We start from the raw sequence: 70,536 nt of genomic DNA on the forward strand, positions 1-70,536 counted from the left end.
TGTGTTCGTCCCTCCTCAGACACTGTTAAATCCTCACCACTGCTGACCAGGAGCGACACACAAGCCTTGAGTTTCAGAGATACTCTGAGCCAGTCGTCTTGCCATAACAATCTGGCCCTTGTCAAAGTCGCTCAGATCTTTATTCCTGCCCATTACACAGACAAAGATTTGAGCAATGTTGAATTTTCTGATTGGTGTTTTGATCTAAATTGATTTTTTTAGATACGTATTCTGTTGTACAGCACAATGGCCAACTACTGTTGTTTTTGTTGTGCTACATAAATAGATTTTTTAATTTAATTTCATCATGATAGACCCTGGAAAAACTCTGACAAATAAAGACCAATATATAAAACATGTATAAGCATTTTGAGGTTGTTTATAATTAATAGTTTTGTATTTTAAATGTATTGTAAGTTTTACAACATTATTTTTGTAACATTTCAATGCAGGTCCATTAGTAATACATTTTACTTGAAGAAATCCTGACGTTCCTGTTTGACCTGTTTGTACACACCCAAAGGTGCTCAGAAACTCCTCCTTCTTACAACACTAACCAGGAAGAGACTGACTTGTTATTTCTCCTTTCGGTCACACTGACTTTGTCTCAACAAAAGCCATAAAGAATAAGAAATCAATGGAGAACAAAGAGAAAAACTTTACAGAAGGATTTTTGTGATGTTCATTTCTGAACAAACAGCAGATCTTTGACTCTCATTGTGATTCATTTTTGAAAACCGTCGTTCAGAAAGTGAAAGTAAAGTTTAGTTTGCGAGACTCAAACGGTGAAAATGGCTTCAGCAGCTGAAGATGATTATATTTGTCCTGTTTGCTATGAAATCTTCAAGGTTCCTGTTTTTCTGTCCTGTAGTCACAGTATTTGTAAAGAGTGTCTACAACAGTTCTGGAGAACTAAGGAAACTCAGGAGTGTCCTGTCTGCAGGAGAAGATCCTCAAAAGATGAACCTCCAGTTAATCTCACATTAAAAAACTTGTGTGAGTCGTTCCTGAAGGAGAGAAATGAGAAACGTTCATCAGGATCTGAGGAGATCTGCAGTTTACACAGTGAGAAACTCAAACTCTTCTGTCTGGAGGACAAACAGCCTGTGTGTGTAGTGTGTATTAATTCACAAAAACATGACAATCATAAATTCAGACCCATCAGTGAAGTGGTTTCATCATATAAGGTAAGACACATGTGTCTTGTTTCACATGTAAAGAACAATGATTAATCATAAACATCAGTGGTGGGCCATCAGCGTTAGCAAGGCCTTCTCTGCTGGCTAAACATTATCAGAATCACTGACGTACACTTTTTATATCCATAAATTATTCCCAATAGTCCATTCTCTTATTTCATAGCTTTTCTCTTGTTTCCTCTGCTTCCAGTAGTGTGTTTATGTTAGAGCTTTTATCCAGTTATATTTTTGCGGTCATGTGTTGCCATGGGCAAAGAAATCAGCCTTGTGGCCTTCAGAATCAATAGGCCTATGTCACGAAAAAATTGACCTGAAGTACGTCTTTTCAGCCCATTCTCACCCCCAAGGCGTCACCTAACTGACGCCTTGGGAAGCATTTGGACATGCTTCAATATCTGACGCTTTAGGCGCCCTTTAGCGTCAGGTAGATGACGCCCAAGGATCGCGTGTACCCTACCCCCACCCCATACCTAAACCTAACCGCGTCCTTTAACTGACGCTTTCCTTTTGCGTCAGTTAGATGACGCCGTAGGATCGCGTCATGTAAGTGACGCTAAAGGGCGCCTAAAACGTCAAATATTGAAGCATGGTCAAAGGTGACGCCTTGGGGTGAGAATGCGTTGGTCTTTTAGTAGGGATACGGCTCTTCTGGTTAGCTTTTAACAATGGTGGAGTCCGATAGATACCGCTGGACCAAATCTCTCCGCAACCTAACCTGACTGAAGTCACATATCACAAGCAGCATCAACTACATACATATCTGCGTCCACATCCGTGTGGGTATACTTGTGTTCTGAGGCAGGTTCGTCCTCCTCCACCTCAGACTCAGCACCAGCCTGAACGCCCTTCGCTACTCCTAGGCGTGTGTTAACACAGTCAAAAACTGAGCGACGACGGGGCTGATTATCCCCCCAGTTATTCCAGGGAAACCGGGTTGGTATCGTATTGGTTTTAAGTCTATTCCGACCACTATCCAAGACGTAGATGCTCTCCTATTCGTAATGCAAACTGCAAATAAAAGTGCTGCCCCGGAGAATATTAAAAGAAGGCACCTCATCCCTCCTAATTAACCTAACCCAAGACTTGCGGAGTGTTTCGCCCTTCGGGAAAGCGTGAAAGCTGAGGTATGGCTGTCTACGTCCTGGTGCAGAGAGCAACCCGGTACACTACAACAACAGCTGCGGGTGTAGCCTGCCATTGTTGTTATAGCTCTAGCCGTTCACCGGTAAGGTAAATGTTTCTATGGTAACAGCGAGTTGGACCAACCAGCAGATGTTTCTGCTACGCTTAGGATTGTGGGTAGTGTAGTTTTTTCTTTCTTTATAAGATCATGGATAAAACACGTTTTTCTTAAAACAAGGTTGATCTCATACGACTGTAGCTGCTACAAGAGCAAAAATCTTCGCTTCACAATCTCATAGCTCATGGTCAGTCTACCTCGGATGCTTTAGACATTATGGCTGATAATCTAAATCCTTATGGAGAAATACTGTTGACCGGAAGTTCTGTCTCCCTACTCCGCGTTCAGGAAGTGTGACATAGGCCTATAAGCTGTTTCTCAATGTCAAGGAAGGATCCTCGGAAGGCGTAATTTCGAGGATGCTACGTCATGGACATCCATCGAAGGACTGTTACAATGTCGAGGATCCTCAGAATTTGAGTCCATCTGAGTCCTTCATTCTGAAAATATACACAGGAAAGGGTGCATATGTGTAGCCTTCACGCTCTCTAAACATCCTCAATCATATGCGCGCGGCTTTGCTATCTTGTTCAAAAAATAAAAAATGTCAGACGTTAGAGGAGTCATATATGCTTTCAAATATAAGTCGTACTGAACCCAAACTTACCGTTCAAAAGTTTGGGTTCAGTACGACTTACATTTGAAAGCATATTGCTCTGACTCCTCTAACATCGGACATTTTTTATACACATGGGCGTCGGAACCATTGTAAATGGGTTTGTACAAGACCCACCCACTTTTTAAGACCAATGATATTGGACCCACTCACTTTTACCGTCTCTAATTCAGCGTGCTGTGCTGTAAAAGTATTTACCCGTCCTGATTTCTTTTGGTTTTGTGTCTAATATTAAATAGTGGGGCCTTTTTCATTATTTTGCAAATAAAAAGTACAATTGAGCAGACAACTTTATTTTCATTGGGGGGGTTTTCAAGCATGAACTGCCTGTTTAAGGTCCTGCCAGATCTTCTCAATTGGTTTCAGGTCAGACCTTTGACAAGGTCACTCCAAAACTGTAATTGTGCTTTTTTGAGCCGTTCAGAAGTGGATTTACTCACTATTTTCTGAATCATTGTCTTGTTGCTTGAGCTTCAGTTTACAGACTTATGATGGGATATTGTGCTTCAGCATTTTCTGATAGAAAGTAGAAAAAATTTGTTTCTACGTTGTTGTTCTTGGCCTTTGGTGACTTTGAGACACTTCTGGGAAGGTTTTCTGTGCGAGTTTTTGGATATAACGGCTCTCGCTGTGGATCTTTGAGTCCAAGAGCCTTTGGAAAAGCTTTGTAATCCATCACAGACGGATGTATTTCAATCACTGCCTTCATCATTATCCCTGGAGTTTCTTTCACCTTTGTCATAGTGTGTTACTGTTTAAGATCTTTTAACCAACTTCATGCTGTTGAAAAAGTCCTAATTAAGAGTTTATTTGATTGAACATCTGCAGTGATCAGGACTGGTTGTGTTTAGTCCAGATGAACAACATTATAAATACAGTTTCATAGATTTGAGGAATTAGTCGCTATGGGGCAAATACATTATCACGCAGGCCCAGTTAGTATTGGAAAACTGTTTAGCTTCATTAAATAAGATTATTATTTACAAACTGTACTTTGAGATCACTCAGGTTGCCTTTGTTTTATGATAAGATTTAATTTCTGAATCAGTTTAGTATGAGATTTACACAAAAACAGAAGAAATCAGGGTGGGGTGAATACTTTTGCACAGATTTGTATGATCATATCACTGTATTTTCTTCTCTTCACTGTAATCTGGTGTTTAATGTATTTTTGTTCAATTCTAGGAGGAGCTCAATACAGCACTGAAGTCCTTACAACAGAAACTTCAACACAATAAAGAAAAGAAAGAAGAGTTTGAGAAAACAGCAAAACACATCAATGTGAGGAAACAGAATCAAGATCATTTTCATTACAGCTCTAGGATCACTTTATACCGCTATGAACTGATATATTTAATATAATGAATTCCAGTTGATTATTTCTGTAAATGACAAGCAGCTTCTTCTTCTGGATTTGTTATATGTCGTGTATCTGAGATCTGTGTTGACAGAGATGACTGAAGTGAATGTGATGTGATTTCAGTCTCAAGCTGAGCACACAGAGCGTCAGATTAAAGAAGAGTTTGAGAAGCTTCATCAGTTTCTCAGAGACGAAGAAGAAGCTACAATCACTGCACTGAGGGAGGAAGAGGAGCAGAAGAAGCAGAGGATGAAGGAGAAGCTGGAGGAGATGAACACACACATCTCAGCTCTTTCACACACACTCAGAGACATGGAGGAGATGATGAAAGACAATGACGTCTCGTTTCTAAAGGTGACAAATCAATCTGGCTTCATTCTCTGTGCATAAAACAACTTGTATAGAGAGACTCATTGACTGTGAGAGTGTTTGATAAGATATTAAAATGTTTTCCATCTCTATATTTTCCAGAACTATAAAGTCTGGATGGAAAGGTAAGTGAGCTGCTCGTATCTCTTCTCTCAGTGGATCTGAACTCAAATTCACTGCAGTTCTGACTCCTGAATGTTCCTCAGAGTCCAGATCTCACAGCCGGATCCACGGATGAGTTCTGGAGCTTTGATTCATGTGTCGCGTTATCTGGGTAACCTGCCGTTCAGAGTCGGGAAGAAGATGCTGGAAACTGTCCAACACAGTGAGTCTCGCAGATTTGACACAGAGCAGAAGATAGTTCAGATATTCTGACAGTAACTGAGAGACCATTGTTATGATAGCATGATTTATGATTTATTTTCATTTCTAACACATCATATCTCATCCTGTAATCTGATGTTTTTCTCTTTGCAGCTCCGTTGACTCTGGATCCAAACACAGCAGCTCCTCGTCTCAGACTCTCTGCTGATCTGACCAGTGTGTCGCTCAGTGATGAAGATAAAACACTTCCTGATAATCCAGAGAGGTTTGACTGGTGTGAATGTGTCCTGGGATCTGAGGGCTTTAACTCAGGAACACACTGCTGGGATGTGGAGGTTGGAGACAATTCACTCTGGATTCTTGGAATAACCACAGCATCAAACCAAAGGAAGGGAAAGGATTTCTTTAAGTCTAATGTCTGGTGTGTGTGGTACAAGAACAGCAAATACGGCTCACAATCCCCAGAGCAACCGGGCACTGTCTTTCCTGTTGAACAGAAGCTCCAGCGTGTGAGAGTTCAGCTGGACTATGACAGAGAAACAGTGTCATTCTCTGATCCTGTAACTAACACACATTTACGCAGATTCAGGACATCCTTCACAGAAACTGTCTTTCCATACTTGGGTAATGCCTGCACAACTCCTCTGAGGATCTTACCAGTTAAACTGTTTATTACAGCAGAAAATCACAGTTAAATCTGCTTCTGCTTCTAAATTAATACAGTTTTGCAAATTATGCTTTAATAATAACACTGTAATCAAAGGGTCTGATTGATCAATCACACATAAGTGTAAAATTTAGAGCCTTTTGTGTTTTACCCTTTTTTTTACCCTTGTGTTTCTTTGAGGACATGTTTGTCTCTTTCAGAATTTTTTTAATATTTTTTTCCTGTGTTAAACCCCTTTCTCATCACCGCATTGCTGACGCCCCAGATCATTGTTGTTGAACATTCATAACTTGTTAAAAAATCACACTCTTACTTGATCTGGAACAACTGGGCATCATTAGAAACACTGAAGACTCCAGCTTCGATATTTGACCACTGTTTATATTAAAACCGATTTGCAGTGACATTAATTTCTTAATTTATGCCAGGAGTGCACAGTAATTAATCTGTAACGTTAATTATTTTGAATAGAAATCATCATTTCATTCACATCTTCTCCGGTTTATTTATTGTGGTCAAGTGGGCCGCACGTTGAAAATACACGGTCAAGCCAGCCGCACATATTTTAGTATGCGCGTCTAATATGGGTATGGGTGCTGAAAGAGGCCAAAATATATTTTAATATTCGATTTTCTGATGTTTTATTATTTTAATATTTGTAGGCCAATGAATTACATGAATTATTACATAATGACTTAAAAATAAATACAGTAATAGTCAGTTTCACTCTTCTGAGTGTTTTAAAATGGGACATGATGTAAGTGTGGGAGGAGACTGGCTAGCAATCAGTTTCAGGTGTAAGTGGTTAGTTCTATCATGCTGCATAAAGACCGTATAAAGGCTTCTTACAGCAACAGGTGGTGGCTTTTCTGCAGGTCTGTCGTGTGGTTGTTAGAGAGATGATGTGCGGCACAACCCATCAAACTGACAGGTTTATTGCCCCCCATAAAAATAAGCCCCGCCCCTTTTACCCCTCCCACCCCTCCCGCTTATGAACTGTACGTACACCGTGGGAAATTCCCACGGTCTCCCCTCCTCTTACCACCCACCACCACCCCTCACCACCACCTCCACTTCTGGACTGGTCACGTGATCGGGGGAAAATTTCCCCACGAACCGGACCCCGATCCATCCGACCCGGTACCGAACTGGACACCTGTTACGGAGGGGTCGTGTCACCACCCCCTCACCACTTCAGGGTGATCGCACGATCCCCACGATAGTGAAAAAACAATACATTTTCAAAACTTTAAGGACGACATAAAACAAAAGATAGGTTTAGTGATTTTATTAAAAGAAAAATCTTTTACACAGACTTGAAGTTGTACAAACTATAACAAATACAATAACGTTGTAATAGTGTTCTATTAAAAAAGTTTTCTAAAATACATCTAGTTTTTCATTAAAAATGCACGGCTTCATATATATTTTATGTTAAAACAGTTTAAAAATTGTATTAAAAAGTCAAAGATCGACCATTTTACAGAAAAAGTCAAGCAAAGGGGTTTTTCATTACAGAAAACTGTTTTTTCTAAACCATTTATTTTTTAAAAAGACATACGTTTTACAAAACAATGTTTTAAAATCCGTTTTTAGTCAATTTATATCATTAAGACACGGCAGGAGTCTTTACCTTTACACGTTATTTAGTAAATTGCTCCGTTTTATATAAAACATCTGTTTCGCTCTTTTCACAATTACGCGTTTTAAAAGTATTAAAATATTGTATAAAGTTAAAATACATGTGTCTTTAGCGTTCATGCATCTGCGGGCATTAAATCGTGTTTTTAAAAACATCTAAAAGCGTATGTATTAAACTTATATCAAGTAAATAGTTATGTTTTCTTAATAAAACATATAAAACCGGTTGTTCTATATCAAACAAATAGACCTATTTCTATCATACATTTTTAAAAAAGTATTACTTTTCACATAACATGTATAATGTTTAAATCTATTAACCCATTTATAGATACAGTGCAAGCCTTTAACGTTACATCCAATGCATTTTAAAATAAGACGGGTGTTTTAGAGTCTTCAATAACAAAAAAATAAAAGTATTTGAGCAAAAGTTTTACAATTACATGCCGTTTAAAAGTATTAAAATACACGTCTCTTTACTGTTTTATACATCTGTAAATGTTAAAACCTTTAAAACAGTTTAAAATGTATTCATATGTGAAAAAGTCAAAGACCGATCATTTTACAGAAAAAGTCAAACAAGTTTTTCATTGCAGACTTACGTTTTATCCTGTTTAAAAAATCCGGCTGCAATGCTTTATCCAAAACTTTAGAGATATTCCAAAAGTCCTCCGATTCAAACTTGTGTAAATGTAATCCCGGGAGCCCCACGAAACACGTCCATCCATCTCGACAGGGAGAAACCATACTGACTGTTTGGATGTGTGCATGCAGTGGCGCCTCCAGAAATTTTTCGTAGGGGTGGCCAGATGGGGCCAGTTAAAATCTTGGGGTGGCACACCAAAACTACAGTATAAACCATAATTTCAGAATTGTTTTCTACTGTTGTAATAAACCAGCCTGTAGAAAACTATCAGAAAGACTTAAGGAAACTCCTACTGATATACTTTGGTTTATTGTGTAATATTTAATGTTACTAATGATATTAGTAGGGCCCAACTAATATATATTACATTGTATATAATGATATATATATTATATGATATATAAGGGTCCTTGCCCCACAGCAAATTTCCAGATACTTACATAATTGTGATGAATTTAATCATTTTTAAGTTCATTATTATTATTATAATCATTAGTTTGCAGTGTAAGATTACAGTTAACACCTTTAAATATTACATAAATGTATTATGAATTTTTAATACACTTGAGTGTATACATCAGCAGCAAAAAGTAATTCTTGAAAAAATCTGCACAGTAATTTTATAAAATCTAAATATGTTAATAAAAACAAATTACTATTAGTTCTCTTTTAAAATTCAATCAGGCAATCATGTCACAATTTTATATTTATATATTAATGTCAAGAATTCAGAAGTGCATAGCCTAAACTACAAATAAATTATATACAATTAAATTATGCTTATTTAAAATGTATTGAGCAGGCTAGGTATAACAAAATATATTGGCTTTTAATAATATTTCAGTGCGCAAACCCATGATTGAGCCCGTTCTTGCATGATTACATGAAAAACATCGCGGGTGCAGAATGATGTGCTCAAAGCAACATGGAGTCACAGTGTGCAGCAGCACTGCGCTTCATAAGTGTGCATTTAAAAGCTCATGTCACAAATCGAAAAAATGTTGAGCGCACAAATCCAAGTGCGATTTGTTCCTTTGTTTCACAGTTATTGTGCGTTTGATGCCGATTCATAATCCTTGTGATATGTATGTGTGATCTAACAGAACACGGTAGTGAGTCGCTTAAAAACAGCAACAAACTCCAAGAAAATAAAGTAATTTTATGCGAATATACAGCCTTTTATCTACAGATCATGCATTTATAATGTCAATATATCATATTGGAGAGAGTTTTACCGTGCATCCAAGAGGCGCGCGTGCTGTTTGAATATGAATGGAGAATGATGACAGTCGCAGAGGAGGGAAAACGAGTTTATACTTTAATGATGTAAATATACTTCTGTCCCTCACATTAAGCTATGGAATGACTTCAGATGACTTTGTCACCCAAACTGATGTGAAAAAAGCGGGAGGCGCCGAAAAGCGCGATGTTTGCATCCCTGCCTGTCCAAACGTGGCAAAAACACACCTAAAAGCTGCTGTATACCATTTGGCACTTAAAAAGCACGTCACGACACATAATTCCCCGTCTTCTTTTACTTAAGAATATTTTTGACTTATTTATAAAATGCATAACTGATGCTACAAAAATTAATACTGGCCATTGGGGTGGCCAATGGGGTGGCCAGGAGTCGGCCAGGGGTGGCCATGGCCACCCCTGGCCACCCCCTGGTGGCGCCATTGTGTGCATGGAACCACACGCAGACTCCTCCCACGACACTCCCACATCACGTGACCCCAGCGCACGCGGTATCCATACGTACAGCACGTCCACCCCCAACGTCATACGGCGGACTGTTTTAAAAAACGTCCGTTCAGGACGGAGCATGAAACTTAAATGAGAGAATGAACGCCTTGCAATGAGGCGCGCTAACCACGCCTCCTCACACGCCCCGTAGAAGACGCACGTGCGGCGGATTGGTCCACGCTCTATTCACGCCCCGTAGAAGACGCATTCACGAAGCATTGGTCCTCGCTTCATAGAGGCGCAGGTAAACTCCTCCCATACTCTGACAGACGCTGTTTTAAAAAGCCAGAAACACAATACTCACTTTTTGTGGTTTAACTGAAAAAACTTATTCGCCTATAATGGCTACTGCACCCGAACCCAAGACTCCTGAAAGAAACATTGATGAGGCTATGGCGGATCTGACTCTAGCGCCTAGGAAAAAACGAGGACCATCATTAACGAAGTTTCTTCACGAGCCATTGGGCCGTGTGGAATATTCATTTCAGCTATCAGATGGACGTGCATGCATTTACAATTTCGACAAACATAACCGTGAAGTCCGTCTGAGTAATGTGGACGGGGACGAACGGTTTACAACGAATATGACAGAAGACCCTGATTTATTGTTTACCGAGAGAGACTGGATTTTATTTTATACGAAAGTGTGGAGGGACTTGCAAGATGGTGGAAGTGAGCCGCTATTTATAGCGGAATGGTCGGGCCTGAGTTTTGGGACAAGATACAGGTTGCTTGCGGACCACATCAATAAGTATGACGAGGACTACATTTACATTCTATCCAGTGATTTCGGAAAGGATGGGGATGGATGCTCGTGGCCTATCAAAGAGAGCGAACATCTACGATTTTATGATTTAAAATTCATCTTTCAATGGAAAGATATCGCAAATTTGAATGGTATTTTTTCTGAAATACACAAACTTTTCCAATGGTGCGACGCTTTTGACAGATACGAGGGTATTAAAGTGAAGTTGTTTCACCCGGAGTGGTGTACACCCACTAGGAGGGGCGTGCATATAGCACCACCCACGCTCTACAAATAATAATGCCTTCGGATTCCGCCAGTCCAGCTCATACTCGCACTATGTCTCAAGAGGATATCATCTCACCATTCTCCCCTCCCGGATCTGTTGATGGTTACCCGTCAAACGGGTTATCACGGGGTTTGGGATCACCGGATGTAGCGAGTGGATGCACACAAAGAAACATCGACTGGCTGAATAAATTTTGTACGGATTTTGGATTTCACAATCTGGCATTCCTCACAAGTTACGGAGCAGGTGCATTCGGGCCGGTTCCACCCCCTTTAACCTGCGTGAGCGGTGACGCGTCAGCGGGGAAACCGGATGTGTGTATAGGGGTTGTGGGACTCAGGATTATTAAAGCAGTCGTTACCATCATACTGGAATATCTGATCGATAAGCAAATGAAGAAGGATTGCGTCGGATGTACCGTGGACCATCCGTCCCAAACAAGACATTCGTGTCTGTTTGAGCCTACACCATATTATTTTTACAATTGTTTTGACGAAATCAGTCTGAAACTCCTCAAACCTGAGCTGAAAACTATCTTAGCTCAGGCTTTGAACCTGTACGGGGCTACCCCACACCTGCAAAGAATCCAGGGAGCTGTGGAGACCATTTTGTTTGAGCTCAAAGATGAGATGTACATTGTGGAGCATCTAGCGTCTATCAGACAGAAACTCGTCGATGAAATCTACGAGGAAAATATCTACACGGCTGTCGAGAAGTGGAAACTCATCGGTGATGAAACCTCGGTTTGAAGATGGAAACTGCTGCACCTCCTGGATTGCCAAACATTTCTTTTAAGATCATATGTAAAACTAAAAAGTGTGTTTTTGTAAAACCTCTATGTTTTTATTTTATTCCTTGTGTTTTTAATTAACTGAAATAAAAAGTATGTATGAATAAAAAAAAATGTTTTTGTAAAACCTCTATGCTTTTTATTTTATTCCTTGTGTTTTTAATTAACTGAAATAAAAAGTATGTATGAATACGAAAAAATAAATGACTAAAAATTGTTTTTGTAAAACCTCTATATGCTTTTATTTTATTCCTTGTGTTTTTAATTAACTGAAATAAAAAAGTATGTATGAATACGAAAAAAAAATGTTTTTATCTTATTCCTTGTGTTTTTTAATTAACTGAAATAAAAAAGTATGTATGAATACGAAAATAAATAAAAATGTTTTTGTAAAACCTCTATGCTTTTTATTTTATTCCTTGTGTTTTTAATTAACTGAAATAAAAAGTATACAATCTAAGACTGATATTCTTGAAATAAAAAAAAATATATTTATCGTGTATGTTTGTAAAAAAAATAAATAAAAAACCCTCAACAAAGTTTTAACATGATTCATTCATTCTTCTCTGAAAAATCACTGTATCGACATGAAAAAAAAAACTATGACCCCACGAACTCTGGTGCACACAGATGGTAAAAAGAGGGGGGGCTAAAAACACATCACACAGCAGCAGCGTGTGGTAAGATTAGCTGATAAAGTGAAAGGCTGGTCAGTCGATAAAATATAAGCGGGGTCGTGTATGGGGGAAGATCAATAGTTTTCAAACAGACTTAGTTGATATGGGGTTTTTGGAAATATAACTATGGTATTAAAATACATTATTACGGTTATTGATGTGTTCAGCAAATACATATGGTCCAGACCTATGGAAAACGGGGGTTTGTTGTGGTTAAAACTTTCACGTCTATTCTGAGTGAGGCGTCATATCATTGCAAAGTTTCAAACAGATAACGGTACAGAGTTTCTTCAATAAAGGTTTTCAACAGTAAAAATAAAATAAAAACATCACCTTGCAATAATCACTGATTTAAAAAAGTGAATATGGTCGAAATATTTAATACAGCTTTAAAAGGACGTAGGTAGTCTGTGTTTTTATTAAGAGGAAAGCTGAGAGAGGGACTATCTGCATCCTGGTAAGTCTCAATAAACATCTATCTGTTGCTTATCAGGGTTTTTAAATTATTAAATAATATGCTTTAAGACTTATTGTTCTGATAGATTTAGTGTGGAGAAAATGAATAGAGGATCTTTTACCTGGTTGGGTAATGAATCGTTCAATTTCTTTGAAGTGTTTTCAATGAATTTTATTACCAAAAGCATGTAACAGAACATCACATAAAAAGATGTATAAACATGTATAAATGTACACATAATCATCAAACTTCACAGAGTACATTTTTTGTCTGAATTATACATTAGACTCTTTACAAATAAGTCTTATGACATTGTGGACCACTCACAATTCCTGAAAAAGGATAGTACAGTCTGTAGTCAAAACACTTGATTCAGGCATATTTCACAAAATATCCCTAATACCCATAGGGTAGTGTCCTATAATCTGGTAATATTATTCTTTTGTCATACACAATCTTTAACCTCTTCACAATAGTTCTGTTACGTAACGTAAAATGGGTCTTATCACGAGTGATGGTTGACGATTGTGGTTCCAGCACCTTGGTATCACCATTCTCTACGTACGCGCACACGAGTCCTATCAGACTTTGTAGTGTGACTATCTGTGCATTATCTGGATTGAGCGTAATACCCTTCGCTTTGAGACACGTATGACCGTTTGTCATCGCTATCCCATATGACTTAGGCCCCGAAGAAACAAAGATTGAAATGCCTACACCTGTCGCTAATTCGTTGGTTAATTGACCGAGATAAGATCCTGTCTCGGGAATCCAGTCGCCGTTTTTTGATACAAAGATCACAGAATCTGTATCTGCGTACAACACACGTTCGCCTAATTTATCCAAAAGATTATACAGCTCGAGTCGCGCGTAAGCTGTGGTGAAAGCGCCAATAAAGACATTAACGTCTCGTGTCGGGCAAGGATCGCGTTCTGGTTGGGACCACTGAATCAATGCCACTGAATCAGATACAAATGAGAAATGTTTTATCACATGCGCTCTGCTAAATAGACGCTGTGTGAACTCCTCTCCATCTGACAAAAGTTCTGTGGTCGGCAAATGAGTCCTGAGACAGAACCGACCCCACAAAGTGTTCAGAATAAGCTTGCTTATAGATCGTTTTGCGGGGTTATGGGCTATATTAGCGATGTCTAGCTGAACGCCCTGTTTATCCAGATAATCATTGACATAAGACTGTTTGTCCGCATCTGTCACTACATGTGAGGGGAAGCCTGACGCTTCTTGTTTGAATTTGAGAAAAGTGTTGACATATCCAGTGAACAAAGTGTCCGATGTATTATCAAAATGCCAGACCTCATCAATTTTCAATATCTGGTATCCATGATGAATAGCTCGTTGTAATTCCACAGAGACCCATGTCCCGTTAATAGACCTCTCGTTGTCTGTATGGATGCATTGAGGCGTCTGGCTGCGATTTTCAACGCAAGATCTACACAGAGGAAACATTAGTTTACCGTGACATCTGTAAGGCAGAACCGGGTGATAGAGTTTTCGTGGAGGTAAAACTGTCGCTTTAATTAAACCGAAATAACGATCTATTTCTTCAAATTCCTCAAAAACGACCTTCGGATGTCCGATAGGATAAGTCTTACTCGCCTGTACGTACGGATAGAGCGATGTGAAATCATAATAATCCACTCGCTCATCATCAGCTGTTTCATGATATAGTTTATACGCGTTTGTGCGGCCTCCGTATAACGCATCTCGTGGCCTAAGTCTCTCAGGCGCTTCGTAAGAAGCCATAAACTCAATCACAGCGGGGTCTGTTTGTTTCATGTGCTCCCAGTGACATTCCCACATAGTAATAACTCGTAAGGAATACACCTTGCGGAGTGTTTCTATCTTTTCATCCGAATGTCTTCTGAGAGTACCAAAAGATACTTTTGACAGGGGTTGAATTTCTTCCGAATTATATCGACAATCATGTCCGTGGTAAAAACAGCCCAAGAACTCCAAGGCTGTTTTTACCCCTTCAACAGACTCATAATAACCGTCAACATGATAAGGCCCAAAAGCATGCTCTCCATGGTTTAAGGCATGCTGTACGGGTACACCGTTCTTACTTTTAATAAATTCTAACCACTGAATTGACGCGTTGGAGTACGTTTTGTATTGATTAATGTATGCATGACTATGTGTCAAGGCCAGGGTGTCACGGGGGAGGAAATTAGTTTTAAATGTTTTCATGCATGTTCCCGCTAGTGTAATGGATTTAAACGGGTCAATGTTTGTGATTTCGAGGAACTCCTCTCGATATCTCTTACACGCCTCTCGAAGAATCACAACGTCATTCCGACAGTAAAAAGCAAGCTCTTTTTTGAAGTCAAAGACACGGTTCGATACACTCGCATACCACTGGTTAAATTTAGTGCGGTCGGCCTGACTCATCGTCTCGTAACCGTAAAACTCTTTTGCGGGGTAGGGGCCAACATAATTGGTATTCTCCAATCTGTTGAAATGATGCGGAAAATACCCCTTATCATTTACCTTCAGGTTTAACGCCTCGGGTGCCGCTTTGAGGGAAAATGGGAAAAACTGGAAACTGTCTACGTATCTCTGTCTAAAAACTCTGTCATACATGTACAAAATGCGGCAACCCTGCATGATAACCTTTGGAGTTATCCCCTCGTTGGTTAGATGGTCTGCGAGAATATAAGAATCAAACCCCGAAGCATTGTGGGCTATGAATGTGTAATCATTGTATTTTGGACGTCTGAAATGTTTAATCAGACGTGCCACACAATCTGTGCCTCCGGCTTCAAACGTCTCACCTGTCTGAGTCATTGCACATACAAAATTAGCCACATGTTTATCATCCTGATACATTGTCTCAAAATCATAATAAATGTATTTCTCATCACACGTTTCAGGCTTTAGAGGTTGGATGTAACAATCATGACTTCCCTCACCGGCCAAAATTTCGTAACAATGTACGCATCGCTTCGGGCTGCATTTGTGACCGTTTAACTTATCACCTCCTTTTGGTACATTATAAACGGTATGGCATTTTGAGCAATAATTAAAGGACTGACATTGAGATTGTTCACCGGTTACGAGCGATTCTTTATGCGTTCTGTAGCAGAAAGCGTTTCTGCAGTATCTGAGGCAGTCTGGGCAATGTTTATAGCTTGTGGCATGTGTGCGACACTCGCTTGTACAGCAAATATTACATACGTATTTGCATTTGTGTGTTCTCTTGTTTTTATGCGCCTTGAAGCAGAACGGACAAACGTAACTTCCTCCGATGAATCCCTTTAAATTTTTTATTAGATGATAATGCTGCTCGTGGTTAAAGAGATGTACTGTTTTTGGATGAATTTCGTCAGTGTTTTTGTACACCTGCAATTTGCCGGAGCAGTCTCTGTAAAAAACAACGATTTTTAACTCTAAATATTTTTCAAAAATGGACAGATTTTGAAACCCTATTTTTTCATTAGGCGTAAAACCACATGCTGTGTGGATTTCCCTCGCGGGGTTTTGTAGGTCTGCATCAGTGTAAGACGGATTAATAAAATGAGCGAGGCAATAACTAAGACACATGTTGTTGGTGAAGTTAGTAGGACTGAATAAATGCATTTTGTTTTTCTCTATCGATTCGCTAATTGCAAGATCTGTAATTTTCCTCCGTCCTCCCCCCGTCCTACCCAGAGCTACACTGACCTGAAGCGATAGCGTCGAGTCTGTGCTCAGCTCTCTATTGCTTTGTGCCGCTTGTTCAATCTGTTCAATAAATATTTCGGGGTTATGGTTGTTTTCGGGGGTCAAAACAGCATTTATTGATGTGGGTAGGCTAGATCCTGTTAGGGCAATGTTAATGTAACCATCGTTGCCAGCAACCTGTTGCGATAAGCCCACAATCTCACTTAAAATATTGTGCAGACGATGATTAAAATCTGCCAAATCATTTGTATCTATTTCACGGAGATTCAACGTTCTGTTAATTTCTACCCCATTGAAACGCGGTCTCGGTATTATTACAAAGTCACCCACACTGCCACCCTCAGATATTAGTGTGTCTATTTCCTCCCGACTCAACTCCCCATCCCTTCCCCCATTCTGTATGATTTCATCATCATCATTATTATCATTATTATCATTATCTTCGTCTAACCATGTTTGTTGTTCGACGATAAGATTTTGCAATCTTTCCCTAACTGAAAGTCCTGTAGTGTCTAACGCGTTTAATTGTTCACTTATTAGCCGTTGTAAAAGTTCGCTATTTCCATCACCTCTCGACATGATACCTTCGTCAGGGTCGATATTAGGAATGTGGTGATGATGATTCGAAACCTCCATATCGGAGTGGATGGTTTCATCATCATCATCCATATCTAGCCAGGATCGCTGTTCGGCAATAAGATTTTGCAATCTCTCCCGAGGCGGTAACCCCGTAGTATCAATCCCCGTTACCTGCTCACGTATTAAGCTCTGTAATTGATCGTTAATACTTTGACGCCTCGAGTTGAGGCGGTCGTCTTCATCAGAGTCGTTATCCGAACGTGCTCTTTTAGAAAGCATTTTTGTAAAAGTGGTTTATTTAAAATAGTGTATGACAAAAAACATACAATATACATAAAACTAATGTCTACAGATATGAAAAACGTAACAGGCATACAAACTCAAAACATCATGTTAATACAATTACAGACATTGTGTAAAATAAACAAGTTAAAAACAAAAGCTTAAAACTTTAATAAAAAATAAAAATAAAAAAATAAAAAACAAGCATTGAAAAAATGAGCGGTCATCATCTCCTCCTTAGGGTCTCGGGTAAATCTCTCAAAATACGTTGAATGATATTCAAGCGTTCAGAAATTAGCGTTACTGCTAGGGTGAGTATTTGCTGATCTCCTCTTACCTGATCAACAACTCCCCACAGACGCCTGTTTTCAGTCTGTGTTTGTTCGTGACAGTTTCCAAAAAACTCTACGGTGTTGGATAATTGTCCGGCGTGTTGATTTTGGAGTTCGATAATCCTGCGCTGAAGAGCAACTACTGGCGCTTGTGATTCGACGAGCAGATCCTCTGTTTCTTGGTAGGTTAAGGGTCGTGAAGCGACATCTAAAACCCTTAGAAAATTCCGGTTGGCACTGCGAAATGTGTCATAACTCAGTCTGTGAAAATCTTGAGGGGTGAATAAAGGTCTGAACGGATCATGGGTATCTTCATCGGAGTGTGTACTGGGTGATGAGTCTTGACATCCGACGGCATCCAGCACATCTGCCTGGGATTCTAAAAATATCTCCAAGTCTCTTTCGGGATAATCTGGTTCTAAAATAATAATAATAATGTTTATTATAATAGCAATTTATGTATTATTTATATGATATAGACTGTATAGTATCTCACCGCTATCTTCCGAAGAGGATGCGTTAGGGGTGACCTCACAGTCTCTCGAGGCAGAAAGTCGTTTCTTGTAAGAGTCTGCTGTACACTCCGTTTCTTCGTACTTCGTATTGGAGGTGCGCTCATCGGTCGGATTTTCCTCTGGGGATAAATGACATTTTTTATTAATTTAAATAACAATATATAAAAATATATTATATTAAACTAAAATATGTTATATTAAAAATGATCATGTATGTATAGGGTATTGCTTTACTCACCGCTATCAGGGTATGCTAAACGCAGACCGTTGTCTGGAGCATATTCTCCATAAGTTTCACGAAGCCTTTTAACCCCCCCCTACAGAGTTTTCCTCTGGGGATAAATGACATTTATTTTTATTAATTTAAATAACAATAGATTAAAATAAAATATATTAAACTAAAATATATTAAACTAAAATATGTTATATTAAAATTATCATATAGGGTATTGCTTTACTCACCATTGTCAGGGTATGCTAAGCGCAGATCATTGTTGGAGTCGTATTCACCATAAGTTTCACGAAGCCTCTTAACACCTTTCCCCGAAGAAGGCCTCCGGAGTTGTTTGCGACTTGGCTCCGTTGCAGATGCGTTCGTTCTGGTGTCCGGAGAAGTGTCTGAGTGCTCACTGTCCGCCCCTAGAGTACTCCAGGGTGTGACGTCCTCATAACCGTGTATCGGGTTGTCCAATGATGCACATACTGTTTCTTCTGACGATTGCATAGGTCGTTGTGTTACAGAGGTCTGTAACGCGGGGGATTCGAATGTGTTTTCTGCACTGTTTTGTAAAATTTCATCAAGCGGACAACCGTCTGATATCGCTTCATCATCTAAAACACATGCAAACAAATATATCACATACCCTTTTAATATTTTCATTACAGATATAAAATGGAAAATCATAAAAGACAAAGAAATAGGCTACTCACAAAGAGAATCCAGAACTTCTGCCAAATCAGCATCAAAATATAGATCCGGGAGTACATCCTCTATACATGATGATAAAAATATTTATATAAGTATATATACAAATAGTTTATAATAGTTTTGTTGCTAAATATTAAATCATCAACATACCGTATTGGTTTTCAGCCATTTTTCCTTAGAGACTCGAGACGTGGTGCAATATGGTTAGAGTGAAAGTGCCGAATGAAAGAACTTGTCATGTTTTTAAACATCCCGACTTTTCCCGCCATCTCATCCTTTTTTCAAAGGATATCTTTCAACTCCTCATGTGGTAGGGGGGCTTGTGATATTTTATTTTACGACTTACGAAAGATGTGGGGGAAACCCTCCAGGACTCATCAGATAACACCTCTAATAAAATAATTCGTACACTACAAACGGAAAAACAGGTATTGGGACTCCGTGTGGACGTGGCATGGGGTCGGGGCCAAGGGGTCAGTGTGTGTGTGTGTGTGTGTGTGTGTGTGTGTGTGTGTGTGTGTGTGTGTGTGTGTGTGTGTGTGTGTGTGTGTGTGTGTGTGTGTGTGTGTGTGTGTGTGTGTCACCAAAGTGTAGGCAGTGCGTTTATCTGGAAAAGACTTCCCTGCACCCCTTAGAACTCTAATTAATCCATAACAATGTACTCTGCTTTTGTTTTAACCAGTTGGATTATTCAAAGTTTTTGATTCCGAATGAAATCGACATGTAATGTAGAATCAAATAAAGTAGGCTATATAAAAACTATGTGAGACCTCAGGTCTGACTGTAATGGCATGTTTAAAACACTGAGGTAAACATTTTAAAATATAACTTTTAACATAAAATATACCACAGGCAAACTAAGAATAGGTATATTTGTTTGATATAAAACAATCGGTTTTATATGCCACAAAAGCGAGTATTTAGCTTTGGTTTTTTTTAAAACAGGCTCTGTCAGAGTATGGGACGAGTTTACGTGTGTCTCTATGAAGTGAGGACCAATGCTTCTTTATATAAATGGAGCAAATGTTTTATATAAAACGGAGGAATTTACTAAATAGCGTGTAAAGGTAAAGACTCCTGCTGCGTCTTAATGATATAAATTGACTAAAAACGGATTTTAAACATTGTTTTGTAAACGTATGTCTTTTTAAAAAATAAATGGTTTAGAAAAACAGTTTTCTGTAATGAAAAACCCCTCTTGTTTGACTTTTTCTGTAAAATGGTCGATCTTTGACTTTTTAATGCAATTTTTAAACTGTTTTAACATAAAATATATGACCCCGTGCATTTTTTATGAAATACTAAAGAGGTATTTTAGAAAACTTTTTTAATAGAACATTAAAATATATTACAACATTATTGTATTTGTTATAGTTTGTACAACTTCAAGTCTGTGTAAAAGATTTTTCCTTTTAATAAAATCACTATCTTTGTTTTATGTCGCCCTTAAAGTTTGAAAATGTATTGTTTTTCACCATCGTGGGGAAAATTTCCCCGTTCGCGTGATCACCCTGAAGTGGAGAGGGGATGGTGACGCACATACGAATAGGTATATTTGTTTGATATAAAACAATCGGTTTTATATGCCGCAAAAACGAGTATTGAGCTTCTGGTTTTTAAAACAACCTCTGTCAGAGTATGGGAGGAGTTTACCTGCGCCTCTATGAAGCGAGGACCAATCCTTCGTGAATGCGTCTTCTACGGGGCGTGAATAGAGCGTGGACCAATCCGCCGCACGTGCGTCTTCTACGGGGCGTGTGAGGAGGCGTGGTTAGCGCGCCTCATTGCAAGGCGTTAATTCTCTCATTTAAGTTTCATGCTCCGTCCTGAACGGACGTTTTTTAAAACAGTCCGCCGTATGACGTTGGGGGTGGACGTGCTGTACGTATGGATACCGTGTGCACTGGGGTCACGTGATGTGGGAGTGTCGTGGGAGGAGTCTGCGTGTGGTTCCATGCACAGACGCAAACAGTCAGTATGGTTTCTCCCGGTCGAGATGAATGGACGTGTTTCGTGGGGCTCCCGGGATTACATTTACACAAGTTTGAATCGGAGGACTTTTGGAATATCTCTAAAGTTTTGGATAAAGCATTGCAGCCGGATTTTTTAAACAGGATAAAACGTAAGTCTGCAATGAAAAACTTGTTTGACTTTTTCTGTAAAATGACCGGTCTTTGACTTTTTCACATATGAATAAATTTTTAAACTGTTTTAAAGGTTTTAACATTTACAGATGTATAAAACAGTAAAGAGACGTGTATTTTAATACTTTTAAACGACATGTAATTGTAAAACTTTTGCTCAAATACTTTTATTTTTTTGTTATTGAAGACTCTAAAACACCCGTCTTATTTTAAAATGCATTGGATGTAACGTTAAAGGCTTGCACTGTATCTATAAATGGGTTAATAGATTTAAACATTATACATGTTATGTGAAAAGTAATACTTTTTTAAAAATGTATGATAGAAATAGGTCTATTTGTTTGATATAGAACAACCGGTTTTATATGTTTTATTAAGAAAACATAACTATTTACTTGATATAAGTTTAATACATACGCTTTTAGATGTTTTTAAAAACACGATTTAATGCCCGCAGATGCATGAACGCTAAAGACACATGTATTTTAACTTTATACAATATTTTAATACTTTTAAAACGCGTAATTGTGAAAAGAGCGAAACAGATGTTTTATATAAAACGGAGCAATTTACTAAATAACGTGTAAAGGTAAAGACTCCTGCCGTGTCTTAATGATATAAATTGACTAAAAACGGATTTTAAAACATTGTTTTGTAAAACGTATGTCTTTTTAAAAAATAAATGGTTTAGAAAAAACAGTTTTCTGTAATGAAAAACCCCTTTGCTTGACTTTTTCTGTAAAATGGTCGATCTTTGACTTTTTAATACAATTTTTAAACTGTTTTAACATAAAATATATATGAAGCCGTGCATTTTTAATGAAACACTAGATGTATTTTAGAAAACTTTTTTAATAGAACACTATTACAACGTTATTGTATTTGTTATAGTTTGTACAACTTCAAGTCTGTGTAAAAGATTTTTCTTTTAATAAAATCACTAAACCTATCTTTTGTTTTATGTCGTCCTTAAAGTTTTGAAAATGTATTGTTTTTTCACTATCGTGGGGATCGTGCGATCACCCTGAAGTGGTGAGGGGGTGGTGACACGACCCCTCCGTAACAGGTGTCCAGTTCGGTACCGGGTCGGATGGATCGGGGTCCGGTTCGTGGGGAAATTTTCCCCCGATCACGTGACCAGTCCAGAAGTGGAGGTGGTGGTGAGGGGTGGTGGTGGGTGGTAAGAGGAGGGGAGACCGTGGGAATTTCCCACGGTGTACGTACAGTTCATAAGCGGGAGGGGTGGGAGGGGTAAAAGGGGCGGGGCTTATTTTTATGGGGGGCAATAAACCTGTCAGTTTGATGGGTTGTGCCGCACATCATCTCTCTGTTGTTGCGCTCAATGTGCAGTCTCTGTACCCTTTCATATAGGTATGTTTTTAGTGGTGTGGTTAGTTTGCATGGAGTGACTGTGCTTTGACAGCGCAATTCCAGCTTTGCTAAATCTTTTTCTTTTAGGCTGATTATTTTAAGAGCTTTAATTGTTCTCTGTCTGGAAATCGAGGCAGTATACATTGTAGATCAATCGTTTATGAGTTTGATGCAATAAATATACAAACGGATTTGATGTGGTAACCTCTTCTCTTGTTTTATAGTAACTTTTATCAATCCTGTTTGGGGATTGAGAGCTGAGATTGGGTAACTGAGTTGCAGCTGTACTTTCGCTAAAGTAGGCTATGTTTCGTTTGGTTGTTTTATATCGTGCACTGCAGTGATGTGTACTAACATGCATGTTTCCTTTATTGTTAAAGGGGCAACCTCGGTTGTCCTGCAGCGGAGGGGACCGCCCTCAGAGGTCCTACCACTCTGGCTAGCACCTCTTCCCCGAAGCCCTCCTAGCCTGAATGACATCCCTCAGGTCGCCTCTCTGGCTGGAGGGCTTCGGCTGAGAGCGCGTCCTCTGTTGCCAAGCTCCCGTAGGGGGGGGCTCTAGAGAAAACGCTCTCTCTCTGCTCTGATCAGTGTGAGGAGCTGGCTGATCTCTTGGCCCCACCCTACTCGATTTAGACTTTGCCTAAAGGCCAATTTATACTTCTGCGTCGAGGGTACGCCGTAATGTGCGGCGTTGGCTACGCACGTAGGCGACGCCGTTATGAGCATTTATACTTCTGCGTTCAGGTCTTGTTGCTCTGCAGTACTGCTCCGAAACGCTAGTTGGCGGCGGAGAGTTTTAATGTTCCACTGTGTTTAGATTCCTCGCGGCTAGATTACTACAAGCAATAGCGATTGAAAGAGAGTGGATCATGTTGGAGTTGGAGCTTATTGAGGTGGAAAAACAGTTCACTTTAGTGAAATTACTAAAAATGAAAGGCAGAAATGAGAGAAGACGTCGGAGGAGATGGTACGTGTGGAAATCATAGACAGTGATGGAAATGCGTGAGAAGGTATGTGCGGAAATGCGTAGGAGGAAATGCGATGATACCAAGCCGACCAATCACCGATCTTGCGGTCCGCGTCGTCGCGACGTGTAGTTACATTTTTGAGGAGGTGCACGTCAGGCGACGGCGAAGGGTACGCGCAATGGGACGCGTCTGTGCGTATGCTACGCCGTACCTACTGCGCGCACCCTACGCAGAAGTATAAATTGGCCTTTACGGGGGAGGTACCATGAGTGCAGCAGGCATAATGATATGACGCAACACCTGAAAATAGTGCCAAGCTTCCAACGTGACCGGCGCTAAGTTTGTGTAGTCATTACGCCTGCTGCACTCATGGTACGGCAGTAAAGTGTCTTGAATATTACGCAGGAATGAGAGTTTAGTTCCCGGTCATATCAGCCTAGAAAAGTCTTAGTGCACGTCAGTCTTAGTGCACGATGTAACTACAGAAGTGTCAAGTTTTAAATAGGAAAAATATCAAAACACTTTGGTCTTTTTTTTTTTGTTGAGAAATGCTAATGGTCTTGTGCACTTCTTCAATGATTATGCTAAGTTACGCTAAAAGTGGTACCGCCAGAACCACAGATCGGCTGAATGGATTCAAGAACGGTAAAACTCAACACTTTAACTCTGGGGGAGTTGTAAATGAGCCTATTTCCAAAGAAAGTGGAGTATCCCTTTAAATCCATCCCGTCGCACTCAGGGCAGCAGCCTTTGGAGAGTGCGGCCTCCGCGGGGTCACAGCCCAAGCAGCAAACGCATAGGAAGTGCCGTTCTCCGCCAACAAGCGGGCCTCTACACGAGGCACAGGTGGTGCAAGGAATTTCAAACACCTCAGAAAATTATTTTGAAATATTGAAAAAAAGATTTTTTTTTTTTTTTTACACAAAAATAAGTCTGGAAAATGGGGAAGTAGTCTTATTTTTAGGTATATACAGTAACTATCCTACCAAAGACATTGACAAACTGATTACAAGATAAACACTTACAAAGAGTAACAGTCACTTCAGCCTTTATTCCAAATTCATCTTTTTTACAACATCAAGAACGTCGCTTCAGTTTAACATTTAATATGCTGAACATACAAATACAGTTAACGTGTTAAAAAGCACTGATCATTTAAAGTTGAAAAAATGACCAGATCTTAATTCCTTTAAATCTTCACACACACCTTTCCTACAACAAAAAGAAAGCAGTGTTAAACACACACTACGACATTAATAGTACATTAAGAGAAGTGTAGCAGGCTTCTTTGTCAGATTTTTGTAGACCATCACAACAAAAATCAGTGCCAACCCTGCAGATGCTCTTCCAAGATTACAGACATGACAGCAGAGGAGCGCTTCTGCCATCATGGTATCAGCTTGGGTCAACTCTGAAGAGCAGATAAAGGTTATACCTGTGCTAGAGCATGATGGGCCGTCATCCAGTGTTCATCCAACCATCGCTCTCTTCCTGTTCATCCATCTCTTCCTGCAGAGAAGGGAAAAGCTGACATTCACAACCCGTTTTACTTCCCTAGCGTCAGTGTTGTAGTCGAGACCACCTCACTCGAGTCCGAGTCGACACCAGAGAGGGTGTGCTGTATTGTGCTGTATTGAAAACCCTTTAACACTGATGAACGCGGGTTAACAATGACCAGCCTGCAAAAAAAAATTGCTTATAAATCACTCATTATGCTTCATCACCAAATATTGATTTCAATCTTTTTGTCAGGTCGTTTTCTTTCTAATTAGCCTTTCACCGAGTCCTGTCCCCCTTAGTTACTGTTGCTACATCCGACAAACAAATAGTCAAACGCAACCAGCGCGACAGATTGGCATGTCAAGGTAAACCCATGCGCTTCAGTGACCGCTCACGTAGCGTTTTCGGCTTTGGAAACGGAAAGAACTCCTCCAGACAATCTCTCGGGGTACCTAGTGTCCGGTTTACAAACGCCGTGGGCGCATCGCTTCACCATCTTGCTTGGCGTCAATGTTTGACGGACCTGCTCACACAGTAACGATTGCCATGTGTGACTGGACAATGGTCGTTTTGGGGGAGGGGCCGGCGAAATGTAAATTAAGACGGGTATTATTTTTTCAACTAAATGAATGTTCAGCTAGTTAACTGGAGAAGTTTTATTTATTAACATTAGGTAACTCTGTGCAGTTTCAAAAGGGGTGGAGGACAATATCGATCCAGAGAAAAAGGTTAGAGTTAACATTTTAACATTCAACCCGTCAGCTGAAATACTCCTTACACCACATTTAGCATAATCGTTTGATCTGACTACAGCACTTTAAAGCTAAATGTAAAAGCTTATTTAAGTTTTATTTTAAACGTGAAGATGGCCAAAGCTTGGCATGTCACTTCTTAGTTGCAAAAGTTTTTATTTTTGTATGAAGACAAAAGTAATAAACTAAATATAATTTAAATGGAAAGAAATACAACAATTTAAGTCTACTGCAATCAATCACATAGGAAAAAGTAAACTAGCCTACATTTACATCCTGAAAACCGTTTTTGAGTCGAAAATGGATTGCATCGAATCTTGAGCCTAAAATTCATTATCGAATCGTGACTTTCTGAATTATCCATCCCAATTACTCCTCCAAGCTTATTTTGAGTTAAACAAAACATTGGTCAATTTTACATAGAATATTTTTAAAACCCAGTTTATCACAATAGGGCTTTAATGTTTATCAGGAATTTGTTTAGAAATGCTTTTATTTTGTACAAAATGGCAGTCATTTACAGTAAAAAATGAACAGCCTACAAAAGAAAAAACTGAATCACTCTTACGCTGTATTATCAGATTAAATTCAACTTGTTTTTCAGTTTAGACAAGTTTTGCGTTTATTTCTCAAACTGATTGTAGGCCTCATTGATCTGAGATTAAAGTTAATCTATGGAAAAGGCTGGAATACTGAAAGGTGTTGTGAAAGTAATTTTTCAGAAGCAATATTCTCAGTGTTCAATCAGCTTCAATACATTCAAATCTGCATATTGTAATATATGCACATTTAAAGAGCATAAAAGATTCACAAGCAATTTTTGTAGGACAGTCATTTGAGATCAAGTGTTAGTCAGTAAATTTAAGTCCAATTCATCAACATTAACTAGCATTTTCTGGTATGGGAAAATCCTCTAGGTGAAAGTGATCCGACACAACATGAGGGTTAAGGAAAGGGACGATTTTAATTTCATGCCGACTTTAAACGGCCAAAACTAAACACTTACCCGTCTCAACACAGCTGGCCATTAGGAAGCAGGTATTCTGGGGTCTCCTGAGCCCTGTAACAACAGCATTAGTTACTCTCAAGATCAAGAGTGTGACTGAGAAGCTCACACACACATTTGTGTATGAGGAGTGTGGGCCCTCAGACTAGGGCTGGGTCACGTGATGAGCTCAGTCCACTCTCAGAGGGCCCGGTCTGCCAGTGCTGACCCGCAGGACTCACTAAAACAGCCAGACCTGCACCAGCACCAGACGGCAGAGCCTTTCTCTCCCAGCAGAGTAACACTGGCTCAGGCACGGGCGGCCTGTCAGCTGACTACCGCTGGGTCCACACACACACTTAAACTTACATTAGAGATGCTCCATCTTCATCTGAGGTCAGCACACGACACACTCAGCCACCTGAAATAACAAAAGACCAACATACATGATCAATATTGCGTTTTCAACACATGAGTTTCATCTGCAAGCTCCACTGGAGATCTGTGACTTCTAAAACACTGTTTTAAAGCTGTTGAATTGCACACGGCTAAAGTTGAGGAAACAGCAGACCACGTGTTTCTGAGACCACGTGCTGCTGAAACCCGCGCGCGCACAATCTAGCATTAGTCAACGTCAGAATAAACTGTAAAACTATCCGAACTCTACAAATTGTAAGCCAAAAAATTAATGCTTACCTTCTTGTAGCCTTTTAACGTTTTCATCATCTTCTTGTGTTCTGACTCTCTTCCACTGAGACATCGCGAGTGAAGGATCGAGCTGAAGAGTGCGCCGCTATTTATAGCGCTCCTCCATACCAGCGAAGAAGAGCGAGCGTGACGTCGCGCGGTGACGTGTGATTCGTTCGGTCTCATGAACTAACTGATTCATTTGAATCGATTCGAAAACTCAAAGGTTTTTTTCGCACTCTGTAACGAGGTCTTTGCCAACGTCAAGTACATTCAGTAGTTCAGGTGTACAAATATATTTTCACAAATCCGTCACATTCCCTGCATCAGCACAGCAGTGGTAAATGTTCAAAAGCTTGGAAGCCACAGTTGAGAGTCGACTCCCTGGTCGATTCGAGACTATTTGTATTGTTCATTTTCAGACAGTAGATGGCGCTGTACCTTCAGATTTGGGTTTTGAGCTGCACAAGTAGGCCTAGCGCAACAGATATTCACTCAAAGTTTTGTCTAGCTATATGTATTGTATGTTTAAGTCCCCCGTGGTGAAAAATCTAGCTTTTAATGTTGTTTATGTGTCTATACGGTGTTTTTAATATGCTTTAAAACAAACCATGTGCAAGTCGACAGCATTGCTGAGTATTTTCTGCTTAAAACTGCAGTGAACAGTCTCTAAAACACGCTTTGAAATCGCTGGTGTTTCTAATTTTATCAATTTAAATTATTTCAGAAAATGTTTATATCCTACATGTTTAGGTAGCAACGAGGTTAAAAAAGATCACATTTAAGCCTTTTAACCGTTGTTTCAAAAAAGTAAATGTTATTCCACATGTATCACAGAATGATGCATAGGCTACATGCAACTTAGCCCTTAACCAGACTCTAGTCCTACCTTAACGTAAAGTAAAGTGTAACCATTAATCTATCTATCTATCTATCTATCTATCTATCTATCTATCTATCTATCTATCTATCTATCTATCTATCTATCTATCTATCTATCTATCTATCTATCTATCTATCTACAATTTGAGAGTGAGTGAATAATTGAGGTAGAGATGAATGGATATTTGTGTTTAAATAAAAGTCTAAAATCGCAATTCAAATTCAAACAAATTCAAACGCAATTCAACTCAAAAAAAGAGGTGCAAAAAAACAATTCAGAACTCTATTTCTACAGAATATTCTTAGGCTTATACTGGGCAAATAAATGTTAATTTTATGTTGAAAACAATAGCTAGTAATGACCTATTATGAAAAAGTGCAGTATACAGCACAGTACACAGGGTGTAATACTGTATCCCGCAATCCATTGTGTCTGACTACCTTCCACATTAGTGAAAACCTGGTGAAAACCAGCCATTTTTTTTTAAATCAAAACATATTGGGCACAAAATAAATGGCATGCTTTAGTTTTGACGTAAGCAAGTAGGCCTACTTGTATTTACGCATATTATGAATCAAAACTAAATACAATTTGAGTTCAGAGAGGTCTAATGGAAGTCTCTACACTGTAAAAAAAATATTGTTGGTTTAACTTAAAAAATTAAGTAACCTGGTTGACTTAAATTTTTAAGTTGAATGAACTGGAAAAAGTGAGTGAATACATTGAAGGAGATTGATTTAATCATCAGAAACTCAAAAAGTTATCTGAACTAAATAAATTATTTAAGTTGATTTGACAAAAGAACAAATGTTGTAATAATAAATCTTAAATATATATTTTTTTACAGTGTAGAAGTCCTATTGTATTGTTTTCAAGCCGTGACTTTTAAGCGTCATTACATTTCCCACAGAATAATGATGTCATTGACGACAGATCACCAGCGACGGCCCGAGTGACAGACAGCAGCGGTTTATTGCCTTTCCCAAGAGTCCTGGCGTCATTCTGTCCTATATAAGGATCTTTCCCACTGGGACGTCTTCCCCCATCCCGAATCCCACTGTTCGGATGTGGATTCCTGAGCGGGCCTGAGGCATCACCATAGCAACGGTCACCAGCTGGGAGTGCCGGAGTCGGGATGGGGGGCTTCGAGTGCAACCGAGGGCCACCAAACAACAGCATAACATCTTCTGTTGCCCATCCTGACCTTAAAGATTTGCCACAAGCCTTTGATAGAGTGAAGGGAAGCAAACACACAGCTGGCGTATTATTACCAACACCACGAAACTTCACAAAATCAGCTATTTATAGGCAGCCATAGTGCAACAAGTTGTTAGATGCAATTTATACCAAGATTTACTCCTTCGACACTTCACACATTATCAGTTTATTCGCGGTAGTTTATAAAATGGTGATAAATATGAGCAGAACTCAGTGGATATTTGACTGGTTTTGTCCTTCTGTTGGACTCTCACACATGAATTATGTTGAATATCTGTTAAATTTAACTCCACAATTAGATAATACCAGTTTAGCTCAACCAGTGACCAAGCAATGCTTCATGTTGTCTAGACTTTCAAAAACCCATCTGGATAAAATTTGGATATGCAAGAAAAATCTAATTTATGGTTAAATCTGACATTGGGTATTTTGAAGTGCACTTTTTCTTGTTGCAATTTGCAGTGTGAATACTTGCACCATATTTTCTACAAAATGGCATAGAAAAATGCACAAGTAAGTGAATTGGGATACACCCATTTAGGATGCACCAATTTTTAATCTAATATAGTAAGGAAGTTCGCAATTTCAGATGCAATGAAACTTTAAAAATTACTTTGGAAATATTAAGAGAAAAAATAACTATTTGGAGAATACTGGCCATCCACAAGCACTATTTTAAGCTATGAACAAAGAAATAACATTTAAATATGTATTTTGGTGATCAAAGACGATTTTTAAAGGATAAAGTTATTGACTATAGGAGGACTTTAACCTTCATTATATTATCTGCCATTAAATCACCAATAAATTATAACTTTTTGGAAGAATTGACAAAGGATAACAGCAGTAGACTAAATCTAGGAGACGCATATAACATCTACGAACAGAGTAACAATGTATTCATTCTTTATTTCAAAGTCTTATTTACAAATACAAATATTACACAGGTGTTTTGACTCTGTTAATTTAACATTTCATATAGAGAAAACACACACGTACAGCAGATTAGCGCAGAGACCTGCCCGCATTCAATCTCTCTCATCTGTAAAGTGCATCAAACATGTATGAATGGAAACTTTGCTTTGGGATCTTGAATTATTACATATTAGTTTTGCGGCATTATTTTTGTACCAGTAACAGTCAATTTGCCCTGAATCAAAGGGCAGGTTTAAAATGAAGTGACCCTGTACTGAGGTCTGTCTGACCTGGGAAGCATCAGAAACCGAACCCGTGTGATGTGTGTCCGGAGCCGGTGTGATGAGCGCTGATCCCGGGACACAGAGCACTCGAGCCTTCAGAGGTAGAGCGTTTCCATCAAAGTCCTGAAACGCGAGGCGAAACTCAAAGTGACCTGAGCTCTGCGAGGATTGGTCACTCAGCTTGGGCCCGTTCTGAATGACTCCTTTATTTCCAAAGGAGAACACAGTTGACCGCTCACACACCTTTAGTTCCTCATGCACAGGGTCGGGAATCGAATACTTGAGGTCAGGAATCGGTTATAAAATTAAAATTTCGATTCTTCTCATCGATTCCTTTGTGATCAATGCGTTTTCATGCGTAACTATATTGGACAACTCTTAAAGTGACAGTACTCTATAATAACACTAATCAAACAACAGAGTGAATATTCGACTGAATGACTTTAGTAACTATATGTATATGTTTTTATAAAGTTAAGCTCCACCCACTACCTCCTGAACTTCAGCCAGCTCCAGCTTTCCTGTCTTCCATTATTGGACAAACTGATTAATCCAGGTGTGTCTGAACAACAATAATCAGGCACACCTGAATTAATCAAGTTTGTCCAATAATGGTGGACAGGAAACAAGGAGCTAGCTGAAGTTCAGGAATGTGCATAAAGCCAATTCAGTCGTATCTTTGTTCAGTTGTGTGTATTTGCTGCGATTGCTAACTTTATTTATTTGTCTTTAATTATACTTAAAAATGTATATTAGTTAAGCTAGTTGGTTTTCTATGGTATTTTTAAACCACAGGCAAGTTTTGTTCATGATATTCATGATTCAATGTTTTGCATATCTACAGCCATGTTTGGGTCAAACGAGGACAAACCCAACATTTGGTTTACATTTTTAAACCCAGTGGTTGGGTTCGTCCATATTTGACCCAAACATGGGTTGAAACAACCCAGCATTATTTAGAGTGTATTAGAATCCAAATTAGGAATCGATAAAAGCAGAATCGAAATATTAATCGTTCAAATTCAAACGATTCCCGACTTTACTCACTAGGGCTGTCAAACGATTAATCGCGATTAATCCAAAATAAAAGTTTGTGTTTACATAATATATGTGGGTGCACTGTTTATAATTATTTTATATATATATATATATATAAAAATACACACACATGCTTGTATATTTAAGAAAAAAATATTATTTATATATAAAATTAATATATTTAAATTATATATAAATCTATATACATGAAAATATTTCTTAAATATATACAAGCATGTGTGTGTATTTATATCAGGGCTGTGCAAAAATTAATTGCGATTAATCGCATCCAAAATAAAAGTCTATGGTTACATAATATATTTGCGTGTGCTGTATATAATTATTTTTTATATATAAATACCTATGCATGCATGTATATATTTAAGAAAATGCGTTATTCATATATAAAATATTTATATTTATATAATATAGATTATGTATTTATAAATATATACAGAATTTAAGCGCAAATAATTCTTAAATATATACATGCATGCATAGGTATTTATATATACAGCACACACAAATATATTATATAAACGCAGACTTTTATTTTGGATGCGATTAATCGCAATTAATTTTTGCACAGCCCTAATTTATATATATAAACTATTTATACACAGTGCACCCACATATATTATGTAAACACAAACTTTTATTTTGTATGCGATTAATCACGATTAATCGTTTGACAGCCCTATGACTCGCGTCTCATAAACGCAGCGAACCGTACATCACCTCCACAGGGGCTGGGCGGCCGCTCTGGGGATTTTCGGGCCTGGTGTTCTGGTGTTTGTCTTGGCTTTGGCTGCACTTATGATGGCCGTACGGATGGTCTTCGCGGTCGTAGCCGCGGTGGGACTGTGTATGGTGCGGTTAGCCGCGGATTCAGAGTTGGGCGCTAGCCGTTTGGACACGCGAAGTGGCGAGCCCCTCACAAAAGGCTTGTCTTCGCCCTGCTTCGACTTTTCAACGGCGTTACCTTTTAGTTTCCCCGCATCCGGCGGCGCGTTCGCTTTATTGCGTTTGAGCTCATTTTGGCCTCCGCTGAAGCGTTTCATTAGCGATGTGCGTACGGACGCGGGACGCGATACCTGACTAGCTGATGAGCTATCAGCGGGAGTCTTATGAACTCTCGGGATCCCGCTATAGTTAGAAGGCGCTCCGCGGGGAACCATCAGTCTTTTAGACGGCCCTCGAGGGGGCGTTTTTAGACGGCTATCATCCTTAGCATGGGGTGAGCTAGCGCAACCTCGCTCCTCAGCTTCCCGCTCTTTCCTCCACTTTGAGCAGTGATTATTTGTGGCTGGTCGCGTCACGGTTGGAGAAAGGCTCTCGTAGGAGCGAAGGCCCTTCACTAGCGTGTGGCACTCCAGCGTTTCTCCGACACGAGGGTAAACGAGCTCTCGCTCTGCGCTACACGCACGACTAGCTTCACACGCGTTTGTCCACGCCGTTTTGGTGTCCGTCTCTAGTGTTGCTCCTCTCTGAGATTGAGACTCTTTGTCATTTACACAATCCTTCTTCTCAGGATCCTTCGCAATCTGCGTCAGCCTTTCAGAGGCGTCTTGAACCCGTTTCTCAACTTTCAACACTTTGTTAGGGGATATTCCTGCGAGCGGGAGGACATTCGCTGCCCCCTGCTGATGTGACGTGATACTTGTTTTTCCCAAAGCAACAAAAGCGTTATCACTGGGGACTGTCCTCGTATTCAACCTAGATTGGCTTTTCACAGCGTCTGCTTGAAGGCCACATGTAGCATCTGCGCTCAACTCCTGATCTTCCTCCTTCGGTCTCAGGAGCGCCGAGTCTCTGAGGGTTGAGTTGGGCTGCTGTTGGATGTCAGATGTGGCGTTTCTCTCGCTGGAGCGGAGGAAGTATTGTGAGAGTCTGCGCAGGCTCCGCCGGCTGCCCGTGTAACTCAAGCTCCTCTGCAGAGCGTGATCCAGGTCGTCGGAGTCGCACTCCTCTTCCAGGCCCGTACACAGAGCCAGGGAACGACGCTTTCCCACGTTCTCACGCTCGCGGGCCACGCGCCGCTGCTCCTGCAACTCCCGCTCTGTGTTCTCCTGTCAGGAAACACGGCAGATGTGTACACTTCAGTTCATTTCAATGAGCCGATTCACAGATTTGTGCATGGAAAGTTTTACATATAGTGCAAGTAAATATAGTGTACATAATTACATACTGTTGATGGATATTAATAAAATGTATTCGATTTAATCAAGTTAAATGCCTTTGTTTGGCCTTTTAATCTTAATTTTTTTGCCTATTAACATGCCTTTTATATCTGTAACTTGCTTTTTAATATCTTATAAAATACTTATTTTATATATTTATTTCAAACTTAACATTTAACATTTGAAAGACTGCACGGTTGATAATGTTGCAATGGTAATTGCGACTTGACTTTTTTAAATTGCGAAAAAGTCAGATTTGAAACGACCATTTCAATGAGCCGATTCACAGATTTGTGTCCCTTAAAATGTTCATGGAAGATTTTACATGTAACATATTATTATTAATTACTTGCATGTAATAAATATGTTTTATACATTTATAGAGAGCTTTATTTATACTTTATTTATACAAATAAATATAGTGTATATAACCACATACTGTTGATGGATATTAATAAAATGTATTCAATTTAATCAAATGCCTTTATTTGGCCTTTTAATCTTTATTTTTTTGCCTATTAACATGCCTTTTATATCTGTAACTTGCTTTTTAATATGTTATAAATACTTATATTAAATGTATTAATATTAAATATATAAAATATCAAACTTAACATTTAACATTTGAAAGCCTGCATGGTTGATAATGTTGTAAAGGAAATTGCGACTTTTTTTACATCGTAATTATTATTTTTTTAAATTGCCAGAAAGAAACCATTCTCAATGAGCCGATTCACAGATTTGTGTCACATAAAATGTTCATTGAAGATTTTACATGTAACAAATTATTATTAATTACTTGCTTGTAATAAATATTTTTTATACATTTATAGAGCGCTTTATTTATACAAGTAAATATAGCGTTTATAACCACATACTGTTGATGGATATTAATAAAATGTATTCGATTTAATCAAGTTAAATGCCTTTATTTGGCCTTTTAATCTTTATTTTTTTGCCTATTAGCATGCCTTTTATATCTGTAACTTGCTTTTTAATATGTTATAAATACTTATTTTATATATTATTTAATATTAATACATTTAATATTTCAAACTTAACATTTAACATTTGAAAGACTGCATGATTGGTAATGCTGCAATCGTAATTGCGACTTTATCTCATAATTATGACTTTTTTTAAATTGCGAGAAAGTCAGATTTGAAACGACCATTTCAATGAACCGATTCACAGATTGTGTCACTTAAAATGTTCATGGAAGATTTTACATGTAACATATTATTATTAATTACTTGCATGTAATAAATATTTTTTATACATTTATAGAGCGCTTTATTTATACTTTCTTTATACAAGTAAATATAGTGTATATAACCACATACTGTTGATGGATATTAATAAAATGTATTCGATTTAATCAAGTTAAATGCCTTTGTTTGGCCTTTTAATCTTTATTTCTTTGCCTATTAACATGCCTTTTATATCTGTAACTTGCTTTTTAATATCTTATAAAATACTTATTTTATATATTTATTTCAAACTTAACATTTAACATTTGAAAGACTGCATGATTGATAATGCTGCAATGGTAATTGCGACTTTATCTCATAATTATGACTTTTTTAATTTGCGAGAAAGTCAGATTTGAAACGACCATTTCAATGAACCGATTCACAGATTTGTGCCACTTAAAATGTTCATGGAAGATTTTACATGTAACAAATTATTATTAATTACTTGCATGTAATAAATATGTTTTATACATTTATACAGTGCTTTATTTATACAAATAAATATAGTGTATATAACCACATACTGTTAATGGATATTCATAAAATGTAAATGTATGCCTATATTTGGCCTTTTAATCTTTATGTTTGCCTATTAACATACCTTTTATATCTGTAACTTGCTTTTTAATACATTTTAAAATACTTTACATTAAACATTTGAACAACTGTATGGTTGAAGTGATGGTTCTTCTGATTGGTTAATATGATTGGCATTTACAGATCAAATGAAGTTTCTGTTTTCTATTCAAGCTTGTTTCCAACACAGAATAAAAAATAAAATGGTAATTGCGACTTTTTATCTCACAATTATTTTATTCTCACAATTGCGAGTTTATGTATCGCAATTGACTTTTTATATCACAAATGCGAGAGAAAAAGTCAAAATTGCATATTTTTATTTTTTATTTTTTATTCAGTGGCAGAAACATAGTTTTCCTGTTGGTTAGTAGCAAATATTTATATTATCAATAATATTACCAAACAATCTAACCAATTAAACATCAGTTAAGAGGTTGCTATCTATCATATTTACATGAAAATGTCAAGTTAAACTTTGTGAGTTTTTTGTGAGTAAACAGTGTTATTTTAAAAATCCAGTTTATCCAGTTTATCACACTAGGGCTTTAATGTTTATCAGGAATTTGTTTAGAAATGCTTTTATTTTGTACAAAATGGCAGTCGTTTACAGTAAAAAATGAACAGCCTTCAAAAGAAAAATTTGAATATCACACTTTCAGATTCAGCATTGCTGAGTATTTCCTCCTTCAAACTGCAGTGAACCAAAGACAGTCTCAAAAACACGCTTTAAAATCGCTGGTGTTTCTGACGTCACAAACCACCTTGTAACCAATCAGATCAACGGGTGATCGTCAACCAGTGGATCTCTGAGTGAGTGAGTGGAGGCGGGGCTCATTTGCATATTCATAGAACCACGCATACTAAATAAGGCAAGGGTGTCAAGTTACATTCAAGATATTTTAAGGCATTAAGAATTGTTTTTCCAAGGAAAAAACATTTAAATATGTCATTTTGGTGATCAAAGATGAGTTAAATGATACAATTATTGACTACAGGAAGACTTTAAACTTCATTTGCGTCATTTCTATTTAAAGAGACAGTCCGGCTCACCTGCACAGCCCTCTGGAAGCGATGGCAGAAGCCGTGGAAGATCAGACAGGCCTCCTCCAGCCTGAAGGTCTTGTCATCCTCACAGAAGAACTCCACTAAAGCCTTGCTGCTCTCCTGCAAGCGGTCCAGCTCCTCCTGGGCTTCGGTCAGCCTCACCTCCGCAACCTGAAGGAAGAAGTGAGGGATTTACACCTGAACAGGAGCATCTGTGATCATGACCTGGACACACACACACACCTCTAGAAAGGCTCTGGTCTGCATCTGGATTTCCGCGTCGGCCTGAGCTCGGACTCTGAGCGCTGAGACTCGGCTTTGCAGTCGAGAGAGATCCTCCAGTACGGACTCTTCTGACAACCTGAACACAAAAACACCTGATCACTCACGCTCTAATATTATGTTGTGTGAAGCTGATGACAATGATGTCACAACAACCCTTCACCCTTCCCTTGGGTCACTTTGCCTTGGAAATTTCTTTTTTTTTTTACAAATTGAGTGTTCATCAGAGGGGTCCCCCAGGACTTTTGTCGCACTTGAACCATAAATACACACAAAACATTTTTTTATGGATTTGTGGTTGAAATCATAAAAAGTAACAAATCCTTCCCTTGCGGGTCAATTTGACCTCCTTTGAATGAATGGGATGTGAGGAATGCTTCAGTACACATAGAAAAACCTAAAAAAAAAGCTCATAATTCAAAACTAAAAATGCTTAAACTTTACCAAAAAATTATTATTTGGTAACACTTTATTTGAAGGGGTGTGCATAAGACTGACATGACACTGTCATAAACATGACATAACACCTGTCATGAACATGGAGTCTTTATGAATGTTTATGACTTTTGTCATTAAGTGTCATTCGGTAAATTATGACACTTTTAATGCAAAGTTGATATTGTTTTGACATTCAAAGTTGACATGTTGAATGGGAACCAAACGGTTCTGTGTGACTCTCCTGTTCGAACTCGTTCATCAAAATGAACAAATCTTTGTTAGCAAGGCGACCATTTGAGCTTATAAAACTTAAACTTTGTTATTTATTTATTAAATGAGCGATCGCTTCACTTGATAAGACCCTTATTCATCGTCTGGAATCGTTCAAAGCCCTTTGAACAGTTTGCACTGAAACTGTCTTTTGGACCTTGAACCGTTTGGTCCCCATTGAAGTCCATTATATGGAGAAAATCCTGGCATGTTTTCATCAAAAACCTTCATTTCTTTTCGACTCAAGAAAGAAAGACATGGACATCTTGGATGACACGGGGGTGAGAAAATCATCAGCAAAAGTTTTTTAAAATTGAACTACTCCTTTAAGTAGTTTATTGCTTTAAACAAAATATAAAAATGGTTCACCCCACACCCCCTGTTGGTTTGCTCAGTCCCAAGGCCTTCTGTGTGCCATACACACATTTAAAATAAAAATAGGCAATTAAAACATCTGAACTTTTTATATTCATATCCAGTTGAGAGAACAAATCCTGTTTTGTTCATTTTTTATTTTATTTTTTGGCAAAAAAATTTTTAATGAAAATTTTGAGTGTTTAGGATTTAGTATCCTACGGGCTGCCTCGATGGATGTCAAAAAAGTATTGTCTGGACCTACGCTGGGAGGAAATAGAGAGACCGGCCCTTTCTGAACTTTAATTGAATAGCCCTGTTCTGGACTGATCTCAGAAGGTTTGTCTCCTGACCTTGAAGCTGGACCCACGTGACTCAGGCGGCTGGGAAACGTCAGCAAGTCTTTATCCTTCTTCACCGCCTCCTGTAGGACAGAAGAAGAGAACATTACTCGTGCTGAACCTCTATCATAATGACATCATCATGTGGCTTCCTTTCATGTGAAGAGGCATAATGAGAGTCAGGCTCGTGTGACATCATCACAACACTCACCATGGCAACAAAATGGAGGAGGTTCATGCCTGGTTTGTTGGCTTTGGTGTCGGCCAGTTTGAGCAGAGAGGAAATCCTGAATCCAGCAGCATTTCCAGCGTAACCACCCTGAGAGAACGAGAGACTCAGCATGACTGCATACGAGGACACGGCTTATCAAAAACAAGACTCACAGCGTTCATGTAGTTTCCCGCCTTCAGCACCAGTCGCAGGATGTAGTGAAGCTCGGGGCAGCTCAGCAGCTCTGCAAACACACATGAGCATCAAGCACTGATGTAAACACATGATCTGTCAATCAAAGCCACTCACGACACTCAAAAAAAAATATTTTAGGAAACATGTTGAACTCCAAAACTGCTGGAAATCTAAACAAGTTGTGTTCCAAATTTGAGATTGATATCTCACAACTGCCGATTTATTACACACATGACCATACTAACACACACACACACACACAATTACAGCTGCATAACTCATCCATTTGGCTCTATCTATAATATACAGAAAAGTGAGTATTTGCTTTATAGGCCAAACTTGAGAAAATGTCGACATCTGGTAAAAAAAAAAAAAAAAATTGTAAATTTTCTAATTTTGAAGCCTTGCCAACAGAATGAAACCCTATTAACAAAGATTGCGTCGTTTTAGAGTTAAACGGCCCTGGGATTAAAAAAATTCCAGTTTTAATGGGCTTCAATGGGTGCTGAGAGGAAGTTTTGTGTGTTACTGGTGCAAAATAGATTTTATAAAGGAAATGAGGGTGAAATAGTAAACGTCCAATAAAACTACACACCTGTGCCAAAATTCATGCAATTGGCATTAAAGGAGAACTCCGGCGCAAAATGAACCTTTAGTCTAATTACACATTGTTACCTAGTCAACCGTTATCTGAGACTTGTTTTCATGATTGCCGAATGTAAATAGTTTTATCTCTAAAAACAGTTTAGCCTATAACGCTAGTATAATGCTAGTCTATAGGGCATAGATTAATGACAAATAAAAATCGCTTGTTATTACCACTAAAAAGGCTCAAAATAGCCCCACACTAACACCACAGCATAATAAGAGTCCCTACATTCAAACCGAAGCATTGAGAACTTTGTCAGTGTCCGAACAGTTTAATAAGAAGATATTTTATACACACAGTCAACTTCGTGAATACAGGAAGAAGCCATCTTTGAAAAATAGTCTCTACGAGTCGATCTACGAACGCCGATTCAAGTGTGCTGGTGAGATGTGAATAAGGTGATAAGGTGAGCGCGAACAGTAGGCTACGTGTACATATTGAAGAGAAGTAAACGGTTTGTGTTTCTTCTGGAAACAACGGACCATATGAGATTCTGCACAGTTCAGCGCACTTGGATCGGCGTTCTTAGATCGACTGGTAGAGACTATTTTTCCAAGATGGCTTCTTCCTGTATTCGCGAAGTTGACTGTGTGTATAAAATATCTTCTTATTAAACTGTTTGGACACTGACAAAGTTCTCAATGTTTCGGTTTGAATGTAGGGACTCTTATTATGCTGTCGTGTTAGTGTGGGGCTATTTTGAGCCTTGTTAGTGGTAATAACACGCGTTTTTTATTTGTCATTACTCTATGCCCCATATACTAGCATTATACTAGCATTATAGGCTAAACTGTTTTTAGAGATACAACTATTTACATTCGGCAATCATGAAAACAAATCTCAGATAAAGGTTGACTAGGTAACAATGTGTAATTAGACCAAAGGTTCATTTTGCGCCGGAGTTCTCCTTTAACACAGGCAAAATGATAAATAAATAAAAAACACTGAAAAGACACATGTCTATAAGGATGCAGAAGGCGAAACATGGCAGCAGAACTCCAGCACGAGTCTCTGATAGTGTGTGTGTCTGGAGCTGAAGCCGTCAGAGCCTCAACCGCTCCAAACCACCCCAGAGAGAGGCAGTGTGTGTGTGTGTACCTCGAGCCGCCTCCCGCAGACATCCGGCCGCCACACAGAGAGAGGTCACCGCGGGGTCAAACTCCTGCTGGAGGATCAGGACGTCCAGGCGCATGCGGAAGCTGGTGATGATGAGGAGGAGGATTAATCAGTGCTCAGTGAAAGAACAAGTTAGGTCCAAGTCATAGAAGTCTCTGACTTCTGTCATCAGAGACATATGTTAAGTGTGAACACAACAGCCAATCAGAGACAATCATGTAGAGCAGTTGAATGCATTGGCCAATCAGAGACATATATTTTGAGCGTGTGAATACAACGGCCAATCACAGACGTATATGTTGAGCGGTTGAGCACAACGGCCAATTAGAGACATACATGTTGAGTAGTTAAACGCAACGGCCAATCAGAGACATACATGTTGAGTAGTTGAACACAATGGCCAATCACAAACATATATGTTCAGAACGTGAACGCAATGGCCAATCAGAGACATATATGTTGAGTGTGTGAACACAATAGCCAATCACAGACATATATGTTGAGAACGTGAAAAAATCAGCGCTCAAAATGCTAGAATCACACTTTTTAAATGGTATGGTACCGAAATCTGTACTTTTGACAACACTACTTAACACTGGATCATTCAGTCCTGAACTCTGACCTGGGTATCTCCACCAGTAAGAGAATGAAGAGATCCGGCTCTGCCAGTAAACTACGGTCACCGCTGAACTTCTTCAACCGGGCCTCCTGGACAAATAAAGAAACATTGATATTCAGCACTCAGTCCAACAGAAAGAATTGTGATCAAGCAGCATCACGTGTAATTCTGAGTGTGTGTGAGAGGCGATACCTCTTCATTATCAGGCAGAAGTTTGCAGAGCTCCGCCAGTTTCTCCGCTCCGTAACGCTCTCCGGCTCCTCGTCTCACGTCCTCCACGATCTCCTCCACGCCGCTGAGGACACAAGATAACTGTTGTGATTCAAATCAGTCCCTCCAGGATTTCACGATTTTTTTTTTGTGATTTTTGCGATCAAAATGACTGATTTTGTGGTGGTAATTTCCAAAAATTTGTGAAAAAATTTGCGATTTATATTTAACATTTACCATAATAGTATTCAGTCCTTCCAGAAAAACGCGGAGTTTTTTTTGTGATTGTTTCGGGCAAAAATTGATTGATTATGCGGCCAGTTTTCTTTAAAAATGCGATGGAATATGCGGGATATTTATGCAATTTTATGCGATGAAATTGCTGGAATTTGCAAAAATTGCGGTTTGATGAAAAAGAGAAAAAAAGTGATTCCCCCAACATCCTGTTAATATAAGAGTCCTTTCTTATTACTTCCTTTGATAAGCAAGCATACTACATCATAGAAAGTGCTGGGAATATTTAATTTCTCATCTTGTTTTATTTCAGACTGTAACGAGTGTAAATAAGGTGTGGCCCCTTTAAGAGCTGCGCGTTCCCTGTTGAACTCTCTGCAGTGTTATATGTGCGCCTCAAACGCCCCATGTGTGCGGGCAATTTCTGTTTGATGCTTCTTCTTTTATCTTATGTTGTTTATTAATTAACGACGTGACGGTAGAACGTGTGAGACAGTTATACGAGTTCGATTTGTGAGATGTCAATCGCCTCCGTGAGTCTGTCTGGCGTCGCGTAATTGCGTCTCTTCATAACGTTCCCATGGAAACAGGGGGAAATGGCTGCTCTTGTGTGAAGCAAACGCAACATTTTTCAACTTTCTGCTAAGATACATGTGACTTTTTTTTGCAACGAAAATGCGAGGATTATGAAATTATGCAAACCCCGCATATTTTGCACGGAAATCTGCAATTTATGCGGCGAAAGTGCGGCGTATTTGAAAAAATGCGGCCCCCGCATAAATATGCGGACTTTGGCTGATTTTGCATTGAATTCAGCGATCGCATAATCGCGTTTTTCTGGAGGGACTGTCAAATGCATTAAAGGTGCATTATGCAACATTTCATGTTAAAAATAGCCGTCTACCCCATACATGCTTAAACAATTGCCTGATGGGCTGAATGAGCCCTTCTCTGATCACTGCGATCGCCTCTATAATCCTGTCCAGTAAAATAAATAAGAGGGATTCGGGACGGATTTGAGACTGGCGTGACGTCATGTGTGTTTACACTCGCCTGGCGATGTCTGCAGGTTTGTGTGTTCGCCGCCATTCTCCGTATCAGCGAAGACAACTCGAGCGACACAACTTTAGTCAACTTTCCACAAAAGTAGAAGATGGATTCAAAGAGACCGGCTTGTACTTCATTCCAAACCCCAACGCAAACACGTCACACAAAGAAAATAAAGCTTTTGTCTAGTGCCAGGCGTCGGAGTGAGACGAGAGTCGACATCGGGAAGCTTTCAACACACGGAGAGATCTCCGGTCGGCTCTAGGGCTCAAACGGGTCAAAGTAATAACTTATATTGTTCATGAACGTGTTTTCATAATAATTCAATCATAAGTGGATACAGTAAGCACATAAAACAGTTTTCCCCTCACACACACACATAAGTTTGTAATTTACTCGAACGCCTTTCCTTTCATATATTTTAAATGACTTGCAGATTTATAACTTTATTACTTCATTATGACTAACAAAAGATTTGTGCGGCTGATGCTTTTTTAGTTATGAACGGCTCGTGCAAACGTGGTCCATGAGCGCGTACACCTCTGGGTTGCAGTTTCGCTTGTCGCCAGAGGGGGCGTAGTTCTGCAAAAACTCAGAGACTTGCGTTTTGCACCTTTAATAATGGACACTTATTACTGAAATGCTGGAAAATATTTACAAAAATAATTAGTAATTTGTAAATTTCATCAACGCTCCACCTCCGCGAACAAAGGGGAAGGAGAAAAAGGCACGTAAACATTTTAACAGCGATATATGATACAACTAAAAAAATATGTAGGTTATTATACACCACATTAAAAACCATGCAGCTTTTCATATTAATAAGAGGCTGCATTAACTCGCTAATTTCCTTTTTTTTTAAATGACATCCTTTTGATAAAATGCAAGAATATAAGACACAAATACGCTGTCCTTCCCATTTTTAAAAGTGAGATTTGAGTAATAATTGAGTAATAAATAAAACATTATTTTCCTATTATTACATTTAAAAGGAATTTATTCATATTAGTCCAAGCATATGACATGAGCAGCGCGTTAGCACTGAGATGCCATGCAAATGTGTTTTTATAGACATGCACATAAGAAACATACCATCTGAATATGGTTTTAGCTGTATCAGGACTATCGGTCAAAGGTTCTGGGTTTCAAAAGCATTAAATCAATGCATTTTAATTTGGCTTGGTCCTGTTGACCTGACCTGTTTCACTCGGACATGTGGATGTGTGTGTCAAACCCACAGCTGGTTCTCAAAAAAACGGGTTTACAAGACCCAACTAGTTTATGTTTTGTATTTGTATGACATGTAATTGTTAATGTCAGAGAGTATTGAAGGCTCTCGTCGTTCGAAATGAAATAATGAAAAGGTATTACAGAACAAAGACCGCGGAGCATAATTCATACTCGTACACTTCAAAAGTGTGCACTTACATGAGGTTACACACACACACACACACAGGGAAATGTGTTTGTCTGCGTGAGCACTTCTCCGACATGTCCCGACAGATATCAGTCCCATGGAAGAGGTTTGCAAACTCAAATGGGAACTCCCATACATTATATTTACTCAGAGAGCAAGTGCTGACATGAAAACGCCAACCTTTTTTCATTAAACAACGGCATTGAAAGCGCTGAATAATGATTTATGAACAGCTTTCACTCACAAAGATCACATTTCTTTGGAAACACCTGAATTGAAGCAGATATATTTAATCTCAGAGCATGTTTCGAGAAGTTGGTTTCGTTCCTCATCACGGCTCATTCGGGCACAAAGCAGGTGTGACCTTTGACCTCCTTCACTGACCATCAAAACCAGCTGTTCTGATTGGACGGCATCTCCTGAACACTTGCCATCCGCCCCCCCCTTTTCATTCGCACATCTATCCTCCGTCTGAGGGCAATCAGCGACTCTAGATAAACACCGGCTGGAGATCAAGCCCGTCTAAAGTGTCGAGACGCTTCCTCCAGGACACCTTCATTTCCTACTCCTAACAAATGGACTGTCACAAAAACAGCTAATGCAAATATCTAGATTAGAGAGCAGGGCGGCCAATGTGATGGGTGTAACAATATATATATATGAAGAGTTCAGATGCAAAAGCCTCTAAATGCCATTTGAAATTTTCTTCTTTAATGATGATTTTTATCAAACTTGTATATTTAAGTTCAGCAATTTCACTTAAATAACAATTAATAGGTAATTATCATTGCCATTTAAGTGAAATCACTGAACTTAAATATACAAGCTTGATAAAAATTATCATTCTAGAAGAAAATTTCAAATGGCTTTTGCATCTGAACTCTTCATATATATATATATATCGCAATGCAAAAATGCATCAATGTGAGAGAAAATTTGTAGTTGTGTCAGTACTACTATATATAATGTTGAATATAATGCATATTAATGCACTGGGGCGATATGTGTGTGTGCTTATAATGCCAGATGTCTGATGTCACCAGTAAAAGTGGCCAACGACGTTATTATAAATACATCTAGTCAGAGACAGAGATCATCATATTAATCTACTGTACAATAATTAATAATAATAATTGATAATTTTTTATCATATGTCTTGGCGTATCGCAATAATATAGCATCTCGTGATATGTGTGAATCGTGACATCCCTCATATGAGCACTAAATAAATTGTAGAAATGAAACGAGGACTTCTTTTACTTATTTATCCTTTTGATTGGCCTGGTTAATATAGCAAATTAAACCAAAACTTACATTTTCAGCTGCCGCAGAAATATCCCAACATTCATGCTGCGCTTTGAGTCCAGCAGTGTAACCTGCAAACACAGACACAGCGATCAGCTCACACACACTGACAAACTTATAAAGCCACAGTGAAGTCCAATGCCGAATCCTGCACATGTGAAAACATGCATAAGGAAGTCTTTGGCCTTTGAATTCCCGTTTTTCAGCATCTTGACTCATAAACATTGCATTTCTGTAGTGTCAGGTTAAGTGAAGTTAATATTTAAACACGTGACGTCGTTCGCTACCCTCGCACTCATTAACTTTCTTAGTACTCCTAACTTTATTCATTATAAACCAACAAGAACATAAATAAAGTGTGGGGAGTGTATAGCGTTGCAAGCGACAACAGAGCAAAAAACAATGTGTTCTGTGCGTCAATTGAATCTTTTAATGACTTTAAAAATGCAATTTACGTTTATTCCTCAAGGTGGGAGTTTCTGATTCACAATGATGATCATAATGATGACTCATAATTACCAAAAAGGATACACAAGTATCATCAGAAACACTGAGCAAGCACTGTGTGTGATCAAATATTGGAGACGATGTAGATCTGAAGACCCGAATATGTAATAATGATTGGTGAAACAGCCATGCATTAAAAACTTTCATAAAACTGTGGTTCTGGGTCCGGCTGAACACAAGGACATCCTTTATACGGTCTCTGAATGTTACCTGACGGTCATGACCAGGGCTTGACATTCACTGTTTTGCTCATCAGTCGCTGTGGTCAGTGGTTTCCTAAAGTTATGAGCCACTCAGCAGCGGTTTCACTGGCCACAATTTTGCCATATGTATGTTTTTAATATTATCTCTTAATTTGGCGTCAGGAATATTAGGCTTCTGTCACTTTAAGAGCTGACGCACAGATCCGTTATACTGATTCACATGCGTTTTCTTTCTCAACTGTTTACATTCACTTTAAACAGAACTGACTGTGTTTACGTGAATACTCGTCAAGACCGACATTTTGACATTATTTTGTGTGTATTTGACCGTTTAAGTGCAATAAACAGTGAAAAATAGCTCAATTTATTACTGAGAGCACAAAATCTGCTGGAATGAGTAAAATTATGTGCAACACACACGATCCCACGGTGAAATTCAAGCCCATAACAGTCAGAAACAATATTCATCAGGAGAAAATGAATGGAGTGAGTGAGGAGAGGCGGGTTTGTGTGTCACTCGCTGTCGAAGAGATAGAGAGAGAGAGACGCTGGTATCTATTCTGCGGGAAATTAGCCTTTCAGATATTTCAGAATCGATATGTACTGAAAAAGCAATATTTTTGACAACACAACATTATTATTGCAGATGCCGTTTAAAAGACTACAATTGAAAAAGAGGTCTATATAAAAGGGACTGTGTTACACACCACTGATGAAATACACACGCATAATGTCAAACCCTGGTCAAAAATGCTGGGTTGTTTTTTAACCCAACCGTTGGGTTACACCTATTGGGTCACTATGTTGGGTTATTTTCCAAAAAATGTTGGTTACTTTCTAAAATCCTTGAGTAATTTCTAGTAATAACCCGGCTGTTGGGTTACGCATGTTGTATGTACACTAGTGTATTTTACATTTTTGGACACAATTATGTTTATTTAAATTAAATTCTACACTCCCCAATATTTAGTTTGTAATTCAAAAATAAATTTGTTCACTCTAAAGATGCTGGGTTGTTTCAACCCAAATTTGGGTCACATATGGACAAATCCAGCCGTTGGGTTCAATTTTACATTACATTTTCAACCCAACATTTGTGTTTTTCCATATTTGACCCAAATTTGGGTTGAAACAACAACCCAGCATTTTTAGAGTGTTGAGACATATTGTTTTCTACAAATAAACAATCTGTATTTTAAAAACACAGTGTATTTTATTTATTAACATAATATCATAAATTTAACTTAACTGTTGGGTTACTTTTAACCCACTGGGTTAAAATAACCCGCAGTTGGGTTGAATACAAACCCCATAGTTGGGTTACTTTTTGGGTTATTTTTAACCCAACATTATGAAGTGGGTTTATATATATATATATATGAAGAGTTCAGATGCAAACGCCTCTAAACGCCATTTGAAATTTTCTTCTTTAATGATGATTTTTATCAAACTTGTATATTTAAGTTCAGTAATTTCACTTAAATAACAATTAATAGGTATTTATCATTGCAATTTAAGTGAAATTACTGAACTTAAATATACAAGTTTGATAAAAATCATCATTAAAGAAGAAAATTTCAAATGGCATTTAGAGGCTTTTGCATCTGAACTCTTCATATATAGTTTTGCAAGATGGCAGATAATGAAACGGCGTGCTCTTACTTTGTCCACACTCATCTCTAGTGGAGACCTGCTCCTCAGCAAACTGCGGCGAAAGCCAGCGGCCCGGTCCGGCTTCACGCCCTCTTTCTGCCTGAAGAGCTCGTCCAGAGAGCTGAGGTCGATGGAGAGGTCAGTGTCCTCGTCCAGCGAGCCGCTCCACACACTCGCTCGCCCCTCCACGCGCTCCTTAGGGATCCGCTCCCAGTTGAGATTGCGCAGCCGGTGCTTGCGGCCAGAGTCTGTGCGGGTCAGAGGAAGAGGAGGAGGAGGAAGAGGAGGAGGGGGAGGAGGAGGAGGAGGGGGGATCGGGACGGTGGCCATGAGTCTCACTTCCGGCTCCTGGGTGTCATCAAAGTATGCGGCGTGAAACGTTAGAGACTTTAATCTTCAGAGAATCGATACAGCACAGCTGGAGAAAGATGGCGTCCGCTCGCTCGAGTGTGTCTGCAGTGGGACAGAAGAGCGACAGACTGAAACAACAACTATTACACTCTCCAACAGCTGAAGAACGGCACACAGATTAGCGCTAAAAATATCACATTTTTACAGCATCAATTTACTCCAGTCAGATCCTTCAGAAATCACTCTAATGTGATGATTTGATGATCAAGAAACATTTCTGATTATTACCAATGTGGAAAAGAGTTGTGCTGCTTCAGGTTTTTAATGTGATTCTACAAATGAAACATACAGCATATACACTGGAAAAAAAAGTCGCTGTTTTCATTACAGATTTGCGCAAAACTTACAATATTTTGTGTACGTAAAATATACATAATAACTTTTTTTTGCGATATATTTTGTGAAATTGTTTCCATTGGGCCTATTTTCATGTTCAAATGTTTTTATTTGGTACCTCAGCAGAAGATTACGTAGCCCTCAATCGGGTCAGATTTAAGATTTTGTGACTTTTCGTACATTATCTATCTATACATACACACAAAAACTGGGCTTGATTCGGTTGTTCAAATGTTTACACTTCTGGTCTTCGGGGTCAATATGACCCCACATTGAAATGAATCGGAAATGTGAAAAAAAAAAACTAAATATATTTTCTTCATGTGTCAAAAAAATAAATAAATCCGGCATAAATCTGAAAATTTTTACACAGAAATGAAGGCCTAGTATCAATGTATCATTAAAACAAAATAATATTTCATATGCAAGCTAATGGTGTAGTTGAGGAATTGTGTGGTATATGGATACAAAGGTACTTTATATCTCCAAAAACACAGCATTAATGAATAGATGAGAAGTAAACAAAAAAGATATATTATTTGTATGATTAAAAATGTATATTTTTTGTACAATTAATCAATTAATTGTTGGGTTCGTATTAGAGCCCGACCGATAAAGGATTTTGAAGGCCGATACCGAAACAAATATTTTGGGGTTTTAAAATCCGATATTCCGATATATCGGCCGATATTTTTTTATTATTATTAAATATTGTTGGATTTCACACACACGTGTAAAAGAAAAGCTAACTTTTCTGCACAAAATACGTTTGATACTTTTTCTCTATGTCTAAATGTTCACTCCTCGCAAGTTTAACTTACATTTTACAATGCAGGGATGGTAACTAGAGATATGCTAGTTATAAATACAGTAATCATTACTTTATTTAGCCAGAAAAAGTTCATTGTGGTTTCCAAGCTCATTAATGTTAACGTTAGCGGTCTTCCACTGATGATAGTGGCATTAGCTAGCTTTGTGGTTAGCTAGTCAATGATGAGCCATAATTTCACAATAGATAACATCATACTGCAAATTTTAAAACATACATTTTCAATATAACAGGCCAAGGAGAGATGATTGAAGCATGTTTCGTCTGTTTTTATTTTTGAAATATTAATTTATCAGCCATTATAACTGCCGATACCGATATTATGGAAAATGCCTAATATCGGCCAGCCGATATATCGGTCTGGCTCTAGTTCGTATAGACCCCGAAGCCCAGAAGTGCAAACAGGAAACCAATACCATTTGAAGGTTAACCACCCTTTTATTTTTATAAAAACTAAACAATGCAAAACAATACAAAATATAATCCAACCCCACCCCAAAACTCAACCTATCCAATGGTAAAAGCAGGCGAGGAAGGGATAGTAAACATTAATCACTAGCTTGCAGAAAAGAAATAAAAGGTGACCAGATTTTTCCAAATAACAAACTCTTGTTTTTAGAGCACACCTAATTCTTTCTAAATGCAGTGTGCCAGTCCCATTGGGGCTATTTCAAGTCGAGTCAAGTCCAGTAATTTGAAGAATAATGGAAACGCAACTTACAGTATGATTGGATCATTATTGCAGTGATTATAATGTTTCTATCCTGCTATATGTTTGGCAACAGTTCACCTAACTATAATTGATGGAGTGTGTAACTTTTTAATTCATAAACAGCCATGTAAGAACCACACTCAAGATCTTATATTGGTCCGGCTCTCTGTAAAGTCTCCTCCAGAACATCCCAAAGACTCTCAGTGAATTTAAGCTCGGGATTCATGAGTGAAAATTATTCTTTCACAATCTGAGTCTGATGAACCTTGATTTTGTCATCCTGCAATATGTCCATGATGTGTGTATTCCTACATGGCCGTTTAAGAAATGCTAACACACTCCATCAATTAGGGTTAGAAGAGCTGTTGCCAAACATATAACAAGCTAGAAACATAATAATCCCCAATCATAGACTCTTAACTTATGCCTATTTAAAGGTGACGTATTATGCCCCTTTTCACAAGATGTAATAAATATTTGGTGCCCCCAGAAAGTGTCTGTGAAATTTCAGCTCAAAATACCACACAGATTTACTATAGCTTGTCAAATTTTCCCCATTTTGAGGGTGAGCAAAAACACAACGTTTTTGCGTGTGTCCCTTTAAATGCAAATGAGCAATTGTTGCTCCGCCTCCATTCAGAAGAGGGCGGAGACTTTGCACAAGCTTCAGATATACAAAATCTCAGTAGCGAACTCGTGCAGACGTTTCTGAATGCTAGTGGCAGTGTTGGGTAAGTTACTCTAGTTACTAGTTATTAATTACCTCTTCAACAGTGTAATTAGATTAATGTAGTAATTACTCTCTCTAAAAAGTATTTAATTACTTTTAATTACTAATTACTTTCAAAATCCCATATCAATCTCAACCAGCTGAATAATACTAGGATAGACATGAATTTAATTTAATTTCAAATAAATACTATAAAATTGCATGAATTATCCTATCCAGACCAAGGTGGAGAAGGTTAAATTATAAAAACATACTTTTTAACATCAGACAATACATTTTGATGTTAAACCCACTATTATGTCTGATCTCATGACATTTCACACTTTTTTCATACATATTTTACAATAATTCATACGAGTGCGGTTATACAATTTAGAAACCTCATAAAATGCATCCGAATCACTGTGAGATCGGATTGATCTATACACGGTATTTACCTCAATTACATCAGAAGTAACTGTAATTAAATTACAGATAAATGAAGAGTAATCCCTTACTTTACATTTTCAAGGGAAAAGTAATTAAATTACAGTAACTAATGACTTAGTAATTAGTTACACCCAACACTGGCTAGTGGATACATCATTTATGTAGTTGTTGTGGAGTTACGTGGATTCATCTCATCGACTGGCATGTACCGTCAGGTTTAACTTTTACACAAGTTGACCGAAGTGTCACGTTCTGGTCAATAGTGTTCAGTGTTCGTCTGGGTGCTCAACGACAGCACAGTTAGCATAGAAATTTTATCATTGCGTGAGAACTGGTCACTGTTGTCTCTTGCGAAAACCAAATGTCGGCTGGTGTGTGTAAACGTGCAGATTAATGCCGGTAATATTATAATAAGATCCTCTTCATACATCAGAAGGGGAGCAAAATCTGATTGGCTTATTTTTTGAGAAAGGCTCGCCAAAACAAAGATTCTGAGTATCACTTCTCACGTTTTAAGGGTTGGGAGATTTACAACGGACCCGATTCTAGCAATTACACAAGTCAGATTTTCAAGATACACTCTAAAAAATGCTGGGTTGTTTTAACCCAACTTTGGGTCAAATATGGACTAACCCAGCCGTTGGGTTAAATTTTTACATTACATTTTTAACCCAACATTTCGGGTTTGTCCATATTTGACCCAAAATTGGGTTAAAACAACCCAGCATTTTTTAGCGTGTATGCCCCCTTTAAATCAAAACAGCCACTTTTATTTTGTCCAGGCACTGTAGATTTTATTACAACCAGTGCTATCATCAAACTACACTCTAAAAAATGCTGGGTTGTTTTAACCCAATTTTGGGTCAAATATGGACAAACCCGAAATGTTGGGTTAAAAATGTAATGTAAAAATTTAACCCAACGGCTGGGTTAGTCCATATTTGACCCAAAGTTGGGTTAAAACAACCCAGCATTTTTTAGAGTGTAAGATGACATCATGCTGTTAGTCCTCACTTGCGTGCTTTAAACACACCAGCTCCGGTCATCAACGCACAATGAGGTTGTTTACAGCCATGACCCGAAGTGAGCCTACGGGGTCGGGCACCTGGCAGCTCTTGTCCCCCAATTAACACGAGTGTGTCTGTAATGAGTGTGTGCTTCCCCGCTGGACTTGTGCTGCTGCCAGGGACGTGTTCAGCCTGAGATTACTCTTTTAAAGGGCCAGAGGTGTTGAGATCCCAGCACGTGAGAGCGCTCAAACACTGTGTTTTCCGAGAAACTCCTGCCACATGTGTATCTACACACACACCCTACGTGCGGTTCCTTCCTGCAGTCCAGTTCATTAGTGCCAATGAGGCCACGGGACAATAACAGATCAACAAAAAAGAAAGAAAAAGTGAGGCTGACACAGATTCAGGATTCCTGGCAGGGCAAACGAGCGACTGTGCTGCCAAAAACATGAGAACGCTGTAATCCATGGACTTACGAATACTAGGCTATATCTGCACCATTTTCCACAATAATAGTAATCAAAATGATGATAGAATGTAAATTCCTAAAGCATGACCCAAACTGTTAGAAAATGAGACACTGTTCATTCCCTCAACCAACTTCATGGTCATTTGGTAAATCCTGGGATGCTTTAAATAGTGTTCATGTGGTTCATTTATGCTGGATATGTACCCGAGCGGCTGACGTTTTCAAGAAGCGGCTGAAGACGCATCCCTTTCAGCAACACTTGATCTATTAATACTTACACTTTCTGTTTATTTACTCTACAAAAATACATAGTTACATACTGTTGTTGTCCTATTGTTAGTTTAACTGCTTCTATTGCTCTCCTCATTTTTAAGTCGCTTTGTGGATAAAAGCATCTGCTAAATGATTAAATGTATGCATATAATTTTTTTGAAGTCAATTATCAACTGACAAGACAATCAATGGATGTATATTTAGAGGGTTCCCAGATAGCAAACTGACATTGAATCAACGTGGAAACATGACATTGAAACAACGTTGATCTGACATTGTTTTGCTCATCGAATTAACGTTGAACCAACATCAGACGCGTCATTCTTTCAAAACTAACGGAAAATCAACTTGAAATCAACGTTGTTTTTAACGTTATGAAAGCAAACCAATTTTCGATTTTCATTAAGCTTTGAAGAATGCCGCGTCTGACGTTGGTTCAACGTTAATTCGATGAGCAAAATCAACGTTGTTTCAATGTCATGAGAGACGTCGTTTCCACGTTGATTCAATGTCAGTTTGCTGTCTGGGTTAGTTCACCCAAAATAAAAAAATGTCATTATTGAGGCAACTTAAGATAATTTCAATGAAATCTGAGCGCTTTCTGTGCCTCCATTGACAGTCCCCGCAACTACCGCTTTTTAAACCTCAGTAAAGAGGTCATTAAAGTAATCCACGTGATTCCACTGGTTTAACCTCAATTTAATGAAGCGACACGAGTGCTTTGGAAGGATGTGAGGGTGAGTAATTATTAATGACGAAATTTAATTTTTGGGTGAACTATACCTTTAAGAACTTACACAAGCGACAGTTATCATCATCATTATCGATCACCTCCAAAAGCCCCACTAATGACTCACCAATCTGTATTTAGAAACCGAAATAGAAATGTAATAGAACTGTAAAAAACACATATTGTCCTGCCAGAGAGTATCACTTGAGCGCGCGCTATCAAAACATTTAAATTGGAGGAAAAAAGCAAATATCAAAACGGCAAGTCAACAATGCTGCATATCTACAGCCATTCACGAAAGATTAAAGCCTTTTGGGTCACTTTATGAACGGCTTGGAAAGTTATTTCGTCCTCCGAACATTGTTTGAACTCATTCTTATGTTATAAAAGCCTGGAAATAATATACTTCAAACACCAGCAGGTATGAGCAAAACACAAACATCATTTCTCAAACATAGGAAGAAAATGTAAATGTTCAATTAGTGTCAGCATGCTTCAAAATAAATCGCTCTGCAAATTAAAATGGCAAACGGCTACGATGAGAAATACTGTTCGGATAATGAAATTAAATAGAATAAACTCAAGACTTGGAATCAATTCAAAGCGGTCAGTCGGGTGTCCTGTGCAGCAGAAAGACAGAAACACAAATAAAACACCACTTACGTTTTACTTCGAATCATTACGGATGTAATCCAATTTAGAACAACAGAAAACTGCAACAAAAAAAAATATTTTCCGTCCAAAATGAGGAATTCTCGCGTGTGTCTGTGAACATAAAACAGTTCGAAACACTCATAAACGCCGGGAGTCCCATTCACAAACTCAGTAGACTGGAGAAAAACTCTCAAACTCTCAGTGCGCTCTCTAGCTCGCGCATGCGCAGAAGCACCCGACGCGCTCATTGGTTCCCCCCCGCTGGCTTCCACCAATCCTACTACGGGGAAAGATTAGCTCATGAATATTAAGTACGACACGCGCATCTCGCTAGGTGAAGTGAATATAGTGGATTTATTTCTATTACATTACTGTATTACAAATATTGATTAAATAGCCGTTGCTAGACGCTCCAGGACTGTTAATAAATGTCAACGTGACTTAATTAATATTCAATAGCTCGGGCTTCTCCGTAATTTTGCTACCAAAATAAAAAAATACTGTGAACTGTAGGCTACAACATAGATGTGAATACATAGATCGATAGATGGATGGATGAATGGATGGATGGATGGATGGATAGATAGATAGATGTAGCTATGAGAAATGCAGACTGAGGATGCTCGGGTCAAAGGCCACATATTAACCAAAGAGTGCTTGACTAACAGTCTTATGATTAGCATTAGAAACCAATCAGCAGAACACATCACAGTGAAGAAGGCTTGAGTGATTGTTTTTTACTCAACCGTATGATTTAAATGTACATGTATCTTTCTATTCAAGAGACTCAGGTTGTTGTGGCCAGTGATCTCCAGGCCGTGAATAAAACTTCATTTCTACTCAGAGCGGCTTGGGTGTCGTGTCAGTAAGACCATTTCACAAGATGTAAACAACACTGGTCCAGAAGCACTTCCTGTTTCAGTTTGTAACTGTTTTCTTTATTTCACATGTAAAAAAACATCTTAAAGATGTTTGTTTAACTTTTTGATTCAGTTTTATATGTTCTGTTGGTTGTATTTTATCCCAGCTTTTTGTAGTGTTAAAAAACTGAAACAGGAAGTGCTTCTGGACCAGTGTTGTTTACATCTTGTGAAATGGAGACAGACATCAACAGAAACAGCTGAAGTGTGACTGAGGTATAGTAGCTTCTAGAAGTATTGTATTGGAAGTATTCAGGGAATTACTTCAAGATAGGCAAGGCAACGGGAAGCTGTTTAAATTGTCTGGTGAAGAAGTCAGATGAACTAGGTTCTGTTCGTATTAAGAATTCCCACGACAATCGATAAATACATAGAAACATGTTCACAGAGAAACAAAAGCCGTAATTTTCAGTGTAAAAGACCTGATCTCAGGTCAGCTTCATGCTTCATGCATCAGTTCTCATACACTGAGCACATTCATACGTGCAGCGCTGTGATCTCCTGGTTCCGCTGGGTAATCTCCTGCGCTTTGATCAGCTCTGGTGATGAGAACCCAAGATGAAGTGAGCGGAGAACTGCTCATGGGAAACAGCACCTGAAAGAAACACACAATCCCCCCAATCAGGAGGAACACGGAGACGAGAGGCGATCCGGTGACCGAGCCAGTGTTGAGTCCCGTCACCTGCACATCTACAGCTCACACTGCTGTGCCAGAGCACTGTCTTTGTGTCTGCAAATGTTGCTCTGTTTTTACCCAGAATTCATAAATATGCTAACATATCAATTGTATGCATGCAGCTGTCAAATAATGTACAGCTCAGATGCAATACCAAGAATTCCATAATGTTGGGTTAAAACAACAACGAGTAACCCAACCCAAACTGTGGGTTATTTTGACCCAGTGTATTGGGTTAAAAGCAAGTTGGGTTTAAAGTAACACAACACTCTAAAAAATGCTGGGTTGTTTTAACCCAACTTTGGGTCAAATATGGACTAACCCAGCCGTTGGGTTAAATTTTTACATTACATTTTTAACCCAACATTTCGGGTTTGTCCATATTTGACCCAAATTGGGTTAAAACAACCCAGCATTTTTTAGAGTAAACAGTTAACTATTTATTTATTTATTTTAATAAGTAAAATACACTTTGTTTTCAAACACAGATTGTTTATTTGTGTAAATGTCTCAACAAATATATTAAACTAAATATTGGGGATCCTAGAAACGAATGTAAATATACAACATACACTCTAAAAAATGCTGGGTTGTTTTAACCCAACTTTGGGTCAAATATGGACTAACCCAGCCGTTGGGTTAAATTTTTACATTACATTTTTAACCCAACATTTCGGGTTTGTCCATATTTGACCCAAAATTGGGTTAAAACAACCCAGCATTTTTTAGAGTGTATACACAAGTTTACAACATACGTATTTAACTCAACAGCTGGGTTATTCATAGAAATGAATACCCAGCATTTCTGGAAAATATCCCAACAGTTGGGTTAAAAAAGAACCTAATGTTTTTTATGTCAGGAAAACACCTAATTTTCCACTATAAAAATGAGGTGTTTTCCTGTTGAAAAGATGGAGTGATGAACACAGATATTGGCAGAAGGGTGTTTGGGTAATGGATTTGCACAAAGAATGTGTCTAAAAGGCTTAACCTGACATGTTAATCTTGCTTTGATGTACTGGGATGGTTAAATAAATATTAGTTCACTGACACCCTTGCAGATCTTGAGACGATACGAGAGAGAGAAGAGAGTATTCAAAAAACCCTCCAATGTAAAGTGACCAAACACAGTTAGGTTTGTTTTTGCATGACACAATAATAGATGCCCATTGTAATAAAGTGCTGCTGTGTGATTGGCCAGTGTTTCCATCTGCACTGTAAAAAAAAAATATTTTCATGAATTGTAATCACAACTTTTTTTCTTTTGTCAAATCAACTTAGATAATTTATGTAGTTCAGATAACATAATATTTTGAGTTTCTGGTGATTAAATTAATCTCCCTCATTATATTAACTCAATTTTTCCATTTCAATGAACTTAAAATTTTAAGGCAACCAGGTTAAACCAACAATATTTTTTTTACAGTGATCTGCTCAAAAGTAGCTTATAAATAATAACAATTAAATGGACATTCACTGTTCAAAGTTTGATCTCTTATGTTCACCAAGGCTGAATTTATTTGATTGAAAATACATTAAAAACAAAGAAAGCTATGTTAGATGTGATGCCTCAAGTTGTATTTTCTTGTTCATTTTGAGTTGTGCGGGTCATCAGCTTTAAATGGCGGAGGGGAAAATGATTGCTTTTACTGCCGTTCTTTATTTTATTATTTTTGAAAGTAGTGCAGTATGGTTTCAGTGAAAATATCCTGATTCAGAATCAACAGAAAGCTGAATATCTATAGAGCGATAAATGTTTGTCAATGAATGGGACGCACATGTTGTGCAAAACACCAGTACTTTGACCAGCGCAAATATAGTATCTTTTATGATTCTTTTAAATATTCTCCTCCTATAAATATTGTCTGAAAGAGAAACTTCTACACATGCACATGCCATAAATAACCCTCATAAACTACCTTTAACCATTCAGATCAACGTGTGATCGTCAATCTGTGGATCTCTGAGCTGAGTGAGTGAGTGAGTGAGTGAGTGGAGGCGGGGCTCATTTGCATATTCATAGAACTGCCCATACTAAATGAGTCAAGGGTGTCGCGTTACATCTAAGATAGTTTAAGGCATTGAGAATATTTTTCAAGGTAAAAAAAAAAATGTTTAAAAATATAATTTTTGTGATGGAGATGCAATTATTGACCACAACAAGAGCCAGAGCAAACACTTTCGACATGTTATCCTATTGAAAATACAGAAACAGGTGAAATGAAATAAGTAAAAAAAAAAAAAAGTGAAATGAGATCCGCAGATATTCCATATACTGCATTTCTCTGACACTATACTGTACAAACCAGTCCTCTGCGTCACTACACGAAGAAAGTGTCCCATTTCATTCTGTTCTCTGTGCCAAACAGCCCAACAGCAAAACACAAAACACAGAATGTAGGCTATTGTCTGTTTCCGATGTACAGACCTATACGTGAAATGGGCAAGACCTATGGAAAGTTTAAAGCCACTTGGGGAAGCTGTGACTGCAATAGTGTGTTTTCTCAGAAGTTTTGAAGACCAGACACACCTGCATTTGATCGCAGACAGAGGGGTTTTAATGAGACCCAGGTGTTAGCATTCATGCAAAAACTAGACAAAGAACCAGAAAACGACCTCACAATTAAACAGGTGAAATGCACAGAGGAAGAGAAACAAGAGAAACCGATCATAAACCCATCACTGGGTCTAAATATAGGCGGAGAGACGTGAGAAGTGAGTCTGGGAGAGTCGGGAGAGACTTTTTTTTCGCTCACTGCTGTTTGAATGAGCCGTTCCTGGCCCGAAGCCCGGGGATCGTGAGCTGATAAAGAGAGAGTTGCTATTCTGCATTGTGTCCCGCACTCCCCTCGTGATAAAGTCGTTTTCTGACGCATTGTGAGATCGCGATCAGCTATAGACAAAGCAAGTGCTCTTGTTCCTCTCAGATAGTGAAGCAAAAGTATATAAATAAGTTGCTTGACATTTCAGTGACATATTCTGCAGGACTGCAGTGTTTGTGTCGCAACAGCGCAGATGCGATTGATCAGCATGCGTCACGTGACTCACGATTATGATTATCTGATTATTCATGTGTGGACACATAATCCGACTCCATGTGGGATTTCATTAAATGTAATGAAGGGATTATTGCTGTACACACACCTGTTAAATTCACCTTTTTTTCCCAGAGAGCAGTCATGCCTCATACCACACCCATGGACACAATTAATTACACGTCTCAATTTAATGACACTGTTATAAGCAGTGAAGCTAGAGAACTGTTAAAAAAGAACAACAACAACAACAACATGATGATCGTGATTTTAACAGTAAAAGACCTGTAAACATACTACGATAGATCTTCTAATTGTGGATTTAATGTAATTTTTCAGTAAAACTGTTAAATTTACAGTTTTTGGAAGTTAAAAAGTCATTGTATAGGCATAATAAATGTAAAAAAATGTAAATTGTAAAAACCGTACGGCAGAAAAAAACATCTATTTTTTATTTTTTCACAGGAGAGAGTAAGTCATGCAGGTTAGGAACAACACAAGTGATGCCACTGCATTTTAATACATGTAAAATGGTTGGGCAGTCACTGGATGCACTCATTTAAAAAAAAAAAAATGAAATACCGATAACCGATAATTCTTTGAAAGCCGATAATCGTTATATTTGCCGATAAATCTAAATCCAAATTTTTATAGAATTTTTGAGAGGCTGATTTTAAAAAACAAGTCACCAATCATAATTATGATGTTCTCATTATAACTGTATGACAGACTTGCGCTGAACCGTATTTTCCTTTTTTGAAGTGATTCCAATCATATTTCATGCATTTTAAAACCATCATGATGAACAGAGTGAATCTGAAGTGTCTCAGCTGAAGGAAATTATACATTATTCATCGGCTTTAATATATTGGCCAAAATGTAGGCTATTATCGTGTCGATAACGATAACATTAAAAAGCCGATACTCACATATCGGCCGATACTGAAAGGGTGGCCGATATAGTGTGCATCCCTCGCTGCTCACTTAATAATGTTGGGTTAAAAATAACCCAACGAATAACCCAACTATATAGCACCTTCCCAACTGTGGGTTTGTCAATTTTAACCCAATGCATTGAGTTGAGTTAACTATTTATTCTTATTATTTCAATAAATAAAAAAACATTTTGTTTTCTTATACAGATTGTTTATTTGTATAAAACAATACATACGTTTTAACAAATATATTTTTAAATGACAAACTAAATAATGGGGAGTCTTGCATTTACGGTAAATATACATAATTGTGTACATAAATAAAAACACTATGCAAATATGTACAGAAAACATTCAAAACATGTATTTAAAAACTACACAAAAATGTACATAGAGTACAAATACATAAAATATATGTATAGCACACAAAATTTCAAAATGCTGACAAAACACTAAACTACACATTAGATTAAAAACCTATACAAATATGGACAAAATACACAAATTAATAACATTAAATCCTTCAAGAAATAAACAGAACTTCATAAAACACATACAAATTGATCCAAACATTCCCATAGACTTGCAGTGATGGAGCCCCTATGATCAGTGTGTGTGTGTGTGTGTTATGTTCAGCCGTTGCTGGAGATGTGAAAGCATGAAGCCCGAGTTGTGCTGTGGACCGCTGGGCAAACTCAAGGCTCTTCACCGATGTCTCGATGTTTGAAGAATGCTCCTTGTGTGATCACACAGTTAATATTCAAAGACCAACGCCTCGTAAAGGAAGTCTTTTAAAGTCTCTGACAAAGCGTGGCCGGCACACAAAGGGACAGGCGATCTATAGGGCCGTGCGATCATGTAGACATTCATTAACATAGACATCGTCCTTCCACTGAACTCTACACGTCAAACACTCCATGCGTTTTCTAGATCTAAATATTGTTGGTTTAACTTAAAAAAGTAAGTAACCTGATTGCCTTAAAATTTTAAGCTGGAAAAAGTGAGTTAATATAATGGCGGAGATTGATTTAATCATCAGAAACTTAAAATAATAAATTATCTCAACTAAATAAATTATTTAAGTTGATTTGACAAAAGAAAAAATGTTATGATAACAAATCATGAACATTTTTTTTACAGTGTGTGTATTCAGAGATTTCACAGATTATGTTATTTTAAAGTGTTTATTTCAAATTAATTTACCATTTTTGGTCCCACTTTGCCCTTCTATACTTACTATAGGTTGTATGTGTAAGGTTAGGCACAGTTCTGGTGGGTTTTTATAAGTTATAATTCAGTTTAATGTAATTTTAAATGACTTAAACATCCAAGTTTATTGTAATTATAGTCCCCCAATGGTGTAAATCCGTCTTTTAATGTTGTTTATGTGTGTATGTGGTGTGTTTAATCCGCTTTAACACACACCATGTGTAAGTTGATAAGTGGACAGCATTGCTGAGTATTTCCTCCTTAAAACAAAAGACAGTCTCAAAAACACGCTGGTGTTTCTGACGTCACAAACCACCTTGTAACCAATCAGATCAACGTGTGATTTAACCGTGTCCGTTTGTGTTGGATTACATGATTGATTTGTGTTGCCTCAACTGAAACTGGGCAGTGCTTTTAGTTCCCAGCATGCTTTGCATATGGTTGAATTAAGAGAGAAAAAATGTTAAAATTAAGTGTTCATGTTTTTTTTTTGTTTTTTTTTTTGTTTTTTTGATAAATTTAGAAAAGGGGAAGACTTGATAGTGTGTAATAAGTGTTTAATGTTAAATTACATTGGAATTATTAAACCATTTAAATTACAGTGGGTTACCGTTGTGGAGAAGAGTGGAGCATTTTGTTTGGCTGTCGACTGATTTTCATTATTTTCAATTGCTTTGAATTAAGAAGCATGTAAATCTTAGCATTCAAGATGCTAATATGTGCTTCTGCTAGCAAATAGCTAGCTAAAGTCTATCAATTTAATTAAATGTCACTGAATCAAATGAAATATAAATGGATGAATGAATATAATAAAATGCCTTTGAATCATGTTAGGACACCTTTAAAAATTCATGTTGAGACTACTTAAATTGGGTAATTTAAAATTACATAATTCCATTATGTTGAAGTTACATGAACAAATTATGTTTGCTTAATGTAATCCAGTTATGTGGAACCTGTTGACAAATTAAAATTAATTAAAGCCAACATATCATTTTTTTGAGTGCAGGCCGGAGGTCTGAGTGAGAACTTGAGAAGATTTTGATGTTAGAAAACACACACCAGTCTGAACAAGACAAGACTGAAGATCTTCAACAAGTTTGATGAATGAAGCTTGAAAGTTTGGAGAGGTTAAAGCCGCAAAAAGTTGTTACGAAAGCAGTATATGTCAAGCCGGTGTAATAAAAGTACCAGCATCCACACACTCATCACTCCCGTACACAGTGGATCATTCATTGAGTAAACGTCTCCCCGCTAATGTCCCGAACAGCCAAAAACAACAGACAGGTGTGGACCATCAACAACAGGATGGCTGAGCTCAACACCTCCACGCTCCCCGCTGAGAGTCTCCCGCTGTGTTTCTGTCACACACACACACAGGGCTAATGTTTACATAGCTGCACCCACTGATATAAAGTTACCCATGATAACCTAAAGCCTTTGGGCTTAACCTTCTCGCTGCCGCTCGGCTCCGACGGGAGTGTGTGGACGGAGAACAGGCTCCTGACGGAGGGGGTTTGCTGAACCGTGGTCATTCAATCTGCCTGGGCTTGAGTTTTACACCAACACTCAATTCTCACATCAAATAGCGAAGGGAGGATGGTGTGTGTGTGTGTGTGTGTGAGGTGTAAACAAGGACACATGGCTCACATTTAACAGGCTTTTCACCTAGAACTCGCCATCCCTCATGATCTGAGTTTAAGGAGGGAAACAAACGGCAAATAAATGCTCGTTTTGAGAAAATATGCTACACTCTAAAAAATGCTGGGTTGTTTTAACCCAATTTTGGGTCAAATATGGACAAACCCGAAATGTTGGGTTAAAAATGTAATGTAAAAATTTAACCCAACGGCTGGGTTAGTCCATATTTGACCCAAAGTTGGGTTAAAACAACCCAGCATTTTTTAGAGTGTATGTTTAGATCGGAAAGAAGAAAAACTACAGATTTTTAAAAATTGTTTTGTGAAAAAACTCCGAACAAATGGAGGTTTTCACACTTTACAGAGATCTGAACAACATGAGCTCAGATTCAGGATATCTACTATTTCCAGAATGATTTAAGTTGCTATTCACATTTATTTCGTAGCTCATAGACGACTCTGTATGACTCATTTTCTGGGCTGTTCTTCTTCGTGTCCCTACATTAGAAATACACTTTAAATACAGATCCATCATAAAGTTTGTATTCTGTAGGGTGAAAACGAAAAAAAAAATGTAAAAGAGATTTTGTGAGTAATGAAATCTGTGTGTTCCCACCACTATATAACAATATAATAACGATATACAAATAAAGTGACAGCAATGATTGCAGCGATGAGAGTTGTGAGGCCGGCTCTAATCGCAGGAGTCTTTTTATTTAACGGTACAAATAAAATAACAAGAACAGGATAAACGCAGGAGTAACACAACCAACTTCACAGACAACAACTGAGAAAGAAACAACTGAAAATGAGGGCTATACACATGTGAAGAGAGAAAACAAGAAACAGGTTGGGTTAAGCCAACCCGATCTCACAGGAATTCGTACGAATTTTACGAGGTGGCTAATTCGTAACAATTCGTACAACCTCACTCGATTTTGCTAAATCGTACATATTTTACGAATTAGTCAATTCGTATGAATTCGTACGAATGACCTACCCCTGACCCCGCCCCTAAACATAACCGTCACGTGGGTTTAGACAAATCGTACAAATTCGTACGAGTGAGGTCGTATGAATTAGTACGAATTAGCTGCTTTTGAATCACTCGTACGAATTGGTCGTGAGATAGCGTAGGTTAAGCAGTGACAAATGAGTAACCATGGAAACGAATGGGAACATACCTAGAAACCAGGACACATAATGAACGAGGACCAAGGAAACAAGAACTAAAGGGCCGTTTACACGACACCGAAAACGGGTTTCAAAGTGCAAGCTTTCTGAAAAAGATACTGTGTAAAACTACAAAAACGTGAATTTGTGAAACGGTGACAAAGTTTTTTTCAGTAAACGCATCGTAACACACGTAAAAAAGAAATAAATCTGACATGAAGAGGTTATTTTGCGTAAAATAAAATTTATTTAGCATGTAAAATATAATTTATTTTTTTATATAATTCCTCAAACTTTGTGGTGTTTCAAAAATGAATCAAACCATTTGCTTATTTTATGACAATTTCATGTGTCCAACTTTAAAATCTGTGATGTTACACTGACAACTTAGAGATTTGAAGTGTGTAAATCTAATATCGTCTAATATTTCCAAAATGTCTTGAAACTATGATGGCAGTTTTAGGAGTAGTGTTAAGCACCAGTACTATTTATTAAAAAACAAACTATCCTTTTCACTTTTAAAAAAACTTTTGCTGATAATTTACTCGCCCCCATGTCATCCAAGATGTCCGTGTCTTTCTTTCTTCAGTCGAAAAGAAATGAAGGTTTTTGATGAAAACATTCCAGGATTTTCTCCATATAATGGACTTCAATGGGAACCAAATGGTTCAAGGTCCAAAAGACAGTTTCAGTGCAAACTCTTCAAATGGCTTTAAACGATTCCAGACGATGAATAAGGGTCTTATCAAGCGAAATGAGCGGCCATTTCGAAAATAAACAAAAAAAGTTTAAGTTTTATAAGCTCAAATGCTCGCCTTGCTCTGTTCTGTGACACACGTTCGTGATTCTCCCGTTCGAACTCGTTCATCAAAATGAACAAATCTTTTTCCGAGTCAGTTCGTTCATATCGTTAGTTGAATCAACCAAATGAGTCGAAAAAAGATTTGTTCTTTTTGATAAACGAGTTCGAACAGGAGAGTCACGAACACGCACCAGAACAGAGCAAGGCGAGCATTTGAGCTACTATTTTCTTTATTTTTGAAATGGCGCTCGTTTCGCTTGATAAGACCCTTATTAATCGTCTGGAATCGTTTAAAGCCCTTTGAACAGTTTGCAGTTTGTACTGAAAATGTCTTTTGGACCTTGAACCGTTTGGTTCCCATTGAAATCCTGGAATGTTTTCATCAAAAATCTTAATTTCTTTTCGACTGAAGAAAGAAAGACATGGATATCTTGGATGACATGGGGGTGAGTAAATTATCAGCAAAAGTTTTTTTAAACGTGAACTACTTCTTTAAGCTTCCATTTGACTAAATCTAGAATATTAAACATAGTTTACATAAGTAACAATAAATATTATTTACATCACACACAGCCACTCATCTGTTTTATTTGTGCTTTTAAACATCTGAGACAAAGTTAACGACACATCCCCAAACTCCATTAAGTCAACCTGTTAGCAATAAAATGTTCCTGAGAGGAAACAACATGGCCTTGTTCAATAGAGGATCAGTGAGGGGTCAAGATCAGCGCCGGAGAGCTGTTTTCATTGGCTCGGTCAAACTCTCCTAATTTTAGCAGATTCTCCAGCAAGAGAGGCCAAACACAGAGAGCCAGGCAGGAGGCTGGGTATTGTTGCTAATAATGCTAATTAGCATTGATTGCTTTCTTTACTGTCTGCTTCCAACGAGAGCTTAGTCTCTTCTGTGTGCTCAGCCTGACAAAACAGCTTGGCAATGATAAAACTGAGTTTCTGCTCAGACCACCCTTCACTTTCTCTTGTGTGGACAAACACACACTGCATCTCGATCATGCTCGTGTGAAGTAGCCTGACAGAAACACTCGGCCTGTAACTCGACATGATACACAGTGCTTTCATTTGGAGGAGGCAACATGCACATATGAGGTACATACAATTATAATGAGAACTTCAATATAATCACGTGTTTGGGACATTTGTTTTTGTAATTACGTTCACTAAAACTATATACAATTTTGGGTATAGATATCGGTTTTTGGGCATAAAGAATTATCAGTTATCGGTATTGACTATCGGTAAAGTTTTTATGTCGGTCCAGTCCCAGTGACTGATCAAATAACATTTATTAAAATGCAGTGGCATCACTTGTGTTGTTACTAACCTGTATGCCTTTCTTCTGTGAAACGTAAAAAAATATGTTTTCAGAAATGTCTCTGTTATATATGGAAGCTTGTTTCCGCCACTGAATTAAAAAAAAGAAAAAAAGAATTGTGAATTTTTATCTCAATTGCGAAATATGAAGTCAGAATTGTGAGATTTAATGTCAGAATTGTGAGAGAAAAAAGACAGAATTGCGACTTTTAGAATTTTAGTTTACATCTCGAATTCTGATTTTATAACACATAATAGCGAGTTTATATGTTGAAATTCTGACATCTTTTCCCAGAATTGTGAGATATAAACTCGCAATTGCGACTTATCAGGCCAAATCTAAGGGGAAAAAATACTAACTTTTTTCCCTCTCAGAATAGTTTAAATCTCACAATTCTGACTTTATATCTCGCAATTCTGACTTTATATCTCGCAATTCTGACTTTATATCTCGCAATTCTGACTTTATATCTCGCAATTACGACTTTATATCTCGCAATTACGACTTTATATCTCGCAATTACGACTTTATATCACACAATTCTGACTTTATATCTCGCAATTCTGACTTTATATCTCGCAATTCTGACTTTATATCTCACAATTCTGACTTTATATCTCGCAATTCTGACTTTATATCTCACAATTCTGACTTTATATCTCACAATTCTGACTTTATATCTCGCAATTCTGACTTTATATCTCACAATTCTGACTTTATATCTCGCAATTCTGACTTTATATCTCGCAATTCTGACTTTATATCTCGCAATTCTGACTTTATATCTCGCAATTCTGACTTTATATCTCGCAATTCTGACTTTATATCTCGCAATTCTGACTTTATATCACACAATTCTGACTTTATATCTCGCAATTACGACTTTATATCACACAATTCTGACTTTATATCTCGCAATTCTGACTTTATATCTCGCAATTCTGACTTTATATCACGCAATTACGACTTTATATCTCGCAATTACGACTTTATATCTCGCAATTACGACTTTATATCACACAATTCTGACTTTATATCTCGCAATTCTGACTTTATATCTCAAAATTGTGACTTTATATCTCGCAATTACGACTTTATATCCCGCAATTGTGACTTTATATCTCGCAATTCTGACTTTATATCTTGCAATTCTGACTTTATCTCGCAATTACGACTTTATATCACACAATTGTGACTTTATATCTCGCAATTACGACTTTATATCCCGCAATTGTGACTTTATATCTCGCAATTCTGACTTTATATCTCGCAATTACGACTTTATATCCCGCAATTGTGACTTTATATCTCGCAATTACGACTTTATATCCCGCAATTGTGACTTTATATCTCGCAATTCTGACTTTATATCTCGCAATTACGACTTTATATCCCGCAATTGTGACTTTATATCTCGCAATTCTGACTTTATATCACGCAATTCTGACTTTATATCTCGCAATTACGACTTTATATCACACAATTGTGACTTTATATCTCGCAATTCTGACTTTATATCTCGCAATTACGACTTTATATCCCGCAATTGTGACTTTATATCTCGCAATTCTGACTTTATATCCCGCAATTGTGACTTTATATCCCGCAATTGTGACTCTATATCTCGCAATTCTGACTTTATATCTCGCAATTACGACTTTATATCACACAATTGTGACTTTATATCTCGCAATTCTGACTTTATATCACGCAATTCTGACTTTATATCTCGCAATTACGACTTTATATCTCGCAATTACGACTTTACATCCTGCAATTGTGACTTTATATCTCGCAATTCTGACTTTATATCTCGCAATTCTGACTTTATATCTTGCAATTCTGACTTTATATCTTGCAATTACGACTTTATATCACACAATTGTGACTTTATATCACGCAATTCTGACTTTATATCTCGCAATTCTGACTTTATATCTCGCAATTACGACTTTATATCACACAATTGTGACTTTATATCACGCAATTCTGACTTTATATCTCGCAATTGTGACTCTATATCTCGCAATTGTGACTTTATATCTCGCAATTACGACTTTATATCACACAATTGTGACTTTATATCACGCAATTCTGACTTTATATCTCGCAATTGTGACTCTATATCTCGCAATTCTGACTTTATATCTCGCAATTCTGACTTTATATCTCGCAATTGTGAATTTATATCATGCAATTACGGCTTTATATCACGCAATTCTGACTTTATATCTCGCAATTCTGACTTTATATCTCTCAATTACGACTTTATGTCACACAATTGTGAGTTTATATCACGCAATTCTGACTTTTTATCTCTCAATTACGACTTTATGTCACACAATTGTGAGTTTATATCACGCAATTCTGACTTTTTATCTCGCAATTGTGAATTTATATCACGCAATTACGACCTTATATCACGCAATTGTGACTTTATATCATGCAATTGTGACTTTATATCATGCAATTGTGACTTTATATCACGCAATTGTGACTTTATATCATGCAATTCTGACTTTATATCACGCAATTGTGACTTTATATCTTGCAATTGTGACTTTATATCTTGCAATTCTGTGATTTACAAAAGAAAAAGAAAAAAAATTATATTATATTACTTTATATCACACAATTACGACTTTATATCACGCAATTACGTCTATATCATGCAATTGTGGTTTTATATCACGCAATTCTGACTTTATATCTCGCAATTCTGACTTTATATCTCGCAATTTTGACTTTATATCTTGCAATTCTGACTTTATATCACGCAATTCTGAGAAATAAAGTCAGAATTGCGAGATGTAAACTCACAATTGTGAGAAAAAAAAGTCATAATTGTGAGATAAAAAGTCGCAATTACCTTTTTATTTCCATTCTGTGGCATAAACAAGCTTCCATAGTTTTATGCACACTTTCACAAATTAAGGTTCTTTATTGGCATTGATGGTTCCATGAAGAAACCACAAACATTTATTTTTTATTAGCGAATTTTTTTTTTGATTTTCCAAAACATTTTTCATGCAAAAAAAAGCATGATTACTTTTACAATGTCTTTATAACTTTTTGAAGCTTGAAATTTTTAGTTTAGGGACGAAATGATGTGTGAATATCTTATAATATCAAAAACATCTTAATTTCTGTTTCAAAGACCTCAAATGCGTTTGGAACGACATTAACCACGAGTAAATCACGTTTAGCTCTCTCATTCCTGCTTGAATGGTGTTTTCCTCACTTTTGAGCCCCTGGTCACTCTATGCTTTCATTATTTGCTGAGCTTTTGTGATTTACAAAAGAAAAAGAAAAAAAAAGTTGATGCAAAAATGACACAATTTTCATTTTTGGGTGCACTATTCCTATATAGAGTGAATGTGTGTGAACGACAGCTTTATATTTCAGGGTCATCGGGTCTCCACGTATATAGCTGATGTTTCTGCCGATCCCAGTGCGTCAAAGGTGCAACAGTGTGTTGTTTAACCAACATCTTAGCAGTCCGTGCAGAAGGTATATTGTTGTGTGAGAGTTTAGTGGCGATGAATAGCGGGCCCAGGGAAAGACTGGCGAGCCGCAGGCCCTGCTAGAGGAATAATGGAGGGTTAATCCCGAAAGCGGCTCCTCCGATGCCCAGCATGTCTCCCATTCAGCCCTAAACACAGAGGACCTCCCCGAGTTGGGACGGGGCAAACAGAGCCTTCCAGTTTGAAGCACGTTCTGATGGGGCCCTCAACCGTAGGGGCCGAGCGAACCCCTCCTCATAAATATTCCCGGGCCCATGCGAGGTCCATGAGGATGACATCATCAGCTGGCTGGGTGTAATGAGTTTGATATGGCGCACAAATGAGTGTGTGTTGCCTGAACACACAGAGTGTGTCGGCACGAGTAATGAGGGTTTACACGACACTGACCACGTACGCTCGTTTCCCACATCTAAAATTAGGAACTGGTTTTGTTTCTGGCGTTGGTCATGTTGATGGTACAGAGCGTATACATTCCTAGAGCTCCCAGAAGAATTTTAATAAGCCGACGAGGAAAACGTGCACACATCTGAAAAGTGAAACAGTGAGCTAACTGACTAAGAGTGAGTAAACAAACTGTAAAAAGAAAGTTGGGTAACACTTTACAATACGTGTGCATCAATAAGCATTCATTCATGCTTAACTAATGCACAGATAATACTGAATTAATGTGTAACAACTGATTATTTAAGCTATTCATTAATGATTACCACATTAGGAACTAATTAAGAGTCTGTAAGGTTAATATATTAGTTCATACATGAATTGTTATTA

At 38.0% G+C, this 70,536-nt stretch overlaps 2 protein-coding genes, 1 long non-coding RNA gene and 1 other non-coding gene across 4 annotated transcripts; 1 reads left to right on the plus strand and 3 right to left on the minus strand.

Moving 5' to 3' along the window:
* Positions 1-652: 652 nt before the first annotated feature.
* Positions 653-5,905, plus strand: LOC148977462 (E3 ubiquitin-protein ligase TRIM35-like). The gene is made up of 6 exons (XM_089134664.1): positions 653-1,187; positions 4,241-4,336; positions 4,539-4,769; positions 4,887-4,909; positions 4,991-5,109; positions 5,262-5,905. Exons 1-6 carry the CDS (start codon positions 792-794, stop codon positions 5,801-5,803), a joined length of 1,407 nt encoding a protein of 468 aa, XP_088990790.1. The 5' UTR covers positions 653-791; the 3' UTR covers positions 5,804-5,905.
* An 18,695-nt stretch (positions 5,906-24,600) lies between these two features.
* LOC120464398 (uncharacterized) lies at positions 24,601-27,641 on the minus strand. The gene is made up of 5 exons (XR_005618683.2): positions 27,503-27,641; positions 27,176-27,227; positions 26,828-26,881; positions 25,005-25,078; positions 24,601-24,781 (listed from the first exon to the last, which is right to left on the minus strand). It is a non-coding gene; the product is annotated as an uncharacterized LOC120464398 (long non-coding RNA).
* On the minus strand, positions 26,957-27,152 carry LOC120464424 (small nucleolar RNA SNORA74). The gene has a single exon (XR_005618688.2). It is a non-coding gene; the product is annotated as a small nucleolar RNA SNORA74 (small nucleolar RNA).
* A 4,622-nt stretch (positions 27,642-32,263) lies between the features above and the next one.
* On the minus strand, positions 32,264-54,701 carry fhdc2 (FH2 domain containing 2). Its single transcript, XM_039653656.2, has 12 exons — positions 54,531-54,701; positions 47,948-48,391; positions 45,585-45,646; positions 41,555-41,657; positions 41,366-41,451; positions 40,726-40,826; positions 38,957-39,027; positions 38,784-38,891; positions 38,585-38,655; positions 37,131-37,248; positions 36,894-37,058; positions 32,264-33,900 (listed from the first exon to the last, which is right to left on the minus strand). The coding sequence occupies exons 2-12, from the start codon at positions 48,266-48,268 to the stop codon at positions 32,566-32,568; spliced, it is 2,541 nt and encodes an 846-aa protein (XP_039509590.2). The 5' UTR covers positions 48,269-48,391; positions 54,531-54,701; the 3' UTR covers positions 32,264-32,565.
* Positions 54,702-70,536: the final 15,835 nt, after the last annotated feature.

The sequence above is a fragment of the Pimephales promelas genome, chromosome 9 (assembly GCF_988280905.1).
Source record: "Pimephales promelas chromosome 9, fPimPro1.hap1.1, whole genome shotgun sequence".
Lineage (NCBI taxonomy): Eukaryota > Metazoa > Chordata > Actinopteri > Cypriniformes > Leuciscidae > Pimephales > Pimephales promelas.

What these genes read in the sequence shown, in the direction of transcription:
- LOC148977462 (XM_089134664.1), top strand. Translation starts at nt 792, where the DNA reads ATGGCTTCAGCAGCTGAAGATGATTATATTTGTCCTGTTTGCTATGAA. An exon ending in TATAAAGTCTGGATGGAAAG is followed by an intron (nt 4,910 to 4,990) that starts GTAAGTGAGCTG and finishes AATGTTCCTCAG; the next exon opens with AGTCCAGATCTCACAGCCGG. An exon ending in GCTGGAAACTGTCCAACACA is followed by an intron (nt 5,110 to 5,261) that starts GTGAGTCTCGCA and finishes TTCTCTTTGCAG; the next exon opens with CTCCGTTGACTCTGGATCCA.
- fhdc2 (XM_039653656.2), bottom strand. Translation starts at nt 48,268, where the DNA reads ATGGCCACCGTCCCGATCCCCCCTCCTCCTCCTCCTCCCCCTCCTCCT. An exon ending in TCTGCGGGAGGCGGCTCGAG is followed by an intron (nt 39,028 to 40,725) that starts GTACACACACAC and finishes GTGTGTTTGCAG; the next exon opens with AGCTGCTGAGCTGCCCCGAG. An exon ending in CGGGAAACTACATGAACGCT is followed by an intron (nt 38,892 to 38,956) that starts GTGAGTCTTGTT and finishes TCGTTCTCTCAG; the next exon opens with GGTGGTTACGCTGGAAATGC.